The sequence below is a fragment of the Gossypium hirsutum genome, chromosome D02, assembly GCF_007990345.1.
Source record: "Gossypium hirsutum isolate 1008001.06 chromosome D02, Gossypium_hirsutum_v2.1, whole genome shotgun sequence".
In the NCBI taxonomy this organism is placed as follows: Eukaryota; Viridiplantae; Streptophyta; class Magnoliopsida; order Malvales; family Malvaceae; genus Gossypium; species Gossypium hirsutum.
The window spans coordinates 41,917,924-41,990,012 of record NC_053438.1 but is presented as its reverse complement, the minus strand read 5'-3'; the positions used below and the strand labels follow the sequence as shown (position 1 = coordinate 41,990,012).

Here is a 72,089-nt window from a genome sequence, read left to right as displayed (position 1 = left end):
TTTCCTCCACTCAGGCAAGGCCTCAACGAAGTTTCTTTGACTATCTTGCTGGTACTTCCTAAGGACCTCATCAAAGAAATGGCACTAGCTTTTCTATAGTTGCTTATAGGTCACATCCAAAGACTTATGTTTCTCATCAAAGGTGAGCTTCTTGTTGTTAAGGAAATGATCTCCTTTAAATGCTCAATTTTATTATGAGCCTGTTCGTGTTTCTCTATCAAGGTTGAGAGTTGTGTATCCATTTTTCCAATGAGGGTATTAGCTTCCCGATGCCTCTAGCATAGTTCAATAAGGGAGTTTTCACTAGCTTTCACCGTCTTTTCTAAGTCAGACAATTTATTCCTGTAACGCTGGCTAGCATCTTTGTAAGCCCCACCCAAAAACTTTGCTCAATGGATGAGATTTCAAACACTTGGCCCATGATAGCGAATGGATCCTCGTCTAAAACAAAGGTGCGATAAGAGGTGAAAGTTTCCCTCAATTGTGGTGACAACAAACTCAAATGTTGTTGAGAAAGAACATTGAAAGGCATAAAGCTATGCACAGACTCTAGAATGGCACATTGAGGGAAAATGCTACTTGACCAAGTAGGGGCAGTATTAGGAGTTTGAAGAAAGGACACGGCTAGTTAGACCCCAAGAGTCACCTTTACAAGACTCAGAGACTGGAAAGGATCTGAAGGAAGTATATGACATCCAATGCAAGGAATAAATTCCCCTAGAACCAATGGGGCCTCAAGAACAGTAAGAGCTGATGGTGTAGGGACAGTTGTAGCCGAAGGCACCCTACCTGACCTATGCCTTACTACACCCATAACTTTCTGACTCTTGGGTGCTCTCGCCCAATCTATTTCTCTTCATTGATTTTTTTACTATTGGTTTCTTGGTCAGAATAGTAGTAGTCCTTCCTAAACCATGAATTCCCTTAGGGATTGGTGTGACATCCATCTTCTGAGAACTAGAAAAAGAGGAAGGCCCTGCACCATCAATGAGAGAGTTAGCCCGATGAGAAGAAGCAGAATCAGAAACAACATTAGCAATAATATTCCAATTTCATGGTGAGAAACCGTAAATACAGTAAAAGTTGGAAGGTGGATTTCTTTTGTGCCATAGTAGTATTTTCGCTAAGTCGTCATCTGAGTTATACAACCAGGCCTCGTAAGTAGAGAGCACCCTCTGACCATCCAACTCTAAATTAGGCTCATTCCCTTCAAAGCCATTGGCTAACTTCTTAAAAGTAGTATCGAAACACATTTCTCACCAAAACCTGTTCCACTAAGTTCAATACCCGCCTATTTTTCAGCCGCTCAATCTAAATCTCAGAGAGTTCTGAATCGACCGGATGGCATTGTTTACAAGTGCTCTTTTTAGGGAGAGAGTACCTAGTTGGAAAACCAAAATCAAACCCAAAATTATTGATAATGCGTATGTATTTGTCCTTCTACTAATGAAGATGGAGATGCGATTTTGGATTATTAGCTCACACCTTGAATGCACGTTAAAGTGGGTGATACCTTCAAAAACATCATGTCTAGTCACTTTCAGTTGATAAAAACTCTGAAAGACCCCCAGTATTGGTGGTTCCTTATACATGCAGCAACCAATGTAAAAGGCCACCAGAGTCTACCAAAACGTAGCCGATAGTTACCACAATGCGATAAAATATTAGATTTTTATACACTAACAAGATAGTTAGAAATGAATGATCAGTCAAATAAAAAATATGAAAAGATTTTTTATTCTTCTACAGGTTCCTTACAGTTGTAAGCCTCCAATGAGGGCAGATTTGAAAGTTAAGTGAGATGTGTCAAGTCTCACAGTAAAAGCAAGGGTTTTTACTAAGAAAGCTGCTGAAGGAAGGAAAGTTATCTTCTTTCTTCTATTTAAAAGAGCATAATTTCTAACTTCCTATAGTTGTTGGTCAGGAGATTTTCCTGTTACGGTAAAATTAAAGATCAAAATTCAAGAATAAGGTTGTTTGTTCACCTGGGGTAAGTGTTCTAGAGTCATATGAGTTTCTCTTGCGAAAGTGAACTTGCTTGACTATAAATGGAAAGATAGAGAAGTAAGGTCTTGCATAGAGTTTGTTTAGGTTTTAGATGAAAATAAGAGTTAAGTTTTGACAACATCCTATGTCTTACAAACAGTGGCCTTCAAGAGTCCATCTATGGATGTATGAACTTGGAGCCCAAGATCCTATTAAGGTTAACAAGTGGATCTCTAAGACTGAATCTTACATGTATGATATGGCCTAGATATTTCTGTGCTAATTGACTAAAGTATGAAACTAAAACTAGTAAAACATGACTCTATGACTTTAAAAAGGAAAAGAATAGTATTTGTGCATGTATGTCTAAAAGCATGAATATGTCTATCATGAGTTAGTCATTGTTTGAACAAGTCTATTGTGAACGTGTCTATCATGAGCAAGTCACTACATGAATGGTCTATGCATAAAGTTTAAGGGGAATGTGTTGCATGTCTAGAAGCACGAATGCATTTTTTATGAAGAAGGTTGAAAGGAATAAGTCTATCAAGCATGAATCTGTATGATGAGCATGTGTGTATCTCTGGAGTCGTCTAAAGGGGTCCTTCGGGACTAAAAACACAAAACTCAAGCTAAAGGGATCCGTTAGATCTAAAAACATGAATCTCTAATAAGGACATGTCCATGGTCATGGCACTCTGAAGACCATATAGTGTAAGACCATGGCTGGGCTATGACATTATATAGAATATGTAAAAGACGGTTTGGTGAGTACCAGGGATGAGGGGAAAACCTCACGACGATGAGTATAAGAGAATCCCTATCGTAAAATACACCAATTTTCGTAAAAGTGAGCCTTTGTGTCTGTTTTTGTTTCAACACTCTTTTATTTATAAATTATGCTAGTTTTGAGTAAAAATATAACACTTTTTTATGGTTTTATACTTAATTTCATGATAATTTATTATTTCCGTAGGAATGTGTTAAGTTTACAAATTTTATGCTAAATGCATGTTATTTTGTTATTTTTTGGATTAATTAGGCTAAGGAAAATGGTGAAAAAAATTTGGTCGTATTTGGGTCTTAGATAGGTACAGGTTGAAAGGATGATAAATGTAATCACATGGACTTCAATTGGTGATAATCCAAAATGCGTTCTAAAAATGCCAAATATTGCCTAAATAAGAAGTCCAAAACCAATTTCATTTACCCAATTTTACCAGAAAATAAGTTGGCAAAAAGCACTGCTAAAATTAACAATCCTTAACCAACGTTTTAGACTCCCAAATATAGTTAAAATGACCCAATACTGCACCAAATAAAATCAACATGAAAACTTCCTAAAAAAAGGTCTTCAACCGTCCACCTATTGCTAAAAATTACAGCAAAAATCCACCACATTTGGACTACATATTGGCTGGCAACAAATGGAAAGAACAAAGCTAACTTCCTCGCTAAAAAAAGCAAGGAAGACTCATTCTTCCTCTCACCAAGGGACGAAAACAACAGAAGGAGGGAATCAAGGTAACTTTCTTGCTAAATTTAGCAAGGAAGACTTATTCTTCCACCATACAAGGGACAAAAAAAGCATAAGCATCAAAGGGAGATTTACTTGCTATTTTTGCCGTGGGCTCAAATAGCTATAAAAGGAGGCCTTTATCCATCATTTAAAAGCATCCTACAACATATCATCTTTTACATTATCAACATCAATATCTTTCATATTTTTTCTTAAGTGTTCTTGTCCTATTCATGGCTTCCTAAACACTTATTTCCATAAAATAAAGCAATCACTTGCCAAAATGAAAGTAGTTAGGAGATTGACTTGAAAATTTTTAGGTGATTTTAAGTTAAATATGAGGAGAAAAGCCACCGTGGGAAGCCACAAAGAGCAGCCGCAAATAGCCCCCTTCATTCAACTATTTACTCTTCGCATTGTGAAATGGTTGTGGATAGCCCCCATTTTCTACAATTTGTTACCCTTCTCTTTACTGTTAAATTATTATTTTCTATGTCGGGAGACAAAACTGTACCTCACCTTTGTATTTTCAGTTGAATATGACATGACTTAATTTTGTTTATTCAAAATGAATATGCATCTTGATTTGAGTTCATGGGTATTTGTGTAACACCCAAACCCAGCCTAGATGTTATGGCTGTATTTGGTATGTCACATTGAAGTGTCTATCAAAATTTAGACTTGTTGATAAAACTCGTTTCTTAGGTTTGGAAACCTCTTTAATAATGTTTAACGGAACATTTAACCAAATGTTTGCCTTATTAACTGCTATTATTATATTAAGTTGATTTAAATCACGGAAGCATTTGAAAACTCTAACATTTCAAGTTCGTGTCTTTGAAAACAGTGATTATTTTGAAAATTCTTTTTCACCTAACTAGCAGTATAAAATATGTAAGCAGAAGCCCAATTAAAATTTCAAACCCAAATTAAAGGCCTTATTACAAAACAAAAACCAACTTATAATTTAAAGTAAAATAAAAGAAAATGTAAACATCGACGGTAGTTGTGTGGCCACCTGCGAGTCTCTCGCAGCCCCGAGTCGTCTAAGGTTGAGCATTACCTGCACAATTAAAAGGAAAGGGTGAGTTTACGAAACTCAGTGTGTAATCCCGTACTAGCCAATCACTATGCAACATGCAGAATCAGTCTAGGCCTGAGCCCAATTAGTATCAGTACAGTGTGGGCCTTAGCCCAGTAGAGTAACAGTGTGGGTCTCAGCCCAATACAGTAATCAATACAATGCAATGATGCAATCCATCCCCAATCCAGCCAACACACCACTCCGTACCACCAACACACCATGAGGGGATAAAATCGACCCACCCAGCCAACACACTAATATCGCAGCAAAGCTACAAGTAATAGTGATGTAGCAAAGCTGCCAGTAACAGTAATGCAGCAAACCTGCCAGTAACAGTATATGTGGCAAAGCCACCAGTACAGTATACTTCCCCTATATCAGAATCCCACCCCATGCAGTATGCCATGTCATATATTATACGTGTATGCAGTATGTCATACTCAGTAACAGTCATATATATGTATTATAGAGCAAATCGGTCATACAAATATTTCAACTCCTAAGGGTATAACAGTCATTTTACCCAATGGGGGTATTTTGGTCATTTTACCCTTCGAGGGTAATTCAGTTATTTTACCCTTCAGGGGTAATTCAATCATTTTACCCTTCGGGGTTAATTCGTTCATTTTACCCTTCAGGAGTAATTCGGTCATTTTACCCTTCAGGGGTAATTCGAACATTTTACCCTTCGAGGGTAATTCGGTTATTTGCCTATGATTCGTACGTTGGGCTTACCACTCGAGCAATCGAACGCCCATGTGGTCTCAAATGCCGTGTTAACGGCCTTTCGGCTCTTCACCAAACTACAGTTGCAGTGGGTGATTACACACATGTTTATGAAAATGCACAACGATCCACGAACACTCAAAATCTGCATTCAAACACGTTTTCCATTAGTCGCTAAAAACGGGGGTATTCTCCTTCTTTTGCAACCTTAACCAAAAATTGAACTAATACTTGCCTTGACTGGCAATAGTGACTTAGCCCACCTAATCCACTGACGAAAGTGGATTGCACTCTTCTTGACGAATATCTACATTGCGAACGGATACATTAAACAAGATTGGTTAATCACGTGGTTGAAATCCACACATGATAATTTTCAGAACAATAGAACATACGGCCTACAGCTAGAAAAAATGCTAGCCCACCTACTTACCTTGATCTAGTGATGAGAGAGAGGTCTCGACGACTATAATATCACTTGATACTCCTTCACTCTTCATGGAAATCGAACCATTAAAAAGCAGTTGTCAAGTCATAACAAAATTGAATAGATGAAGAGGGAGAGAAAAGCAATATTCGACCAAGAGAGAAGAAGAAGAAAGACAATATTCGGCCACAAGGGAAAGAGGAAAGAACCAAAGGCTATTCAGCCAAAACAAAAAGGGCATAAAAGGAAAGGTGGAAAAACAAAACTAACAAACCTGGGAGATACTTTGAAGTCTTTGCAAGGTTCGGCACCAAAAGAAAAAGGAGAAAAAGTAGGAGTACGACACCTACGACACCTACGACACCCACACAAGGTTCGGCACCAAAAGAACTCGCCACTCGCATAGCTCAGTCCAACAAGTAAGAGTACAACACCTACGACCATATAACACCTCGTACGGTGCCATTTGAATACTGGACTAGTAGCTATTATTATACACAAACTCTGCTAGCGGCAAATAGTCTTCCCAGTTGCCTCAGAAATCCATTACACAACACCTTAACATATCCTCCAGTATTTGAATCACCCCCTCGGATTGACCATCTGTCTGAGGATGAAATGCAGTACTAAAATCTAGACTAGAACCCAAAGCCTCGTGTAATTTCTTTCAAAACTGAGACGTAAATCGAGGATCTCTATCTGATATAATAGAATCTGGTACCCCATGTAGTCTTACAATTTTAGCCACATACAGTTTAGCCAACTTCTGTAAAGAGTAATCAGTATGAACTGGTATGAAATGGGCAGATGTAGTCAATCGATCTACAATAACCCATACCGAGTCCTTCTTAGTAGGCGTTAAGGGCAACCCATTCACAAAATCCATGGTTACTCTCTCCTACAAAAACATAGTAGTCCTTCACTATTCAACCTAAAATCTGAAGTTTCCTCATTCTCAACCTGACGGAAACGGGGAACTAGTGACTCATCCAACAACTGTTTACCCTTACTCTATCCAGTCCACGTCGGTTTAACTTGTAGCTCAACCAACATCCTACCATCATCAAACAAGCTAAGACGAGCAAACATCAGTCTCAAATCAGATATAGCCCTACGGCTCAGTGCGTCTGCTACCACGTTAGCCCTACCAGGATGGTACTCAATTGAGCAATCATAGTCCTTAAGCAGCTCGATCCATCTTCGCTGCCTAAGATTCAACTCGTTCTGAGTGATGAGGTACTTACGACTCTTGTGATCTGTGTAAATAGTACACTTCTCACCGTAGAGATAATGCCTCCAAATTTTCAGTGCGAATACCACTACAGCTAATTCCAAGTCATGAGTAGGGTAATTCGCCTCGTGAGGCTTAAGCTGACGAGATGCATAAGCAACCACCTTACCCTCCTGCATCAGCACACAACCCAAACCAACGTGTGATTCATCATTGTAGACAGTGAATTCCTTCTCAAACTCTGGCTGTATTAAGAAAGGGGCCTCAGTCAGAACTTTCTTCAATTTCTCAAAACTTTCTTGCTGCTTATCAGTCCAGTTAACGGTACCCTTTTACGCAACAACTTAGTGAGAGGTGCAGCAATAAAGGAAAACCCCTCAACAAAACGTCTGTAATACCCTGCTAGACCCAAAAAGCTTCGAATCTCAAATACAGTCTTAGGTGGTTTCCATTCCAGTATAGCTTCAATTTTTCGAGGATCTACCCTAATCCCCTCAGCAAATACTACATGACCCAGAAGAGTCACTTCTTGCAGCCAGAACTCACACTTGCTGAACTTAGCATACAGTTGTTTTTCTCTTAAAATCTGCAGGAGAATTCAGAGATACGCATCATGCTCATCCTCGGTTCTTGAATACACCAAGATGTCGTCTATAAACTCCACCATGAACCGATCTAAATAGGGTTGGAAAAATCAGTTCATTAGGTCCATGAAGGTAGCTGGTGCATTCGTCAACCCAAACGACATCACTAGGAACCCGTAATGACCATAACAAGTCCTAAACGCAGTCTTATACACATCAGCCTCCTTAACTCTCAACTGATGATACCCAGAACAAAGATCCATTTTGGAGAAAATCGAAGCTCCTAGCAACTGATCAAATAAATCATCTATCCTCTGTAAGGAATACTTATTCTTAATAGTCAATTTATTCAATTGTCGATAGTCGACGCACATGCGCATAGTCCCATCCTTCTTCTTAACGAACAACACTGGTGCTCCCTATAGAGACACACTAGGTCGAATGAATCCTCGATCCAATAGTTCTGGGATTTGAGCTTTTAATTCCACCAGCTCCTTCAGTGCCATCCTATAAGGGGCGATAGACACTGGAGTCGTTCCTAGCAAAAGCTCAATTCCAAATTCAACTTAGCGGCTTGGAGGCAACCCAGGGAGCTCATCAGGAAAAACATCAGAAAAATCCTTAACAGTTCTGATATCTCCAACAGAAGGACCCTTAGAATCAATTACACCAACATAGGCTAGCAACGCCTCACAACCCTTGCGAACCAATTTTTCGGCCCTTAATGTAGAGATCACATTAGACAGAAAGTCTCTTCGCTCCCCAATCACAGCCACCTCCTCATCCTCAATGGTTTTCAACACCATACACTTAGTAGCACAATGCAAACTTGCGCGGTCCTTAACCAGCATATCCATCCCCAAGATTAGGTCGAATTCACCAAATGGTAGCTCCATTAAATCTGCTAAAAATATAACTCCTTGAACCTCTAGGGGTACATCTTTGAACAACTTGTCTACCATTACTGATTATCCCAATAGACTTAACGCAGTCATCTTATTAACAATACTCTCATGCATGATACCCAAGGTGCCAGACACAGTACATGCAATGTATGAATGCGTAAACCCTATATCAATCAAAGCAGTGTAAGGTATATTATGAATTAGGAACGTATCAGTTATAACATCTTGAGTGTTACCATCCTCACAGACGCGGGCAGCATAAACCAGTGCTGGCTGCCTTACCTCAATGTTAGCAACCCCTCTGCCATACATTCCACGACCTCATCCCACACCATTTCCACCTCCAACCTGCCCACGGCCTCTCAGTGGCTGCTGACCACCTCTTACTGGCTAAAAAAAACCCTTACCTACAGCTTGCATCTGAGTAGGCCTCTAAGGACAATCCTTAACTTGATGCTCCATAGACCCACATCTGAAACATGCCCTAATCTTCTTCCAACACTCACTCAGATAATGTCTCCCACAATCAGCACAAGGCTGAGGTCTTGAAACAGAAACCCCAGCTCGAACAGACCCATCAAACTTGGCCTTCTTTTTAGGCATTCTAGAAGAACTTGAAGGCTCAGAATCCCTCTTAAACCTACCCTTATCTTTCTCACAGTTCTAGCACTCAGAGCACTTCACATCCTCGGTAATTTTCGCCTTTTCAACTAGGGCAGAAAAATCTCGCTCCCTCAGCGGAACCACCAAGACTTGCAACTCATCCCGAAGGCCGTCCTCAAATCGCACACAGCGTTCATACTCAGTTGCCACTATCCCCCGTGCATAATGACTTATTCGCAGGAACTATGCCTCATATTTTGACACAGTCTTATTCCCTTGAATCAAACTCAAAAATTCCTTTCTTCGGGCGTCCACATAACTTGTCCTCACATACTTCCCTTGAAAAGTCGACTTGAAGAAATCCCACGTTAACCGGTCGGCCTGAGTACCTTCTCTCACCGTAAGCCACCACTGATAAGCTTCATCTTGCAGTAAAGACACTGCACCTTTTAGATTTTGCTCAGAAGTGCAGTCGAGGTCATCCATTATTCTCTCCGTGGCTTCCAACCAGTATTAAACCACATTTGGGGCTACTCCAGAAACACCCTTGAAAATTTCCGCTCTATTCAACCGGAGTCATTCTGAAATTGAACCACGATCCACAGCACCAGTACTGGTCCCTGTGACTCTTTCCAAAATGTGGAGCATAGCTTAGGATAATGCATCATCCCTAGCAGCTCAATCGAATGACCCCGTCTCAGTCACCGGTGAAGCTGCTGCCTCCCTAGCCTCAACATTGGACATGTGGCTTGATGCCGAAAACCCAGCCCTAGCACTACCTCGGCCACTACCGCAACCTCGTGTACCCCTTCCACGAGTACCTCTAACGCTCATATCGAATAACGTATTATCTATTTATGAAGTTTTATGCATTAGTTTACAATTCCAATAATTATTAACAGATGTCTTATGAAAGTAGTAATCAGAGTTTTATTTTCGCAAATCAAAGTCTCCCTACAGTTTCTAGTTTCCAACTGTCTCAGTTTACTCTAACTAAAGAGTTTCAATACAGTCCTACTATCTCTCAATATATTTCAGTTTAAGAGTCTAAAGTATATAGAAACTTACAGATTCGATGCTGGAGTATCGGTGTGCCACACTTGTAACCTTCAAAAATAATTGGAAACAGTTTTCCAAAATTTCAGATATTTTCAAACCTATTCCATAGTCGATTTTTGCAACCTGGCTCTGTTACCACTAAATATATTACCCCAAACCCAGCCTAGACGTTATGGTCGTATCTGGTGTGTCACATTAAAGTGTCTCTCAAAATTTAGACTTGTTGATAAAACTCGCTTCTTAAGTTTAGAAACCTCTTTAGTAATGTTTAACAGAACACTTAACCAAATGTTTGCCTTATTAACTGCTATTATTATATTAAGTTGATTTAAATCGATAAAGCATTTGAAAACTCTAACGTTTAAATTTCGTGTCTTTGAAAACAGTGATTATTTTGAAAATTCATTTTCACCTAACTAGCAGTAAAAAAATGTAAGCAGAAGCCTATTTAAAATTTAAAACCCAAATTAAAGCCTTTATTACAAAACAAAACCCAACTTATAATTTAAAGTAAAATAAAAGCAAATGTAAACATCGACAGTAGTTGTGTGGCCACCTCCGAGTCCCTCACAGCCCCGAATCATCTAAGTTTGAGGATTACCTACACAGTTAAAAGGAAAGAGTGAGTTTACGAAACTCAGTGTGTAATCCCGTACTAGCCAATCACTATGCAACATGCAGAATATGTCTGTGCCTGAGCCCTATACAGTATTAGTACAGTGTGGGCCTTAGCCCATTACAGTAATAATGTGAACCTTAGCCCAATACAGTAATCAATACAATGAAGTGATGTAATCCATCCCAATCAAGCCAACACACCACTCCGTACCACCAACACACCATGTAGGGATAAAATCGACCCATCCAGCCAACACACCAATATCGCAGCAAAGCTGCCAGTAATAGTGATGTATCAAAACTGCCAGTAACAGTGTATGTGGCAAAGCCACCAGTATAGTATACTTCCCCTCTATCAAAATCCCACCCCATGCAATATGTCATGCCATATATTATACGTGTATGCAGTATGTCATACTCAGTAACAGTCATATATATGTATAATAGAGCAAATCGGTCATACACATATTTCAACTCCTAGGGTTGCACGTTGGGCTTGCCACTCGAGTGATCACACCCCGTGTAGTCTCAAATGCCGTGTTAACGGCCTTTTGGCTCTTCACCAAACCACAGTTGTAGTGGGTGATTACACACCTGTTTATGAAAACGCACAACGATCCACGAACACCCAAAATCTGCATTCAAACACATTTTCCATTAGTCGCTAAACAAAAAGGGGGTATTCTCCTTCCTTTGCAACCTTAACCAAAAATTGAACTAATACTTCCCTTGACTGGCAATAGTGACTTAGCCTACCTAATCCACTGACGAAAGTTGACTGCACTCTTCTTGACGAATATCTACTTTGCAAACAAATACATTAAATAAGATTGCTTAATCACGTGGATGAAATCCACACATGATAATTTTCAGAACCATAAGACATGCGGCCTACACCTAAAAAAAAGGCTAGCCCACCTACTTACCTTGATCGAGTGATGAGAGAGAGGTCTTGACGATTGTACTATCACTTGATACTCCTTCACTCTTCGTGAAAATCGAACCGTCAGAAAATAGTTGTCAAGCCGTAACGAAATTGAATAGATGAAGAGGAAGAGAAAAATAGTATTCGGCCTATAGAGAAGAAGAAATAAAGACAATATTTGGCCACAAAAGAAAGAGGAAAGAACCAAAGGCTATTCGGCCAAAACAAAAAAGGTCATAAAGGGAAATGTAGAAAAATAAAACGAACAAACTTGGGAGATACTTTGAAATCTTTGCAAGGTTCGACACCAAAAGAAAAAGGAGAAAACAAAAATGCTCACCCACACTGAAGCAGACAGAGAGAAAAATAAAATAAAATAAAAACCAACAGTCCCTCAAAAGCTTAAAATGACCCCAAAACTCCCCCTAGCTAAATTCCCCACACTCAAAAATCCCCAAACGGCATAACCTCCCCCTCCTAATCAAATTCCTTTATTTTCTCCTAAAAATTCTCCCCTTAACCCTCCTTGATTTTCTCCACCAATTCTTCCTCAACTCCCTCTCTATGACCAGTTCAAACTCTCCACTACTGTGTTTCAGTCCAGCACTACTACCTACACAGTTCAAGCAGCAAAATAATTACTTCCTTGCACATCACAAGACTTGAACCTTAAACCTCAAGGATACCTCACACGCCACCTACCACTAGACCAATAGGCTCTTTATGTCATAAAACAAGTATTAATATATAAAAGGCCTAAGTGCCAGTGTCCAGATTCATTTAAGAGAAAAACTAAAAATTGTGCCAAGGCCAAGACTTGAACCCAGGCTTCTCAAACACTCCTATACACACCCAAATCACTTAGCCATTAAAGTAAGCAAGCAATTTGTGTCAAAACATGCAAAAATTAGATACTTGAATTTTGGGGCGTTACAATTTGTTTTTTTGAATATTTTTCACAAATGATTATTTCATTCATTTAGGTTTAATTCGTGTTTATATTTGTAAATGTATGGCAAACATTTGTAGGTAATTGATTTAACTTTTTAATTGGGGAAGTGGTAATAGTTAATAGACATAAGACTTAAATGGCGCATATCATGTCAGTTTTGAAAGATAATTGTTGTATACATAAACTGTGTAAATGCTTTGGAGGGTGATTTCTAAGTAATTTTTTTGACATAGGGATATGTTAATTAACTTAGGAACAAAATAGGACTTCAAGATGAGCCTATGCCTTAATTAAATGGGTTTAATGAATTTTCATATTGCCACAAACCATTCGTGATATTCTTTTTGTGACTTCTAATAAATTCTTGTTAAAGTGAAATATTTTATTTTAACCTATTCATGTTGTGTTATATTATTCCTTGTGTTCATTTCCTGTTGTGATTATTTCCTACAAAGTATGTTGTTTTATTTTGTGGGTATTTGACAACTGATTACATTTTTTACTTACTATTGCGACTTTCATCAACAATATTCTCTCTTTATTTTTTTAACCAAATTGATTAAAATTAAATTTGCAAATAATGCACTCAATAGTCCCTATGGAGACGATACTCTTTTACTCATTATTTATTACTTGTACGACCGTGTACACTTCCAAGTAATCACACGATGATAAGTTTTGCAGCGTAATATGAATAACAATTCTTGTTATGACCATCTGAAGACAACGCCTATGGGCCGACTCTAAATGAATGACGAACACAATATTCTGAGAGTTGGCAAGTGCGGTTGAGCTCTAAAAGAAAAGCCAGTACGAAAGGTTATGACAAAGACTATGTAATCGATATGGAAAAAGTTACGATCAAGAAACATGATGAAATCCTTTAATAAGGGCTTAGGTAAATGAGGGTTTTCTCACTAAGTTCTATCAAACTTACCCTTTTGTGTTTCATGTCTTAGGTAAAAAAAAGTGCTATGAGGGATGATGCCAGGGCTGTGCAAAAGGAGTGGCGAAATAGGCACTCATGCATACAAAGCAGGACTTGCACGGACATGTCGAGCCCAATAAAAACGGTTTTGTACAAGTCTAAAAAATTTGTTTGTAAGCTTTATAGAGTGAATAGACCGTGTTCACCAATAAATGAAGTAAGCAATATTATTTAGAGGTTGAATAAGGGGGAATATTACAATATTACAAGCCAATGTAATGTGTAATTATAATTGTGATTGTAATTTTTGCGCCCAAATGTAACTTTGACGAGCAATATTACTAAATAAGATGTATTTCTTTGGAAATTTGTATGTCTTCAGCATGTATAAGTTTGTAATAGTAATGTAACTTCCAAGATTCAGATTCGGCAAATCGGATCAGGTTGAGGGCGTTACATTGGGAATACTATATCTTGGCAGTGTTTCACGTTTGGCGTGGTCTTATACAATTAAGTCTCCTACGACTTCCTCATACACTTGTTAGGCTCTTAGTGCTCAAATAAAACTCTGGGGCATACTCTTCTTAGGCACGCACCTTATTGGGCGTAATCTTCTTCACTTGAAAACATCCTGCAATTAATTCCTTAGATACCGCCAATGGGCGGATGCTTTAACGCTAGTATGCACCAATACTTTGACTTGGCATCAAGCCAATAGGGTGGTGGATTATGTTACCATAACGCGCCAAACAATTTACATACATACTTTACTAATCTTTTTGGATTCACTGATTTTCAGAGGTGTAACAGTTTATTTACGTGTATTAGTTCTTATTACTCATAATATCAAGATTATTATTTAATAATTGATGTATGGAATCTCACTTTCATTCGAACTTATGAGTGGTTTGCCTTGACTGGGGGATCAAAGGCTGACATAGATATTGTGGGAAGGGACTAAGCCAGACCTCGCGAAATCCAAGTGGACATTTTGATGTGGTATCTTGCATATAAGGGAATGCCCTTACAGGCTACCCCTCAAGGTGAGATTAAGCATAGTTAGTAGATTTTAAGATTAGGATGCACATGATATATATATTCGAAAATGAAACGATTGTAAGAACTATAATCAACTTATTTTGTTACTCGTATAATAATAAATTTTATTGGATATTTATTCATAAAATGTGTTCGAGAGCAAAGAAATTGGAATAAAGTTATATGGTAAACATGGTTAAATTTTGGTGAGGTCTAAGTAATGTCAATAGGCCAAGTCAGTAATATTGTTAATTACAACGATTTAATTGTGTTATCCAGTACCTGAACCCAACGGTTGGTTCAGGTATAAGGTGTTACAAATAGGGCTTTTAGCAACCCTAGAGAGATCCATGAAACACACAACAAAAGAAAGTTTAATGGAATTTTATTCTTTAGCCAGAGAGCTTTTTATTTTTTGAGATTTAAGGGCTTGTTTTGAAATTTTCTCCATCTTGTACTCTTTTTCAGTTATTTGTCATTTAGTAAAGTTTTTTTTGCCCATGATTTTTATCCTCTTCGGAGGAGTTTTCCACATAAAGTTTGTGTTCGATCTTCTCTACCTTTTCTATTTCATTGCTTATACAGGTCGATCCCTAAAAATTTTCATGATTTTTAACAAGACTAGGTGTTAGTCTTTACTACTTGAAATTAAGGTTTGTTACTATCAAGCAGTTGAGCCATGCCTATCAATATTGATAAATTCAACTACTCCATCCATTGTGTCAACCTTGCATTTTTTTTTATAGCCACTTTTTGTTGATAAGCAAACCTTTTAGATTTGACTTATGCCTTTATTTGATATCCAAGGTAGAATACAAGTTAGGCCCATCATAATTATTTGAAGATGCCATTTCATGAAATAAGTTCTTTCTTTCATTTACTCAATCCTAGAAGTCTAGGTCTTTGATCTGTCCAACGATATGTAAGAATTTGATATTTGAATATGTTGATCACTATCGCCCAAATTAACATTTATCCCACAATCCTTATGCTATTTTAGTTTATATTGTCGTGTTTGGTTGAGTTCATTGTATGTCATTTTGCTTCATGTTAGAGTTGGCTTTTGTATTATTTATTTTACCCTGAACAGTTTAAGGTTCCAATCAAACCTTCTTCAAAGGTGAGGCTCACATTGAGTGATCGTAATGCCGTTATTTGGTCTCATCATCCTTGCTTTTAGTAGTATCGCAATCAATTTCACCATGCTCCAACAAACCACGAAAATATCTAAAAATGACATGCCTTTTGTATGTAATTTTAACCCTATGATTATTTTACCATCTTGCCCATCAAAAGATATATAATGTTGAAAAAATCTGTTTAGAGAACATTGTTTTTAGGCACAACAAAATTTTACATTTTTTACTAGAATCAAGTCATGTGGTATTTATAGTAATAAGCCCTATACTAAATCGTTACTCATGCTTTGTGCGAGGCAGTCTAAGCTGGTTCTCGGCTTTCTACCAAAAGATGTTCTCTGCTATCTTCAAACGCTGAATTACTTTGAGTGTGGGCTCAAACAAAACAAATCGAATGCACAAAGTGAAAACTTTGACTAACTTTTAGTGGGAAAGTTAATTTCTCTCTATAGGAAATTGAAAACTTTTGAGTTTATTTTTTCAAAAAATAGAATTTATGCTTGTACTATTTTATGATAGAGTAACAACACCCAGGTGTGTGTTAATTAGGTCATCTCGTAGTTCCTATTTATAGGAAAACAATACAAGAGTTTTACTTGATCAAGGGATAATTAAATAATAATATTTTACTAGAAAAACATAGTATTCCACAACATGTGGAATACCAAAGGGCAGCAACATACCCTAAGGGATAATAAACTTCGCCACCCATCTCATATGGGATGGACTCATTAGGTCTATCTTGTGTATTACGTACAATTGTATGTGTTATCTGAACTTTTAACCAATACTTATAATTTATATAACCCAATAACTATTTTTCTATTTCCTAAAATATTATTTATTTAATAAAATTAATCAATTTATCCATTACAATTATTTTCTCAATCCAATTCTAATTCCATTAAAGTCATGTTGACTTTACTGTATTAGAATCTATGAAGAAATATATTTATTTCCCCTTTAAATAAAAAAAAGATGACTAATTAATTTAATTCTAACTTCGAATTTTAGTTGTTTAATTGCAATCAAATAAATACTAATTCGAAGAAATTAATTTAATTTCTATGTCACCTTTTGTACTTCGTGAGAAAATGCATTCACTGTAGATAGCGATACATGCGATCTTTTTCTATTAATCATTGTTTTTATTCATTCCAGAATATTGATTCTATATGCAATTCATTTCAGGTTATATCGAGCTAGCAGAGGAACTGATTGAACATATATAATTAGGGCTCAAATAATTTATAATTAAATTTCGACTCTTAACTTATTAATTACAACATTATCTAATCGTGGAGTCATCCTACTAAGGTACCATGATTGAACTCTCCCTTATTATAAACCATTATCAAAGCAACTTAATAAGTATTTTTCTAATGACCTTGTCATGAGTGTGTTACCCTATAGGATGTCCTTAATCTTTTTGGGTTAAATCCGTTGACCCAATGTGATCCTATTTTATCTCATGGTAACCATTACATTTTTCTTCATGAAAAATTCAATTACTAACAAATAATAATTAAATCATTTGTCTAAGACAAGTGACCCATGGGTCATATTACTTTTTCACATAATCAACTAATGCTAAAGAGAATATATCATTTACCCTTTATTGTGCTATGAATTCCACTATTGTAAATAAAGCTATGTCATGCAAAATTCGTATACCCAATGTACTAGCTTTCGGTTCTTTGGTTATTTGAACTCAAGCTTTTAATACATCAAAGTATATAAGTGAGGCTCATATAGTTAGACACTTACTCAGGATTGAGGTAAGCCACATTATGAACATCACAAGTGTATTAATCCATAAATGAATCTAAGATTAATTCAACTTGGGTCTTGCCCAATGTATTCTCAATCTAGACAATCTCATCTATTTCTCTAACTTCTTGGAGCTAACTACTCCGATACGCAGGACAATGTATCTCTCTATTTGGACTTGATAGACGATATAATTGTCCTTTAACTGATTTGCTCAATTTCGATTCATTAGACTAGAGACCTTTTAGATTCCTTACTAATACAAGTTGTCTTCTCGCATTATGATCCAACCACGTAATGCAACTTAGTATTGAACTTTAGGTAATCAGTGCGCCAATATTTGCTTATATGTGTGCAAAAATTGTCAAGTACAAATACAAACATTACGTGAATAATGAAATTTTATTTAAACCAATTTATTCAAAAAATTACAAACATAAATTATGATAAAGCTGCACTTAGGCACAAGATCCACATATAACACATCAATGGTTTAGTAACATCTAACTCAACACAATTTCAAATATATCAAGCCCCAGCACAATTCCTTAAGTCTATTATTTGTTGAAGTCAAAAGAAAAAAAGGTGAATATACCTACGAAGTCCTCTATTGTAAAGACTGAATAAAACTAATTCTTCTACTATTAAATGGGTTGATTTAATCTTTGTACTATTTAAAAGAATCAAATAAGATCAATATTGGAACAAATTAACAATTATTGTACAAAATATTACATGAAAAATATAGTGTAACTTCAACCAATATATTTCATTTCATTTGTAAAATTATAAAAATAAAAATAAAAACTTTTCAACTATAACTTTATTAAATAATAAATATTTTTAAAATAATAAATATTAACTCAATTTAAATTTGATTTATTTAATTTATTTAATAATAAAGTAAATAAATTATATATTTAATAAACATCAATTAATTTTAATATAAAACAACCTATATATTCACCCAAGAAAAAGACTCCTTTGAATGACCCAATGTAATTCCCAATAATTTTTGCCATGTTTGGGCGAAACCATTTTCAATGTATTTCACTTCAGAAGTCCATAGAGCTCCTTCTTGTACCATTGCATGAATTTGAATTTGAAATTGATAAGTGTGATTTCATCATCTAGAGCCCTGTTTCTTGATAATTTTCTAATATATTTTAGCATGTTTACCATGGCCTCCCTACACTCTACCTATTTCTTTATATGTTTATCTTCATTCTCATCTGGACTCCTTATATTTAATTTCACATTTTTCCATCCCTTCTATAAATCTCCATTTATCTCTCATTCCCACTAGCATTTCAAATAGTATAAATGAAGAGAAATTACATTTGTACTCCCTTGGATTTTAGAGAAAATCAAGGAAACAAAAATTATATTTAACCAACAAATGTTGAGTGTAATGATAAGTCCCATTGAATTTTCAAGGGGAAGACTCAAATATGGAGATAACATTATTGGGAGAGTTAATCACGGATTCTAAAAAGATTATTTTTTATAAATCGTAAAATGGAATCCAAAAAAAATAAGAATCTTTAAACTTTAGACAAATATGCAAAAAAAAAAGTTAAAGGAAAATGTTAAAACCCGGGCCCGACCCGGCCCGCTCGTATTAATTTTTTATATTATTGTTAAATATATATAACACATCAAAAACACTAAAAACATCAAAATAAATATTTCCCAACAAATTGAAAATAAATTTTAAAAAATATGTAGACTTAAATAACACTAAGATAAATACAACTTAACAAGCAAATGCCTCTAAAATAATAACAAAATTAACAAATGCCTTTAAAATAATAACAAAATTAACAATAAAATAAGTTTTATACAATATCCAAACAATAACAACAAAATAGTAGCAATATAATAGTAAAATGATAGCAAAATAGGGAGAAAACAATAAGAAAATAACATTAAAAAAAAGAGTAGATTTTTTTGTCATTCAGTGAATTCGGGCCAGGCTCGGGCTAAAAATGCCTTACCCGAGGCCTGGCCCATTTTCTAAACGGGTCTTATTTTTTTGTCCAAGCCCATTTTTCGGGCCTATATTTTCAACAAAAAAATATTAAGAATAAATAGATGAATAGTTATCGTTATCGTTATGAAAATATTAAATTGATTTTTTAACAGATTTTTAAAATTAATTTTTCTAAAAAAATCAAATTATTATATTTATTTTTTATGTAAAACTATTTAAATTAATATAAACTTAACTTTAGGTCAATTAAAAAAATTGAGATCGCAGACGAATCAATCCATGAACATAATGAATTGTTTACACAGTTCGGTTACCCCATATTTGTAGAGCCTAGCTTAGGAAGTATGTAACACCCCTTACCCGAGACCGTTGCCGGAGTTGAGCTCGAGGCATTACTTTATTTAACTTATTAGTTCGGGGCATAAAAGTTTGCTTTTAAAATTTATCTCACTATCTATGATAAAGCTGTCCACTCGTGCAGCAGTCACTAAATCATTTATAACTCTAGATACGGAACTCAAAATTTAAATCTATAAATTTTACCTGAAATTAGACTCATATATATTCTTACTAAAAATTTTTCAGAATTTTTGGTTCAGCCAATTATTACAGTTTATTAGTTAAAGTCTCCCCTGTTTCACCACTCGACTGTCCTGACCTCTTGCCACTAAAAATAAGTTTTCTCATTGTAGGAATTTCATATGGTGTTTTCACTTGTTTATACAGAAAATAGACTCAATAATAAATCTATACATATAAATAAAAACTCATAAATATTTTTTTACAATTTTTAGTGATTTTCTAAACTCAGAACAGGGGACTCCAAAAATGGTTCTGACTCTGTCTCACCAAAATTCACATATCTCAAAATATAAAATTTCTTTTGCTAAACTGTTATTTTTCCATTAAAATAGACTCAACAAGATTTCATTCTATATATCATACACCCTCTAATTCATTTTATACTATCCTAAGTGATTTTTCAAAATCACGTCACTGCTGCTGTTTGAAATCTGTTTCTTTGCAAATTATTACTCTTTCATGATTTCTATGCATAATTTATCACATAGACATGTATAACAACAAACACCTTCATACTTAACCATTTTGACAACCATTCATCTTTAGATATTTACACATCATTCTTTAGCAAAACCATAATACAACATTCAAAATAAGTAAGTCCCTATACATGCCATAGTTCAAACATAGTTCATCATAAAATACCGAGTCGTTGTGGTTGATAGTGTGGACGATCTCCGACATCTTTAAGATCCTCGACTTTGATTAATAATGCTATATAAAAAGAAAATAAACAAAGTAAGCATAATGCTTAGTAAGTTTACAAGTAAATAAATAGCAACATTTAACACAATTAATAATACTCAAGTGACATAATCTTTAATTTCCTCTTTACTTACTTCCTTACTCGTTCTCTTGCTTGTTTACTTAGATAACTCATAATTATGACTTACTTTTCTCTTGCTGAAACGTTGATTTCAATGGGTAACATAATATACTCTTAAATCTTATAACTCACTTGAACTTGCCATTTATGCTTTTAACTGAACTTTCATGAACATAAGTTATTTACTACCCCATTGAGCCACATTGGAACAATAAGGATATTTGGGTCTCTTTCTAATAATAACATACCAAAGCCACGTCCCAGACATGGTCTTACATGGGATGTTTTATATACTACCAATGTCATATCCCAGATATGGTCTTACATGGGAGTTCTCATATCGGTTCCCATGCCATGTCCCAAACATGGTCTTACGGGGGACCTCTCATCTCGGTGTCAATGCCATGTCCCAGACATGGTCTTACATGGGACCTCTCGTCTCGATGCCAACGCTATGTCCCAGACATGGTCTTACATGGGACCTCTCATGATCTCAAGGATGCCAATGCCATGTCCTAGACATGGTCTTACATGGGATCTCTTTACCAAAATGTCATGACATTTGTATCCAATACCTTCCTTATGTTTCAACGAGACTTTTTAATATCAATTCTCTATAGTCTCATACTTGAGTCAACATTAAATAAATTCATAAAATAAATACATAATTTCTGGAAAATAGCAGCATTAATAATAATTATTAAAATATTGCATTTATTTACCGTAAACTTACCTCAGTACCAAATATAGTCAAATCTACCGCTTAGTCTTCAATCTTATTCTTTCCTCGATCTAACCAAGAATTCCGTTCTTCTTGATCTATAATAGAAAATTTAACTTATTTAATACTCACATTCATTAAAATAGCCCTCGATTCTAACTTTGGTAAAATTACAATTTTGCCCCTAAATTTTTACATAATTGCACTTTTGCCCCAAAGCTCGGAAATTAAACTTCATCTCTTATTCTTATGTTTTACAACATGCTGAACATTTTTCTCTTCTATGACAACATCAAATTTTCACTCTAACATCTACTTATGAACATTAGGTATTTTACCGATTATGGAGTTTTACTCGTTTTCGCTTAAAATCGACTAGCAAAAGTTGTTTAACATAATTTCTAGCTTCATATTATACCTTAAAATATCAAAATAAATACTTTTCACCTATGGGTATTTTTCCAAATATAAACCCTAGGTAAAATTATTGCTAGAATAAGCTAAATTAAGTTACCGGGATCTCAAAAACGTAAAGAACATTAAAAACAGGGCTTGGAATCACTTACTATGAGCTTGAGAAAGCGTGAAAACCCTAGCTATGGTGTCCTTCAAATTTTGGCAGCAATATTTTTTGGAGAAGATATTTTTGCCATCTTTTTCCCTTTTTATTCTTTTTATTATTCAATGACTAAAATACCATTCATTAAAACTTTAGTTATTTTTATCTATGCATGCCTATTTTTGTCCATGGAAATTTTATGGTCTAATTCTATTTAAGGACCTCTACTTTGATTATGCACTTCAAATAAATCCTTTATCATCTAAAACTCATATTTACCCACTTTTGCAATTAAGTCCTAATAGGCAATTTAGGCATGCAATCAATAAAATTTCTTATCAATACTCTAGTACTTATATCTAATCACTCAATAAATCATAAAAATTAATAATAATTTTCTCTTTAAATTGGATTTGTGGTTATGAAACCACTATTCCGATAACCTTAAATTTGGGCCATTACAAAGTAGATCCACTATCTTTAATCCCAATTCAATAAGTTATTCAAGTCCTATCACACCATGATATAGTAATCTCATTTTTGTATATAAAAATCTAAATCGCTCACCTCTAAGTTCTTCCCCTGAGAACTTAAGCTATAAAAGCAAGCATCAAACTTAATTTACTCTTTTAATGCATTCACAAAAATACGTTCCTCAATGAGCAGATAATTGCTCTCAATATTTAATACAAAACTTATATAAGTCTCTCAAATATATGAGTTTTGTATAGTGTGCCGCATATTTTCTAATCGACGTCCCGATGATGCGAAGAATGGCGTCCCAATAAGGGACATACGATTTCCCAATTCAACCGGATTTTCTTCTCCTAGTTAAACTCTGATTATTTAACCTATAAAATGGGTTGTTGTAACCTAGATTAATTATCTTCATCATCTTTGAGATTCAGAGAGTTTTGTGAGTTTTAGGGAATTTCTGGTTTTAGCCAGAGTGCCTTGTTCTTTCGGGGTTTAGGGTTTTTATTGAGATTATTTTCATCTTGTACGCTTTCGATTTTGCTAATTTAGTGAAGTCTTTTTTGCTTGTGGTTTTTTATTTTCTTCGGAGGAATTTTTCCACCTAAATATTTGTATGTTTGATCTTCTCACTTATAATTTTATTTTCTTGTTGCATACATGAGTCGATCCCCAACAAATTTCAAGATTTGCTAACATACTAGACCAATTACCCTGTTGACCAACATTTAAAATAGTAAGATAAAATATAATGGTAAAGACCAATATAGAGTAGACCGCTAGGGATGTGTCTTCAGTGCTATCCTAATTCAAATCTCTACAATCCAAAAGATTCGATTGCTTGATTCGATATTATCTAATCTCTTAATTAAGTATAATTAAATTTATATACCCAAAATAGTAAACTTGTAAATAAATTAAGGATAACTGATAAAAAGTTCAAATACAAAGCTTATAAAAAAAATCATTCATTTAATTTAGTTAAAAGAAGTGTAAATTTAAATTTAGGTTATTGTAGTCCACATTGTTTATCCTGCAACGGCAACTACATTTGTATACATATATCTACTTTTTAGTCCCAGCCCAGCAGCATCGTGACTGAATTACCATCTTATTTTATTTTATATATTATGGCAAGAGAAGGGGAGACCACCGACAGTGGAAAAAGTTAGAAGAATAAATTTCCAACCACCCAGAGCTAAAGGCACCTCAAACACAGCTATTTTTCTCGCTTAAATTTATATTAAAATCTGAGTTAGTTGGGAAAACAATAATATCTAAACCCATGCATGTCCATCTCTTTTAATTAACCCAATTCTCTCTCCATTACTTTCTTTCCTTTCCTTTTCTTCACTTGCCATTCTGCTTAGCTTCTTCTTCGCTTTTCTTTTCAAATTTCATCAAATCTTCTATTTTTTCTCTTATTATTTGGTATGTTGGTACGACGCTATTTAAACGAGAAACAAAAAGATAGTTTGAGATCAACATAAAGTTTTGCTTGGAATTAGGAAAGCCTTTCCTATCACATGAAGTTGATTGAGACACTGGGTTACTTGCTTTATATATATATATAATCTAAAAATATTATTTAATTATTTCAAAATGTATAAAAAAGGCTCTCAAATTTTTTCAAAAAAAGCAAATAAGCCCCTGCTTTTTTTCACTCAATTGGGTGCTTGAACTACCAAAATCCATCAAAAAAGCCCTTTGACCGTAAAAGCTAATCGCCCCTATTTTTTTTTCAGTTAAAGCCACCATATGCCACAGCCATGGCGTGACATGTGACAAAAATGATAAAATAAAAATAAAAATAAATAAAAATTATTAAATTTTAATAAAAAATATTAAAATTTTTAAAATTTTATAAAAATTGTAAAAATATATAAAAACATATAGAAATATAGGAGAAAAAATTATAAAAAATGTAAAGAAATATAAAATTTATAAAAAAAACTATAAAAATTATTGTACCAAAAGAAGCATTTTATAATTTTTCTATAACTTTTATTAATTTTTATTTTTTATCATTTTTCGCCACATGTCACGTTATGTTACAACACGTGATGGCTTTAACTAAAAAAAACTGGGGGTTATTAACTTTAACGGCCAACGGTTAAAGGGCCTTTTTTATGCATTTTATAATTTTTTATTATTTTTTAAAAATTTTACAATTATTTATAATATTTTTACTATTTTTATATTTTTTTCTAATTTTTAGTAAAATTTAAATATTTTTACATTTTTATTAAAATTTAATAAATTTTATAACTTTTATATATTTTTATTTTTTATAATTTTTTTCTACATGTCACGTCGTGGTTGTGAAATGAGGTGTCTTTAATTGAAAAAAATTAGGAGAAGTTAACTTTAACGGTCAACCGTTAAAGTTAACGATCAAAGAGCCTTTTTGATGATGCATTTGACAATTCAAGTACCCAATTGAGTGAGAAAAAAGTAGGGGCTTAATTGTTTTTTTTTTAAAGTTTGAGGGCTTTTTGATGCATTTTGATAGTTCAAGTACCCAATTGAGTGCAAAAAAGGCAGGGACTTAATTGCTTTTTTTGAAAAAGTTTGAGGGTCTTTTTGATGCATTTTGAAAGTTCAAGTACCTAATTGAGTGAAAAAAAAAAGCAAGGGCTTAATTGCTTTTTTGAAAAATTTTGAGGGTTTTTTACACACTTAAACCTTCAATTAAAGAGTAAATGATATTCTTTCACTAGCATTGAATGAATTATGAGAAAAGATCGTGGTCACAGATCATTTGTCAGGGATGAATGAGTATCATTACTATTTGTTAGCAATGGTCTTTTCACCATGAAATATACAATGATGACTATGAGATAAGATATGATTGAATTGGGTGAACGAATTTAACTTAAAGAAATTAAAGATATCTTATGTGGGTAATACATAAATGACAAGACAATGGAATAAAAGCAGAAAATCTAAGTTGCTTTTATAATGGTATATAATGAGAGATCAATCATGTACTTGTAAAAATAGAATGTCGATAATGATAAGAAAAAAAATAAAAATAGAACCTAAACCTTAATCTGAAAAATAAATCATATTAATACACATTATGAAATATATATATATATATATATATATTCAATGGTATTGTAAAAAAGAAACCATCGTTTTTGCAATTTAATTTTGAAACATTGATTGCAGGTGAAAGAAGAAAACTTCCAAGTTACTCATGCTGAATGCAGATAATTGCTTAAAAAATCGTGTTAGGAAGTGCTGCCATTGACCAAATTATGAAAAGTGTGACAATCATTTTCATATATTAATTGTTTGTTGATAGGAATTTAATTAATTTAGAAAAAACCTTGTGACAAGAAACAAATATGTATCCAACAAAGTAAAAATGAAAACTCTTTTCTTTTCTATTACTCATTTTGATTCCATTATTGGAGTCGGTGGTAACTGAGAAGAAACACTCCCTTCCCTATGAACACAAGTTACAATTTAATTTCTGTCAAAAAAATAAAATACAATTTAATCTAGTTCTAGAAATCTTGATCAAAACCATGAAACTCAAAATGCTCACACTTGTAAAAGAACTTAACTTAAGATGAGGGGAAGAAGAAAGAAAAAAAATATAAAGTAAAAAGAACATATGTAAAGAAAATAATATTTTTATCTTTTTTGTCACATGGTAATTTTTAATTGGTTATCTTTTTTTAAAAAATAGACTTAATAGTTTGACTCATAATTAAGGTAAGTACAACTTGAGGAAAAAGTAGTTTAGGTACTATTTATGACAAAAAAATATTTAGATACCAAAATAGAAAAAATAGAATCGTTTAAGTACCAATTTGTAAGTTAAATCTTTTTTTTTTTAAATAGACTTAACCTTTTTACTAAAGGTTGGAGTCATGGAGATACCAACTCATGAAAAAAATAGTTTAGGTATCATTTGTGACAAAAAAAAAAGTTAAAAGTATCAAAATGATAAAAATGATTTAATTGAAGTACCAATTTGTGAGTTAAGCCTTGATTATATGATGTAAAACTATATTGTACATTGAATATGGTGAAAATGCTTTAACTATGATTTGCAAATATTTATTAGGGTAAACTAATTAGTTAGACAGCTAACTTTTAAGACGCTTTCATTTTAGTCAACCTAAATAAAATCCTTTCAATTTGGTCACCAACTTTTAGGGCACTTTCATTTTAGTCATCCAAGCATTAAAACTCTAATGAGGCGGTTAATTGTATATGTCACATCAGATTTGCACTTTCATTTGGTAACCTAACTTTTAAGTTGCTTTCATTTTAGTCACTTAAAAAACATCTTTCTTAAGTATTGATTGTTGTAAAAAAAACGGTTAAAGAGAAAAGAGATAGAAACTAAAAAATACATCAAATTGTCAAATTGTACTTGTTTATCCCATTTCCGTAAATTTTAAATTTTTTTAATATTGAAAATTTAAATATCAAAAATAAATTGAATAAATTGTTGAAATTTTTTATCTATTAATGATGTCAACCGATTTGTTACTATAATATTAAAATTAATTAATTTAATATACTTTTAAATTTTAAAATTTTATTTCATGTTTCTAGATTATCTTTAACGAAACCAACTCAAATAACTCATATTTAATAATTATCTACAAAACTTAAACTTCTTTTGATTATATAATCTTGAATCTTCCATGCTAAGCTAAAAGTAAAGGAAAAGAACCTTGCAATTAATTAAATTACTTGTTCTTCGTTTGGGTAAAGAAGCAATGAAAAATTTTAAGTTTGTTTGGAATGGAAGATAAAATTAATTAATTTTATTAATTGCAATGATTTTACTTTGCTTTTAGCTTAGCATGAAAGATTCAATATCATTTAATAAAAAAAAACTTGCGTTTCGTGGATAACTATGATAGATTAATTTTAATTGATAATTTTTTAAAATAATTTCAATAAATCAAAATAAATTAGATAAACTGTTAAAAAAATTTATCCATTGGTAATGTCAATCAATTTGTTACTATAATTTTGAATCTAAAAGTTTAAAAATTAATATTTCAAAACACAAATTTAAAATTTTCAGCAATAAGATAAACAAATACAATTTGACAGTTTTTCTGTATTATTTTAGTTTTTACCAATTTCTCATGTTGATCTTTGATTTTTTACCCTAATCAATGCTCAAGAAAGATATTTCGGGGTGACCAAAATGAAAATGACATAAAAGTTAGACGATCAAAATGAAAACACAAACATGATGTGACATATATAGTTAACAGCCATTAGACCCTAAAAATTGGGTAATCAAATTACATGATTTCATTGAGTGACCAAAATGAAAAACCCTAAAAATTGAATGTCAAACTAGATAATTTACCCTGTTTATTTTTATAATATTTAAATTATTAAATAAGTAAATATATTTTAGTTATTTTTAACAAATAAAATGAAAATGTTACTTTATACTAATTACAATAATTAAAAACATTATTAAGAAAAGTAATTAAAATTTAAATAATTACAATGCATTGATGAATAAAATAACGAAATTATTTGAAAATGTAAAAAAGAAAACAATTGATAATTAATTAGTACAAGTTTGTGAAAAGACAAAGGCGTCAGATTCCTGAATGTGGGTGGATTAAGCAAAACTCGAATTCAAGGATTATGCGAGAGATGGGATAGTAGCATAATAGCAATTTAACAAGCACTTAGATTCCTCAATTAATCATATAATAAATAAAGTCTCTGCCCAAAATCACTTGTTGATGCTATCACTATGATGTGTGTTTTCTTTGATTCAACCCAATGCAGCAGTTTTTGTTTCTCCGCATCAATGTCCAAATTAAAGTAAATACGAAAACCGAAAAATATGAAACTGTTAATAGGCTGCTATCTGACTTGCAATGTGACCGCAACAGTAACGCTGATGATGCGTCTGCCGTAATTGACGCAAACCCTTCTCGGGACTCTCTTCGCCTGCAAATAACACACCATATTTTGGTATAATAATGCCTCTTTACATAGAACCAGCACTTGCTAGTTGCATACCCTAACATTTTATGCTTCAAATCCGAGCATGAATTTTCTCAGGCTTTAATTTGGGAGATCAAAGAATTCAGAAGAATACAGTACCCCAAGAAGGTCTTAACTGAGTTCCACAATGATGCAACGCGGCTGGTTCGTTTAATCGAAGCACGCTCTTTGGATTCACCAGCTTCATGCATTCCTGGAAGATACAATCACACAATAGTAAATGAAACATATACTTTTTTAAAGTCAATAAACACTTTCAATTAGAGGAAGCAAGAACCAATACCATCAGAAGGACAGCTTCTCTTAGATACTTTGAGTGAAGCTACTTCCTCAATAAGTTTGCGTTCTTTGTTACTATCATTACCATCATAACAAGTCTTAGGTTCCAAACCAAATAATTTCTCACAACAAAATCAGATCAGCAAGCTATTGTAATAATCATATTATATAAATGGATGCAAGTATCATTTCACACTTACCAAACCAAATACCTAAGCACCAAAAGATGTTCTAAAATCCAGACAGGAAACTAGCAACCCTCATTCAAACCCCAAACCTAAATACTCAATCCTCAATACATTCAAAAAAACCCCAAAACTCAAAAACCTTTCAAAGCCAAAAAAGGACACAAAAAACTACCCTAAAATCAATAAAAAAATTGTCCTATTATCAAAACCTAGCATAGTTGCCAGTTCAACAAATTCAATTGGCTGGGCTCAACTGAAAGGGTAATATGAAATGAGTTTTACTATTAAATGAGTACTAAATAGCAATAGATTAACTTAATGGTTTACATTGACTTAATGGTTTCATTATCAATTGAAAGGTAAGGTATGAGTTCAAACCCCACAAAGTGAAATATATCCTTTCAAAAGATCAATAATAATTCAAAAGAAGAAATTTATGCAAATCTGGAGTGTTTAACCGGAAAGTTGACTGCTCCAGTTATTATTTGGTTTAAGCATAACTTTTAAATGAATAGGTTACTAGTTCATGCCCACACAGTCCAGTCCAATTTTTAAAACCACTGAGTATTGTTATATATGTATATCACCTTAACAAGGGATTTCCTAATTCATTTTGTATTAGGTATAGGAGTCAATTTTGAATTTTTCATTTATATAAATGGGAATGGTTAACTGAGTTTAATCAATTTATATACTAAGCTCAACTTTTGATTTAAAAAGAAAAGGTTGAACAAACTCTTAGGATGTGTCTGTCTCTTATCTTCAGATTAACATTCACGTTTGACCACAATTGTGATTATTGTCATTAATCAAAATATCTCTCAATTTTATGAACAGAAATTTCAAAGAAAGTAGTCTTTTTTTTTTTTGTCATTAAGTTCCCCTTTAAAAGATAAAACATATTTTCTCCTGAATGTTTGTAGCATTTAAAACTTTTTACTCTGCGTTGTGTGAATAAATCATTTTAGGTAAATTATCATTTGTTATTTCAAAATCATTTCAAGTAGCTAAACTCATGCAAAGGGTTACCGGACATTGGCTCACTACAAGCAATGTATGTGAAGAGAATAATAGAATTTTGCTAAGTTTTCCCCTTAGAATCTAACAGGGACTCCACACCTTAGGGTGATATAGCAGTTTTGACATGAGACAAAATGGCACCGAGTACAACGTGTTTCTTGCACAAAAATGAAATATTTGAACTTGACTTTCTCACAGAAGGTTCAAAACAAAGTTTGGGTGGCAAGTAGCCGAATCAAGCTACTTGTGAGCTATTCGCTCAATGGCACTTGAGCTTGACTCATTCAATGTCGGGCTACTCTAGTGAAAATTGGAATAGAGCTGCAATTGAAAAAAAATAATTTTCAAGACATTTTTATATAGTAAATGTTAACTCAGTTACAATTTGGACTTATTTGATTCTTTTTAATAGTGTATAGGGACTAAATTAATTCACTTAACAATAGGACTAATTAATCCAGTCCCTATAATACAAGGACCCCCCAGGTACTTTAACCAAAAAAAAATAACATATGCATTTATAGCTAAACCAAAACCTAAGTAAAGTGCAAATTACTTATATGTGCATATGTGTACCCCTAATCACTTATATAACCACGCAAATTTTTTATATCATTTCTTTTACAGCCAACTCTTACCTAATGTGCTACTTAACAAAGAAGTTAATGCATTTTCAAGAAAACAATCCTCAGGGCGCAGCTTTTTCTTTGCTTTGTATGGAAAAGAAAAAGAACCAACACAGGTATAATCAAAATCTGATGCCTTGCGCTTTTATACATTTGGAGATACCTTTGGTCATGGTTATATTTGGTGATTCATGCTGTTACTAGGATTTGGTTTAGTTCATTAGTTATTTTTATTATTTCAATTTAATGTAGGTTTCAATGACAGAGAAAATTGAGTACGCAATATTTCTCCTCCTGTTGATTATTGTGGTTTTCTCACCCTATTTCTTCTATAGCTCCCAATTTTCTCCTCCCTTGGTAATTTTGTTTCTAATTATAAGTTTCCATGTTATCATTTTTCTCCTATTCCGTGTCACAATCATATCATTCCAAAGTATCTTCCAACAAGCTTTAATCTCAATGTTAATCGCATAATAGAAGTAATATTTTCACTGTTCCCTATTAGTAACTACGGAACTAGGTCTCAAACCCTCAATAATAAGGTTAGGTTAACACGTCTTCAGGAGCAAAAAGAAATTCAGAAATAAGGACCATAGAAACTAAACTACTGCAATTGTAACTATTGAAGATGCATGAAGTAGTATGCAGGTATTGCCGGATAAATACCTGATATCTTTTGGGATCAGAACATTCACAATAAAGTGATGATCACCTCTAACTGAAGGTTTGTTGACATCTGGAACTCCCAAGCGTGAAAGTTTCACTGCATCACCAGGCTGAATCCCACAGGGGATTCGAAGATCTTTAATACCTTCAACAGTTTCTACCTGAAATTTAAAATTATTGATTAAAGATAAAAAGAATTCTCAGACACGTGGAAAATTAAGGACCAGAAGGGCTTCAGTGTATAATGACTCGCTTAGAGACAAACTTACAGAACATATGGATACTTGCTTTACATTTTATGGTGCTTGATATGAGCACAAAAAACCAAAGTGCTTGATATGAATGGAATATGTCAGAAATAACTAATTTTAAGTGGTTTTATCCTTGTATTCAAGTAGGCCTCCCACAATTGTGGAGTCAATTTAGACTGGATGCCTAACTTGGCATGATAGCCCAAGTAGTTTGTTGTGACATTTGTTCATCATAGCCCCAGTTTTTGAAGTTACTATCCCACATAGGTTCCTTTGGAGTTTTTGGTGGCATTATATTCACTTGGACTTACTTATTCTACCTATGGCCAAGCCAAAAAAATAATACAAAACATAATCAAGTTCCCATATAGGACGTTGGTAACAGAAAACCACTAGGTTCAGTTATCAGCATATGCTTTAGAAGCTATTTTTAAGTTAACCTGGAAGCAGGGAGAATTCAAACACCATTGGGTATTCAGTCTTGAGAAAAAACTAGACTCCACTTCATCAGAAGATTCTTGTTTTAGGCATGACATAACACAATTCTAACTAATTTATCCATATGGAATGCACTAACAGCCTCCAAAAACTGGACAAAGTCCAAGTTAGATTTAGAAGGTAAAAGACTAGCCATGCCCAATCCCACTTTCAATTCTTGCATTTCTTGGCAAGATTCTAAAAACAAAAAAGTTGAATAAGGCATAGAAATCATCTTTAACAGCAGTTTATAACTAATGTCTTTTCCCTTGCTTTCTACTTATTTCATAATTTAGAAGGGGCTATTGGTCTATGTTAAGTAAACAGCATAAGTATGTTGAGGAATTTAAATTTGTTCCTCCGACTGCTTTGTGGGTTTATTTATGGTTCAAGCATAACTAGTAGAAGTCTTTATGAGGACAAGAAAAATATCTTTTAGCATTTTATAACTTAATCCCATATCACATCAAAGTTTTTCTATTTTACTGGTTTTAATTAGAATTATTTCCATGTGATATTTTGTGACTTTGAGGTAATGTGTGTGTTAATTTTCTGAACTTATGTACAACTTTTTATAATAATGCATCTATCAGTATAAACTTGTATATTCAATTTGGAATGATGCTCTCTGAACAAATTTGTAATTAAATTCCTTCCAATATCTTATGGGCTACCCCTCACCTTACAAAGAATTGAAACCCCTTGTAATATATTAAGGGCTACATTCACTTTGTAATATACTCGCCAAACACGTTAAGGCTGATGATTAAATTAATATGAGGTAACAAAAAGTCAACAAGTACCTTCACCACTGTCCCGAGTATTGCCTCGGTGTAGTCAACATTGATCTTTGAGTAAAGATTGAGACCGTCCCTCCAAATTCCTTGCTTTACTCCTATACGGAGGACTACGAAGAGGTCACCAGCAAATCCCCTAGAGAGAGAAATGGCTCTGTTATTGCAAGATACAAGTTTCCTATGTACAAAAAATTCTAACCAAAATATATAAGATGGAAACAAACGTGAGAAGAGAAACTAATTCATTAAGATTCTCAAAACAAAATGACTAAATAAAAATATGATGCCCAAACTCAAGCTGAATCTCCCTTCTTGTGTCTGATAGAGACTATTGCATTAAACAAATTAACAAGCTTTACTTCAGAGCACTCACCTTCATTACTTAATACCATTACTCTTAGATAACAATAAAAACAAAAGAAAAGGTGAACAGGAAATCAAAAGAATACAGAAATATAAAAATGAGTCATTTACCCAATATTGAAGAAAAAGATTCCTGAATATGGATAGAATCAAAGGAGTCTTTTAGCAGCTTGACCCCGTTAAGCATGGAGGGGTCCAGCTTTAATATAAGACCACAGGAAACCTACTAATACATAACAGACTGGGATAACACCACTTAACAAAACCAACAAGAGAAATAGCCCCTTTTCAGGAAAGAGAACCAAGATTCCAAAGTTCTTCACTTCTTCATATTGCTTTCCGCTTCTCTCAATTCCAACCCTAAGATCAATCCTACTCAATTTGGCTGCTTTGCCAACTATAAGTCAAAAACCAGAAATACCATCATAATCTACTATCAACTCACCCTACTTGCCGGCCAAGGAAAAAAGAAAACACTCACCCAACTTCAGATCTCCGAATGAATTCACATATAAAAGGGGGAAAAGAGATTCCCATATGCAAAGACCAACATAAAGAAAACTTGACTAGATTAATACCTTTTCTTATCAACATTGCCTTCTCCACGTATTCGCTTTGTGAAACCATCAGCAACACCAGGGGGTATGATTATTCTCATACTCCGTTTCACTTTTACTTTACAGCAGCCACTACATCTTCGACATTTGTCAGTGATTATCTTGCCCTTGCCACCACAGCTTGAGCAAGTAGAAACCTAGAAATATAACATATTATCTATATAACATATGCTAAAGATAAGAACTGAATTCTAAAATTAAATAACAGGTCAGGTAACAAAAAGTTAAAGTTAAACAATTGCTCTTGGGCTTACTACTTATAGTTTTGATTAATGACAGAAATTGTGCAGCTTATCCTTTTAGCGATGCCCAGGGCGCAAGGTGCAATCTAGGCATAGAACCATTATATTGTCTAAGGTCTATATACATGTTCTTAGTGTCTAACTCTCATCCAAATTTTCAAAACTCGTAGAGTCAGCGCAATAGGATACAAGTACATTGTATGTTCAAAGCTAACGGGAAAAAAAATAATTGCAGAAAGAAAAAGGACTAGGAAATAATCAAATAATATTAATCTAAAAGATTCCTAAGAATCTGCTAATCTATCCCTACAATCACGTCTACAATCAAGTTATAGTTTGTAACAAAATCCAAGCACATAGCCACCAAAAAACGGCAGCTCTTTATTCTTTCCTTCGCCCTCCTCGTTCTTCTTTAAATTTTGCTTCCTTTTGGACTTGTTTTTGCATATCCTCTTTTTCTTTTCCTACCAAATCTAGCTATTTCCCACAACATGGAGGTACAAAAGTTTATTCCATGCTTCCCATTTAATATGAGAATGCCAAGTTCAAATGTAACACTTGAGTTTTGGTGCCCAATTAGCTCAACAAATAGCATGATTTAATCCTATTATTCAATTTTTATATAAAGTATATAGATACTACGAATGCAGAACTATAATTCCTTCCATAAGTTGGCAAGAAAACTGAAAATAGAAAACAACAATTTAGAAAAGAAAAATTGGAGAATAAACAACTATTGCATCATCAATCACTTTAATGTTGTCATGAGGATAATACCTCTATTGCCACTCCAAATGGAGTCCTTTTGGATTTCGTTGACCCTCCTTTACCTCCACAATCAGTACATGATTTTACGCAACTACTAGTTTTAGCACCTGTTCCGCCACAATCATTACATGTTTCAAGATAGGATACCATAATTTCACGCTCTCCTCCAAAAATAGATTCTTCAAAGTTCAAATGAAGTTCATACCTACAATATCATGAAATTCAAAGTTAGAAAATAAGAATTATTTACTCAAAAGTGAGTTGTTGCTCCAAATCAAAACAAATAATAATATAACAATAATTAAAAGTATAGCTTCTATCTCCTTTTTCAATCTAATATTTTAAACATTAAGGTTATATTGAGAAATATACTTTTATATTACAATTTGTAATTTTAGTTTGCATTTTATTAGCCATAAGGTTAAGTTTGACAGTTTGCTTTTTGGTGTCTAACATTTTTCTTAAAGATCTAAGTATATTATGTGATGGCCAGAAAAAATCGTCCAAGTAGACAGTTACCAAATGTCAAGATCGTTGCTTCCATTATTTCTCAAATTGAAGTTAAAGCCTCCTGGTTCACCCATTCCACTGAAGAACCCATCGGAACCACCAAAGAATGCATTATACACTTCGAATGGATCAACCTAAAGATGAACATTGATCATAAAACATGAAGCATAATCATGCATCCCAAATATTACAAATATATAACCACAAAACAACCACACCCACCCACCTAAACTATGCGTTGACCCAAAACAAATTAATAAAAAGAAGAGCAAGGCGGGGTAGACGAGAGGAGATTACTAGTGAACATAAAGCATGCCATTTGATACTTGCAGAGTGCAATAGAATTAGCCATTATCTTACCGCTGCTGAATAATCACCTGATCCATCATATTCTCCTTGTAAACCTGCCTCACCGAAGCGATCATATAAAGATCTTTTCTCATTATCTGATAGGACCTACATAAATGCATCATTATGACACAACATAAAAAGATGAATATACTGCAAGTTCAATACTATCAATAGCTTTGATGCTTGGACTCCTCAAAAATGGAGTACCCGTTTCAACATGGCACGATCTTAGACACAAGTAACATTGCCTAATATCCAAGATACAGGAATATAACTAAAAAAGATGCGAAAGTAGGATATTTCAGCAAGGGCTTGTTATGAATTCAATAAAATAGGATATGTTTCTTAAATTAAAAAGTATTGAGTAATCAATTTAATTTAATGAAGATGTGAGCAAGGATAACAATGGCTTTTCTTTTCCTTTAGTTAATTTTTCTTTTAAAATGACAGAAAATTATAATGAGCTTCTTTTCTTTGAATCACAAATAGGCCTCTCGAATAGCAACATGCAAATAGGCTTTTCAATTTTCCAAACAGGGTTTTGAGTTTAAAAACCTGGACCTTAAAAATTTTGTAGGCCTAAGTAACACTAAGTCACCTGCCTAGGTGCTAAGGCACAGTGGAAAATCAAGATTCACCTTTGACCTTCACAGGCGAGGCTACTTTTATTGGATGCTTACTTTACTGTGCTTTGGCTTCAACACTAGGCGACCAAAAAGCTAGCTTTCTAAAGCCAATTTTTGTCTAAAACTCAAATACCATTATTTATTTCACTGACGCGGTGAAGCAACTATTTAAGTTTCCTTTATTTATTTATTTTTATTTTAAAACTCAAACATCGTTATTTACTTCACTGAAGCGGTGCAGCTAACTTTTTAAGTTTCTTTTGCTTTTTTTTTTTTCTTTAACTCAAATACCATTATTTCCTTCACTGAAGTAGCGAAACTGACTTAAATTTCTTTTTCTTTTTTTTATTTAATTTAAAACTTAAAATACCATTATTTCTTTTTATTGTATTAATTATAAACTTACTAATCATCAATTTTATTATGTTAAAATTTTGTTAAATCATCAAAACACAAAAATTTCAACATCCTTCAAACACTCAAGCTCTTCAAAACCAAAGGTAGACACTGCCAATCAAAAGTAAACATGTTCCCCCAGCCCCTACATTCTTTATCTATTCTACTATTTGTTTTCCTTTTAATTCTTTTCTCCTTGTCTATTCTTTATTTATCTTTCTATATAATTTTTTTACACTAACTTTTTGTAATAGACTAATCAAGGAAATTTAGAACTAATGTCTAATAATGACTTTTAATTTCATGCTTATGTGTTTTTATTTGAAATATATTAGTAAGTGAATTATTAGACTTGAACAAAAATTTGAATTTATAAAATTGAATTATATTAAGAGTTAAAACAACTACATTTTTGAGAGTCCAGGAGGATTGGAAGAAAAGAATGCACTTCTACAAGGAAAAGCTTTAAAACAACAATACTAACCTCATATGCAGCACTTATCTCTTTGAACTTCTCTTCTGCACCAGGAGTCTTATTTATATCTGGATGATACTGTTTTGAATGATATATCAATTATTGCACAATATGTGAACTAAAGAATAAGTTAAAACATAAACGGGCAAAGTCACACAACTAGGACTTGACCTAGTAGTTTTTAACCATCCAATCCAGGATCAGCATCCAAGGTCTCTCTCTCTCTCTCTCTCATATCAAATATACTAAAATAACTGGTGCTAGTCCAATTAATCGTGACATGTGCCAATGGCACATATATCGTGTTCTTTATTTTCCGTATTACTAAAATTTAGCTCAAGACGAAGCTCGAGATTGCAGATTTACTTGAAGTAACAACATGACAACATCCATTTGTCCGACCAGAATGTTCTTACTCTTACAAACAAATGCACTATGGGCAAGTTATCCCAAAAAAAAAAAAAAAAAAGCAACACTCATTTTATAATCTTAAACAACATGCTACCCGTAAGGAAAGGGGAATAGAGAAGGGAAAGAATATATTAGAAAACTTTTGAAAGCTCTTTTTTCCATCTCGGTTAGTTAATGTAATGGAAACGTAAGTAAGGATATGAAATGAACTAAACAGTGTATATATTTACTACCATTTTTAGCCTTATTACTCCATCAACTTTGCAGTGAAAAAAATTCTAGGGAAGTCAGTCCACCCAAATATGTTGCAGCCTATAGCTTTGAAAATAGGGGCATAGGGAATCGAAAGAAGCAAACACTATGCAACCTAGAAAAAAATGAGGGAAATAAAATATCATAAGGTTTATGAAAACTCTTTTTCCTTCCTCTAATTTAGTTAAGATAATGGAAATTTAAGGGCAAGAAATGAACTAACAAGTGATATATTTACTACCCTCTTAAACCTTTAACATTCCATCTACTTTCCAATCATCCTCATGCATAGAGAGTCAATTTACCCAAATATTTAGCAAAAATCCTGGTACACTCAAGCAAAAATCATAAGCTGATCATCAGAAACCTGACCTACATGCAAACCCAGATAGTTCACTGCCCCTGAAAGATTTTAAAAGATAATACTAATCATTTTAGGATTCTAATTACATTCTTTCTCTACATAAACTAGAAAATATTGGACTGATTCCACAGGTGTTAGAACCAAAGACAGTCCATAGCTTCAGATTAAAGTGAAAATAAGGATACAAAGACATCACAATAATTAAAATTCACCATTCCAATTATAGAAGGTAGCATGAATATCTCAAAGGAACACTCGGCATTTGAAGCAACTAGGTCATTGGTTTGAGATCAACTCGATGCAAGAACTCTATGGAACTGGATTATCTCATAGGTTAATTCAGTCTTCCAATGGATGAATATAAAAATAGAGGATGAAATATGGTAATGGCGTGTAAACATTAAAAACTCGTATGAGTTCCTAATAGTTTAATCTATAACCTATGTTTTTACAAATTTTTTTTTCAACTCTGATTAAAAACCTAGACAGATTGTTTTTTAAAATGGTTAATCTTAAATCAAATAAACGGTCTCATTAATCTACTACTTTATATCCCTTAATTTCATTCCATTTAGCATGAAAAAGAAAATGGCAAGGCAACAACACTCATTACTTTCAAGCTATCCATAAGAAGCAAAGATTATATCATTTCAAATTAAAAATAAAATAAAAATCAAATCCAATGTTATAAATTCAATCCTCCCAAAAGATGGAGTAATGTTAGACAACTGCGAAATTCTAAAACAAACAGCAAGCTAATTGGAGAAAGCGACGAACCTTGCGAGCAAGACTCCTGTAAGAGGTCTTAATCTCTTGCAAAGTGGCACCACGACTGACGTTCAAAGTGGAATAATAATCGGAGCCAGAGGCGGCGGCCCTGATTACGGCGTTGTGACGGCATTTCCTCTTGATGATACCAAGACGATAGGAAGGGGCGTGGGTTTTGCAGAAGAATTGAGATTCGCTCCATCTCAAGCCCAAGACAGAGGTTCTACTGCCACTGCCAGGAATTAGAAACGAGTTCTGTCTAGTCCCACAATTGTACAGCGGATACGATGTTGCCATTATTCTTGCTCTTATTAGCAGAGGCTTGGGGTTTTGCAATTTTGTTGAGATTTTAGCACCACCTCAATCTGCCCTCTTGTTTCCTTTCTGGGTAAATCATCCAACAATGCTTATTTTTTTATCATTCCATTATTAAACTTATAAAATCGTTTTTTCTTAATTGCTACCGAAAATTTGAATAATTATATTATAACTTTTCAACCACGTTTCTATATTATTTAAATTTAAAAAGCTAGTTTTATACGATAGTAATATTTTAGTTTTAAGATATATGTTATTTTAAATATAAATATTTATTATTTTACTAATATCCTTCAAATAATTTAAAATAAAATATAATTTCTCATACATTTTAACCTACTAAATAATTAACTTATTTGTTATAAATTATTCATACTAAATTTAAGTAAATGATAGAGTCATCCAACTATTAGCATGTTTCTATTTTGGTCATCAAGGTTTAAAATTTTCTATTCTAGTCACTAACATTATCGAAATTTTATGTTTTGTTCACTCCTTCGTTAAATCACTAATGGTGATTTTATTGGCATAATAACAAATTTAGCCCTTCAATATTTATATATTCTATCGATTTAGTCCTAAATCTAAAATATTAAACAAATTTAGCCCACAATTTTACATATTTTGTCAACTCAGTCTTGATTCCTAAAAATAATAAAAATATTTAAAAGTTCATTTTTCAATAAAAATACATAAAAATATTTAAAAAATAAATTAATATATTTTTAGCAATTTCTAACATAAAATTTGTTTATTAACATAATAACCTTATAAATAAAATAATAACCTTATAAATAAAACAATTTAAGGGGGAAATCCATGAAAAAGACTTATGATTTAACTTTTCCCTTTTTTCAATATTAATGACAACCATGTTCAGGTTGGGTCAAAAATTATAGCTTGTGGTCAAAAAATGTGAGAATCGATGTCTATAGGTTGTTGTCTATAATGAGTTTGTTGCATTTAGGGGCAGCCATGATTAGAGATATATAGGTGAGGATAAGGTCTTAAAGACCCATTAGGTGGAAGGCCCTGTAGGTAGCTCCACAATCGATTCCTAATTCGATGGTGCGACTATGGAGGACAATGAAATCAAAAAGTTTAGAGTAAGTGATATTAGTATTGATGGTTGTAAGAGAAGGTGGTGCCCAACGCTCAACAAATTTGATGATGACTAAGGAACAAGGCCAGACGTATGATAAAATTTATTATTTATAAAATAAACTAAAAGGAAAGGAAAAGTTTGAATTTGAGTTAAATCTTGTTTGTGAGGTTTTTTAAAAATATTTTATTCATAAAATAAAATTATTATTTTAATAAATAAATTTATGTCAAAAAAAAGAAAATGGGTATTCTTTTATTTATAATTTTATATGTATTTATAATTGGCAGAATGTGTAAAGTAAATAGTTAAACTTAGAATTAGAACTAAATTGATAGAATCTATAAATATTGGAAGGTTAAATTTTTATCATCCAAATAAAAAAAGAGGCCACCGTTAGTGATTTAACATAAGAGTGACCAAAATATTAAATTTCAACAATGTTACTGACTAAAATAGAAATTCTAAACTTAGGTGACCAAAATAGAAACGCACTAATAGTTGGATGACTATTTTTACAATTTATCATTAACTAAATTACATGGTATTTATTATTAATTGTTTGTACTTGGTTAAGGATCTATCGATGATAACAAATTAACAAAGAGTATAAGTTTAATGTTAGAGAGCGAATAACCCAATAAATATGGAATGATTAAGTAATTAGATAATTTCATAGAATATTTATCTTTCTTGTTAGTTTTATTAGTAATCGTATTGTTGAATACTTAATGTATTATAAACGATGATTTGATTTTAAGTTTTGTTACTTATTTAGAGATTTTATTTCTCAAGTCTTATTGATATTTTTTTAGAATTATTATTTTTTTAGAATTTAAAATTATATAATTGTGTAATTACTACCCTGGTAATTACAGTCAATTACTTTTTGGTGTTTAAACATACAACAACCTTATGTTTGAATTGAGGTTATACAAAAGAAATAAAAAGAAAGGGAGAGAGGCTTGGATAACTTTTTTTTATTTACGGGGAAGCTAAAAGAATTGAGTATCCCTTACTTTCTTTTAAAAAATCAAATGTTTAATTATCTCAAATTGAAGGGGAAAATTATGGAAAGAAAAGTAAATATATTTTTAATATGTAAAATATCTTTTTTACCCTCTTTATTTATACATAATTATATTATAAAGAAGGTTATGATTGTAAAAAGTTCATTCCTTTCCGCCATTTAACCAAAACAAAAATATTTAAATTTACTTTCCTTTATTAATTTTAACAATTGAAACAAAATAATACGTAACCATTTCCTTTCTTTAACCTTATTTTCTTTTCTTTTCTTTTCTTTTTTTTTTACTTCCATTTCTTTTCCTTTACAATTAGGTAGCGCTTGGTATAATGGAAAGTAATAATTGTTGCAAATACGTTAGTGAAATAAACAGTAATGTAAAATATTGATTTAAATCACAAGATCGAACCAGAACAATATAGATATATATAATCTGAAAAACAGAAATTGGAAATAAAATTGGATCGAAATTGTGTACTCGTAGTTAGGCAGAAATTTGACTAGTAGTTGAGGCCTGTTTTCACAGTTTTCTTCAGACAGATTCAGTCGCTCCTTTGGTGCTAAAGAAACGTTGGTCAACTGTCTCCCAGGATACAACAACGAGATGAGCACGGCAGTAACATGGCTGCAGTGATCAACGAACTATAACCTAGCTTTCTTCTATCACCGAAAATAGGCTCGAAATATGCAGGGAAAAGATCTCAACATTTTTGTAGGAAAAATAGAGAAAAATTCAATGTGTTTTTCTCTTGCAGATTATTTCGATTTAAATAAAATATTCAAAATGAAAGAATTTTTGGAATTTTTTTTAACTAATGGAGCCATTAACGTCCATGAATTAAGGATTCATTAAAAACTCAAATTAACATCTGAATTAAAGGAGCCATTAAACTCAATTTAATATTCAACCTTTTAATTCCAAACAGAATTTGAAGAGATAAGTTCTGCTGAGGAAAAATCAAAATTATGTATTGGGCTAAAATATTTGCAAGCCTAGAGGGCCTATCAGGTCCGGACATTTCGCGTCTCCCACGTCGTGCGGGTACGCCCCCAACCTTGGCGATTTTGGATTTGCACCCCCTGCACGTGAGGGAGAGCATTAGTTTAGTCGTTCAATAACCACCAAGTTGGTTCATATATCCACATTTGATATCTAACCAATGTGGAACTGAACTTTCCATTTTCCTCAACATAATTCACAAGTGGCTTACTTTGAGCATCAATTTCTCATTCACCACTCAACCATTTTGAGCTTATGATATACCATTGCAAAGGTCTCATGAGGTAGAATATAAAATCATAATTTTATGATTCAAATCTCCACCTTTACCAATCGAGAATATGCTTCAAAACTTCCAAAAATCTATTTTTTCCCAACAATCCCCCACATGAATGAAATTGATAGTTTTAATGAAAAATATTGACTCGATGTGGTGATAGAATCTACAATCGATAGTTGCATAGGATAGGTAGGCGTCAGCCCTTGAACCTTCCCTTGTGAAAGTATATTTACTTTAGTTGCTGACCAGTAGACGGGATGTCCTTGAACGATTCTGTCGTTTGTGTAAACGATATTATACCTCGCACAACTACCTATTTGGCAATGTTTTAGTTCTCATAAGCATGTTCATATGGTTGTGAACATCTCCTGGTTCTGCAAGAGTTTGAGAGAACTATGCCCTAGTAGTCTCCTCAAAGCGACCCCACTTCACTCTCACATAGGTGAGTTATGTTGCTCAGCTCACTGAAACACACAATGGTCATTAAAAGCATTACTTAACCTATCCCACTTTTAATCACTGTTTATATCATAGGAATGGACTTGGGATAAGAACCCCCATAGTGATCTCACAAGGTGTTATCCTTTTGAACCTAGATCTTGGGATCCGCAATCAACTAAGTTGGGTTTTCCTTCACATAGCGCCTTTAATTTCCATGGGTTTTAGTATCATTCCTTTCGATGTTTTATCAACTTGATCTCAATTTAAGCCTTTAGTTAGTGGATCTGCAATGTTATCTTTTGATTTTACAAAATCAATAGAGATAACTCCATTTGAGATTAGTTGTCTAACGGTATTGTGTCAACGACCCATATGTCTCGACTTACCATTATACATTAAGTTATGTGCTCTACCAATTATTGCTTGGTTATCACAATATATGTATATTGTGGGCACAGACTTTGGCCAGTTAGGAATATCCTACAAGAAGTTTCGAAGCCATTTAACCTCTTCTCCAGATTTTTCTAGAGCTACAAACTCAGATTCAATTGTGGATCTAATTATAGTCATTTGTATTGAGGATTTCTATGATGCAGCTTCTCCTCACAATGTAAAAACATATCCACTTGTGCCTTTGGCATCTTGAATATCAGATATCCAACTGGCATCGAAGAATCCTTTTAAAATAGTAGGATCTCTAGAATAATGCAGTCTGTAGTCCCGAATATATCTGAGATATCTCAGTACCCTCACAACTGTTTTCCAGTGGTTTCCCCTGGATTGCTTGTGAATCTGTTTAAACTGCTCACAATGAAAGCAATATCTGATCTAGTACATCTCATAAGGTACATTAGACTGCTTATGACCCTTGCATATTCCACTTGGTCAACACTTTCACATTTGTTTTTGGAAAGATGTTGGTCCGTATTTATTGGAGTTCTAGCTATACCAGAATCACCTTTGCTAAATTTCCCAAGAATCTTATCCACATAATGTGACTAAGTCAATATGAGACCTTCAGGTGACCTCTTGATTTGGATGTCCAAAATCACATCAGCTAGTCCCATATCTTTCATGTCAAATCTTGAATTTAACATGTCTTTGGTATGTTTTACCATTTCATTGTTACTTCCAACAATGTGTAACACCCCTTACCCAAGACCGTTTTTGGAGTTGAGCATGGGGCGTTACTTGACTTAACTTATTAGTTCGGGGCATAAAAATTTGCTTTTAAAATTTATTTCACTATTCACCATAATGTTGTGCACCTGCGCAGTAGTCACTAATTTAACTATAACTCGAGTTACAAAACTTGAAATTTAGATCCATAATTTTTTCCTGAAACTAGACTCATATATTATCTTACCATAAAATTTTCAGAATTTTTGGTTTAGCCAATTAGTACAGTTTATTCATTAAATTCTCCCTTGTTTCACTGTCTGGCGGTTCTGACATTTATTCACTAAAAATCAATTTTCTCATCGTATGATTTTCATATGGCGTTCTCACTTGTTTCTACAGAAAATAGACTCAATAAGGAATCTAGATATATAAATTAAAACTTTATAATTATTTTTTTACAATTTTTAATGATTTTCTAAAGTCAGAACAAGGGACTCCAAAAATAATTCTGACATGTCTAACCAAAATTCAAATATATCAGAATATAAAATTCCTTTACCCACACCGTTATTTTTATATGAAAATAGACTCGATAAGATTTAATTCTATATATCATTCACTCTCTAATTCATTTTATACTATCCTTGGTGATTTTTCAAAGTCACGTTACTACTGCTGTCCCAAAACTGTTTCAATGCAAATTTTTACTCTTTCATATTTTCTAGGTATAAACTATCACCTAGGCATTCATAACACCACACATGTTCTTAATTAGCCATTTCAATAGCTAACCATTATCCATATCGTATAAACACACTCAAAATGACTAAGTCTCTATATATGCCATAGCGTTACACGTTTCGAAATCACATAATACCGAGATGTCTATAGATAGTGTGAGACGAACTCTGACGTCCTTATGATCCTCGAACTGACTTGGCGATACTATAAAAATAAGGAAAATAAAGAAAGTAAGCATAAAGCTTAGTAAGTTTACAAGTAAATAAATAACAACATTTATCATAAATAATCATACTCATAAATTTCATCAAACATTAGAATCTTTACTCGCTTCTTTACTTACTCACTTACTTGTTTACTTACTTGCTTACTTAAATAACTCATGATTATAACTTACTCCTCCCTTGCTGAAATTTCTTTCTCAACTGATAACTGAGATATTCTCAATCCTTATAACTCACCTGAATTAATTATTATGCTTTTATCTGAACTTTCATGTAACATGGTCTATTTACTAGCCCGTTGAATCACTTGGAATACTAAGGATACTCGGGTCTCTTGTCTGATAATACATGCCAAAGCTATGTCCCAGACATAGTCTTACATGGGATGTTTTCTGTACTGCCAATGCCATATCCCAGATATGGTCTTACATGGGAGTTCTCATATCGGTGCCCATGCCATGTCCCAGACATGGTCTTACGGGGGACCTCTCATCTCGGTGCCAACGCCATGTTCCAAACATGGTCTTACAGGGGACCTCTCATCTCGGTGCCAACGTCATGTCCCAGAATGGTCTTACATGGGGGTTCTCATAATCTCAATGATGTTAATGTCATGTCCCAGACATGGTCTTACATGGGATCTCATTCCCTTAATGTCATGACATTTGTATCTGATACATTCCCAATGTTTCAACGGGGCTTTTATCACTGATTCTCTATCATCTCATACTTAAGTCAACATTAGATATTTTCATGAAATAAATACATAATTGCTAAAAAAATAACAGCATTAATAATAATTATCAAAATATTTCATTTATTTACCATAAACTTATATCGGTACAAAATATGGCCAAATCTATCAACTTAGTCTTCAACCTTTTTCTTTCCTCGGTCTAACTCTAGATTTCGTTCTTCTTGATCTATAATAGCAAATTTATCTTATTTAATACTCACATTCATCAAAACAATCCTTGACTCGAACTTTGGAAAAATTATAATTTTGCCCCTAAACTTTTGCATAATTACACTTTTTTCCCCAAAGCTCAGAAATTAAACTTCATCCATTATTCTTATGTTTTATGACATGCTGAACATTTTTACCTTCTATGGCAACATCAAATTCCCACTCTAACACTTACTTATGAACATTAGGTATTTTTACCGATTATGTCGTTTTACTCGCTTTCACTTAAAATCGCTTAGCAAAAGTTTTTTAACATAATTCCAAGCTTTATATTCTACCACAAAACATCAAAATAAACACATTTCACCTATGGGTATTTTTCCAAATATGAACCCTAGGTTAAATTCTTGCTAGAATAAGCTAAATCAAGTTACCGAGGCTTAAAAAACGTAAAGAACATTAAAAACGGGGCTTGGAATCACTTACTATGGAGCTTGGAAGCTTGAAAACCCTAACTATGGCTTCCCCCTTGCTAATTTCGGCCAAATGAAGAAGATGACCACAATTTGCCATCTCTTTCCCTTTTAATTCATTTGAATTACCAAATTACCAAAATACCTCTAACTTAAAAATTTCCTATTTCACTTATCCCATGACCATTTTTGTCCATAACTTAACCAATGGTCTAATTACCATGTAAAGACCTTCAATTTAAAATTTCATAACAATTGGACACCTCTAACATGTAGAACTCAAATTTTGCACTTTTTACAATTTAGTCCTTTTGACTAAATTGATGCCCAAACATCGAAATTTTTGAACGAAATTTTCACGAAATCATTCTGTGAAATTGTAGGCCATAAAAATATAGTAAAAATAAATTTTTCCTAATCAGATTTGTGGTTTCGAAATCACTGTTCCGACTAGGCCCAAAATCGAGATGTTACACAATGAGTATGTCATCAACATATAAGCATATGATTATATACTTAATGTCGGTATTTTTGACATACACACATTTGTCACACTTATTAATCTTAAAGCCATTTGTCATCATGACATTATCGAACTTTTCGTACCATTTCTTTAGTGCTTGCTTAAGTCTATACCAAGACTTCACCAATTTACAAACTTTCCTTTCTTGTCCTAGAACTACATGACCCTTAAGTTGTTCCATGTAAATCTCTTTATTAAGATATCCATTTAGGAAAGCTGTTTTAACATCCATTTGATGTACTTCTAGATTCCACAATGTGGCAATTGCAAGTATCATCCTTATAGAAGTTATCCTGGATACTGGAGAAAAAGTATCAAAGTAGTCAAGACCTTCCTTTTGTCTATAATCTTTTATAACCAATATGGTCTTATACTTATTAATTGTTCCATCTGTTTTTATTTTCCTTTTGAAAATCCACTTAGAATTTAATGGTTTAATTCCCGAAGGAAGATCCACTAATTACCACGTATGATTTTGCATGATGAGTTAATTTCACTTTTAATAGCATCTTTCCATAAAATTCTTTCGAATGATCGTATAACATCATTATACGTTTGAGGTTCGGCCTCTAGTATAAAGGTTAGAAATTTCGATCCAAAAGATTTTTCCACCCTTGCTTGTTTACTCATTCTTGGCTCTATCTCAGTTTCAACCTCTTGTTAAACATCTTGATTATTTTCATCTATAGTAACTGAAGTTCATTTCGTTGAACTTGAATCAACTTCCTTAGTTTTACAAGGGAAGATATTTTCAAAGAATGAGACATTCTTTGATTCCAATATAGTATTCTTGTAAATGTTAAGATTCTTTGATTCATACACAAAAATCGATATGCATCGCTATGATCTGCATAACCAATGAAAATACAATCCATCATTTTAGGACCTATTTTCATTTGCTTTGGTAACGGAGCTATTACCTTCGCAAGACACCCTCATACTTTCAAGTAGTTGTAGGAAGGTTTTCTACCTTTCCATAAATCATATGGTGTCTTGTCCCTTTTCTTGCAGGGAACCTTATTTAAAAGGTAATTAGCTGATAGAATAGCTTCCCCCCACATGTTTTGTTACAGCCCGTTTATTAGTGATGATGGAATAGTGATTTCGGGATAAAAAATTTCTATCGTGTTAACCTGTAAATATTATTTATAGAATATTTACAAAGTCATTAGGGTCGTATTAAAATTTAATTAAGAAATCTTAACGTTTAGATAACTAATTAAAGAAAAAGGACTAATTTGTAAATGGTGCAAAACTTAGCAATTATTTTAATTAAGTGATTTATTAGATTAATTAATAAAGGAGGGAAGTTTTATAAAGCAAATATACCCTTATTAGTTGATAATGGACGGTAATTAGAATTAAAATTAAGTAAAATAGGTTGACATGGCAATTTTGTAAATAAGTGGAAATTAAAATAAAACATAATTGAAGAAAATGTCATCATCTTCTTCATTTTTTCATAGTTTTGTAGAAAACACCATGAAAGGTTAAGGTTGGAGGTTCAACCACTACAGCAAAATAGACTTTTAGCGGCGTTTTTTTAGGCCTTTAGCGGCGCTTTTAAGCGCTACTAAAAGTATTAGTGGCATTTTCACAAGCGCCGCAAAAAGTGCCGCTATAGACAACGCCGCTAAAGTCCATGGTCTTTAGCTGCGCTTTTATCACAAATGCTGCTAAAAATCATGGCCTTTAGTGGCGCTTCTATCACAAACGCCGCTAAAGATCATGACCTTTAGCAGCGTAACGCCGCTAAAGATCATGACCTTTAATGGCGCTTTTGTCACAAATGCCGCTAAATGTCATGACCTTTAGCGACGCTTTTGTCACAAATGCCACTAAAAAACCTTTAGCGGCACTTTTATCACAAATACCGCTAAAAAACATGACTTTTAGCAGCACTTTTTATCGCAAACGCCACTATAAAACAAACCTTTAGCGACGCTTTTCGCAAAAACACCGCTAAAAACATAACCTTTAAAAAATATATTTTAATCAAATAATTTTTTTTATGATAAATATTATATTATGTTTTATTTTTTAAATTTGAACTTTAAATATACTTTTAAGGATAAATAAAAAAAATATTATCTAAATTAAATTTTCTATGAAAATTTTAACTTTAAAACTAAATATAAAAATTAATGAATTTAGTTTTAGAATTTAAAATAATAAATTAATAACACAATTAAAATCCAAAAGTTAGAACTCAAGTTGTCGTAAATATTAAAGTAAAAATAAAAATTTAGAATCAAAACTAAAATAAATAATACATATAAGAAACAGACTGACTAATTGAACCTACCTATGACTATACACATTGCAAGGTAATAAAAAATACAATGCAGTCTGCTGCACCATCTTTGCTCTACAAGTTTCATTGAAGGCATTCCAAACTATATCCTGCAATATAAACATGCATTATTCATAAGAAAGATAAATGGTACAAACTACACATGTAGGGAGAGGAAAAGTGAAAGAAAACAGAAATTTATGCGTGTAAATACAAAATGCTTCAAACATAACCTAATTGTGATTCATAATAAATTTTACCTCCACTTCTGCTGAAGAGTAAGCTGGATCCAAGTTCTGAAACAGAACAAGTTTTCCAAACTCGTGTGCATCCCGCAAACTTTCTTCCCAAGGCTGAAGCAATGTAGGAAGCAGTTTAAGATCAGCTTAAAGAATGTAGACTAATTTTCCCACAAATAACAGCAATCAAAGTAGGCTATGAAAATAATTTAAACAACTAGTTTAGGAGTGACAGAGGAGTGCTTACGAGTTCTCCAAACCATTTGCTCCTATCCTGTAAGCATGAATAAACAACAAAATGTAAGTACTTCTTCACAAGAAATATCCACATCAAGGAGAACAACAGAGGGATAACAGGATAGTAAATCTGCAATAAGAAGGAAAGCAGAAACTTGCAAGCATGATATTGTACAGGATGACGAGGATTAAACAAATAAATTTATTCATCCAAAAAGAAATACGAGTAGAAGCAAGAACCAGGTAGGAGAAACAATCAAATGAGACCACATTATTTTTCCAATAAATGTTAAAAGAAATTGAAATTTGAGATCATGTGATTTAAAAAAAAAAGATCCAACGCAGGAGGGAAAAAATAGGCTATAAAGTGAGGTGAACAAAGAAATAAAAGGTGTCACAAGATTTACCTATCACCTATATAGTAATACAAGAACTGCAACAAAGCCATCACGTCAAACAATAGCATAATAACAATTGAATTTTGCAAAGTAATCACATCTTTCTTAACAAATTAGTAATTGTTATTGTGTGTCTTTCAATGCAACTAAAAATCAAATATAATGTGCTAAAACAAAGCATGTATCTCAAAATAAAATAAAATAAAACACACTCACATGTACAGAGAAGAGAAGGTAGTCGTCCATAGACATCTACATATTTGTAACTCATCCTAAAAGTCTAATCTTATATACCCCATTATCAATTATGAATTATCAATACAACTATGGTATTAAAAAATTAAGAGGATAGACAACAAAAAGTCAAGGTTAAAAGCTCAATTACCATGTCAATATGGATAATGGGAGTCTTTTGAGTACTAGCAGAGACATTCGAATGAGACTTCGTAAATCCATTTGACAAACTAGGAAAACGATTACAATATCTATTTCTCCAGGTTCCAATGAAATGCAGCCTTGAATTCTACAATAATTAAAAGACTCGTCAGTGTCTAGCTGTTATAACAATATCTACAGACATAAACAACTCAAATGCATGAATGCCCTTTCAAAGGGAAGCCAAGAAAGCATTAATATTAATAGTCCAGTTAATCAATTACTATTGATATAAACAAGTTCAGCGAAAAAGTTACCACAATGAAATGCTCGATAAACAAAACATATTGCGCTACTTGGGCCACTACCAGGGATTCAATAAACTTCAAATGGAACTATGGCAATCACCATATGCCAGTCTACAGAATACACTGGTAATTAACTCAATAAGGCATACTCAAACAATTAGCCACATAAAGGTTTAACATTCCTAATAATTGAGGGGGCAGAACAATTGGCTTGAACCAAATATCGCAAAGGATTATAGAGAACTAATCAAATATCGCACAACAATGTGAGAAAAGGAAATCATTAAACTGTTCAAACCATAGTGAACATGGCAAAGATAAGTAAATCAGTTCAACTCATTGTGCACTTACCTTCTATTTGGCACTAGCCACGACCATACAACCTTAAAGCTTCAAGAAACCCGACTAAAAATCAACCTGACCCACCAAATTGACTATAAAGTCAAGATTCAAGCAAAAAAGCAAATCTGATTCTGAAAAAAAGGAAGAAAATGATTGAAGTTGTTAAGGTTCAGTGATCAAAGCCACTGAATATATACTCAATAGTACACGTTTAAGCATTTACAGAATGTACGCTCTATTATGATACCATGGGTTCATGAAAATTTAAAGTAACTGGTACGCTCTATTATGATACCATGGGTTCATGAAAATTTAAAGTAACTGGTGTTTATTAGTCCCACTGAACTTATCACTCGATAAAAACAAGTCATGTAGCTTTGCATAAATAAATGCAAATCACAAGGTTACTAAATGAGAAATTATTAGATTAGTGACTTGTGCTTTCATGTATAAAAGAACGAAAAAGGAAAAAGAAAAAACAACATACAGTGGCCGAAAAACACAAATAACCACAAATAGATTAAAACTTTAAAGAACTTTCTCTAAAAACTTCATAGTAAACTGCTTCAGTCTACTTTTTACTTTACTAGTACAACAATTACATGATATGCCAAAATAAAAAATATGTAAAGGATAAAATGCAATCAAACAACAAACCTGCATTGCCTGATTATAACGTGATCTCCTTCTTTAACACGAAAGCAGGGGGACATATGAGCTGGGATATTGCTGTGCCTTTTTTCGTATCTGAAAATAATTGTGATACCATATTGAATGACATCAATGAGGGCTTTTCATATATGTGCATAAAATTATTTTGTAAAAACCAAAATATCTAGCAAATCAATGGAAATATTAAAATAAAAAGGTATCTTAAATGCTTTAAAGCTTATTACTCCAAAAAAAATCAGTAAAAAATATTATACAAACCATTCATCTCACCTACCTTTTTTATCCAGTAAACAATCATTGTCCCTGTACGAGGGCACTCCTCCAAAATTTGAATAGAAAAGATAGTGAAATTTGAGCAGCGAATAAAAATGGGATTTTTTGTTTAATGAAATAAATTTACTTACCCATTGTGCCAGAAGCATCACTGCCGCCATAGAAAGTGGCATGAGCAGTTTCCCAAGATCCACCAGTGTAAACACCAGGGATTCTTGCGTTAACTAATACGAAAATGGAGAACAATGAAGCTAAATGAAGCATGGTAAAGGAAGAAGATGAAACAGCGGTGTAGCCATTGTTTTTTGTTTGTATAAAAGAGGAATAGAAATGTTTTTTGGGATGAATGAAATGTGAGGAAGAAGATGAGGAGATGCAGAGGGCTGCTGATTTGGGGAAATTGGGGGGAAAATAAAGGGAATCGGGGTAGGGGAGAAAGGGCTTGGGAAAAAAAGTGGGGGGAAAAGGGTTTTTCCATAAACACCCCTAACGTTATACTTTTTTACAATTTTTATATTAAATTATTTTATCTTTCATATAAATTCTAAATAAATACTTTTTAAAATTTTAAGTAATATTTTAAAGAATTAGATAAAATTATAATTTTTAGTATTTATATTTCATTTTTATTTGTTATAATTTGGTCCTATCCAAAATAGATAGTTACTTATCCATATCAATCTGTTACTTTTTTTATTTATTTATCAATGTTTTTTTTTATAATCTAATATTTAAATATATCAAATGGTTTAGATTAAATATTTTTAAATATAAAAGCATTAATTGATTGTATAAAATTTCATATTATCTATTATATGAAAAACATTAAACCCCAACCCTTAACCCTTAAACCCTAAAACCATTAAATCCTAAACCATTTAATATATATAAAGTTTATCTATTATCTCTTAAATAATTTAAACTATAGTCATAATGTTAATATAATAAAATTAATATTATCTCTTCTACAATTATATAAGAAATTATTTAATATATAAATTAAAAAACACTAATTAATCTAAACCCTAAACCTTTAACCCCTAATCCCTAAACCCTAAATCATAAACTCCTAACCCTTAAATCTTAAACCCCAACCCTTAAACCATAAACCATAATCCCTAAACCCATAATCCCTAAACCTTAAGATAGGTACTCCTAAACCTTAAACCCTAAACTATAATGATAATTAATTCAATATTTTAAAATTAATACTATCTCTTTTACGATTATATAAGAAATTATTTAATATATAAATTAAAAAACACTAATTAATCTAAATCGTAAACCCCTAACCCCTATCCCCTAAACCATAAATCATAAACCCCTAACCCCTAAACCTTAAACCCCGACCCTTAAACCATAAACCATAATCCCTAAACCCATAATCCATAAACCTTAAGATAGGTACTCCTAAACCTTAAACCTTAAACCCTAAACTATAATGATAATTAATTTAATATTTTAAAATTAATACTATCTCTTTTACGATTATATAAGAAACTATTTAATATATAAATTAAAAAACAATCAGTAATGTACCCAAAAAGCTTTAAAATTATTTTAAATAATAGTATTTTAATTTTTCCATTTTTAACAAATATTTTTCCATATTTTTTATTTCAAATTATTTCTACGTGTCATTATTTTTTTATGAAGATTTTAATTATTCAATTAAAAATAAATTGAAATTTAAATAATATAAATAAACCAATTAAATAATAAATAGACAGATAAAATGTTTTTTGCAGCGCTTTTTAAAAAATGCCGCTAAAGTCCTAAGCATTAGCTGCGCTTTTCCAAAAACACCGCTAAAGCTCTGAGCATTAAAAAACGCCGCTAAAGACCCGAGCATTAGCGGCACTTTTTCAAAAACGCCGTTAAAAATATAGCATTAGCGGCGTTTCTTCAAAAACACTGCTAAAGCACTGAGCATTAGCGGCGCTTCTTCAAAAATGCCGCTAAAGCCTCGAACATTAGCGACACTTTTCAAAAAGCCGATAAAGCCCCATGCATTAGCGACGCTTTTTGAAAAACGCCACTAAAGCCCCGAAAACTCAAAAAACGACGTAGTTAGGCTTAGGTTTTTTTGCGACGCTTTTTGGAAAATGCCGCTAATTCTCATTTTTAGCAGCGTTTTCCGAAAAGCGCCTCTAATATTGGATCTTTAGCGGCGTTTTTTTAAAAGCACCGGTAATGCTTGATTTTTAGCGGCATTTTTTATCCAAACACCACTAAAAACGCCGCTAAAATCCTATTTTGGTTTAGTGAACTAGTTCATTCCCTTGCATGGGTAAGTTTTTAAGCCTCGTTTTTAATGAATTTTATGTTTTTTAGATCTTTGCAACTAGGTCCAGTTAGTCCGTACCTTCGTTTTTGAATCTATTAAAAATTTTAGAAGTTTTCATTGATGAATCTTGGTTTTTTTTTATGATAATTATGTGTTTGAAGCCTTAATTGTGATTTTTGGTTGTTTTGTAAAGTGATTTTAGTTATTTTTTATTAAAGGATTAAACTGTTAAAATGTTAAAATTACATGGTTTATTGGTGAATAATAGATGTTTTGTGGACTTTTTAGAAGCCTTGAATATTCAGCTGTAAGTTTTAACTTGAGAAAATGGTTAATTTGGTGATTTCTGGGTTAAGGGACTAAATTGCAAAAGTTAGGGGCAATTGTGTGATTTCAAAAAATAAAAAGGTATAAAATGTAGAATAATTTGGAATATGAAATGTAAGCTAATAATTGAAAAATTTTATATTTTATATCAAGACCTTGTTGATTTACATGGAAAAATAAAAATTACGGAATAGTCCTAAAACTTCTACAACTATTACAATTCAGTTCAGGTAAGTTCGTTCGGTTTGTAATTTAATATCTATATGAGTTGTATGATGATATGATATGAAATAGTGGATATAAATTATTCTATTGATGATGTAAATTGTTTGGAAAATGTTGTTGAATATCGATACTTGGGTCGGATGAACGCGAGATAGAGTACAATTGAATGATGGTGTGTTATGCAAGGTTGGAGTGGAGATTGATGTGACGTGATTTATACATTTTTCCTGGGTATAATGAGGTTCATCATTTGTTGCAAACTCTCGTGTTATACTACCCTGATTTGGCATGTTATCGGGGCGGATGTAAGGCCTACAGGCTAGGCACTTAGTGTCGAGGCGTGTTATTAGTTGGATTAACTCTTATGAGCATTTGACGTGTTATCGGTTGGATTAGCTCTCATGAGAATTTGGCGTGTTTTGGTTGGATTACTTATGTACTTGTATCTGTAAGTCGTTCATCAAGTCGTAAATCGTTGTATTATAACTTGTTTAACAACTTTGAATGGTATGATATGTAGTCAATTGACTCCGTTGCGGACATATATGTTTTCTCGAAAATTACTATTTGAGCTTTGAATTGAATTATGCAATTCACCAGTTTGACATTTTGGATGACAGGAAACATTTGTTGTTGAACTATTTTTGATTGAATTATTATAATTACTTCGATAAGATTTATTATGTACGTCGAACTTACTAAATATAACGACCAAATAGTTAGGGGTGTCGAAAAATGAAGTTTGGGACTCCGTTTCTATAAAACAAACTTGTAAATATTTCTATTTAATATTTATGAGGTTAGTTCAGTGTTGAATTAGATTTTGGTTAAGTAAATTTCGTGAAATTAAGTATTGTTAATGTACAGGGACTAAATTGCATATGAGTTAAAAGTTGATTTATATATTGAAATAATTTAAGGGATTAAAGTAGTAATTATATATGTATAGTGGACGGTCATTAAGGGTGTGAATTATATATATGTAATAATCTAATATACATTATATGTTATAATAATAAATAAAATTAAAGTAAAACAAATGAAAAGAAAGTGGGAAAGGATGAAACATTTCAAGCAAAATAAAAGAAAGAAAGAAAGGAAAGAAGAGAAGGGTTGGACGACAAACCTAGGGATTTATAAGCTTTCAACTTCAATTGGTTAGTCAATTTAGTGAATGATTAGTTGAAGTTTCTGCACTTGATTCACAACTAGTTTAGAATCAACCATTACAAAATTCAAGAATTTAGCAACTAAAAACTTTTTAGCTCCAGCATCTTCGGTTTTGTATTTATAGTCCAATGACGCCCATAATTCCTTAGTCGTCTTCTTGACACTGTATACTTCATACAGTGCATTCGACAACCCATTCAGGATGTAATTTTGACATAGGAAATCAAAATGCTCCCAAGCTTCAACAACAGTGAAGGTGGTAACATCATTTACCGCACCTTCTTTAATAGTAAGAGGGTTATCCTTAAAAAATTTGGCCAAGTTTAACATGGTCAAATAGAACAACATCTACTATTTTCACATCTTGAAATTCTGTCCTGAGAATTTCGTAAGCTTCTCGTTGTGGCTTACAGCCACCAACAACATTGAATTTTTATTCGAAGCCTGAGTTGGAACCAACGCTCCAGATCATGAATTGAGTGAATTGGTTGGAGTTTCCATTTTTTTCTGTTAATATTTCAGAAATGGAACCAGAATTAGTAATAATAATAAGCAGAAAATTTAATTTCCAGTTTATACTACTACCCTTCGATTCTGTTAAACGACAGAATTTCGTTAGGAACTAAAAATTCTGAAACAAAATCAATAACCAATTTCTGGTAAAGGAATGGTTACTCTCAAACGATTATTGTTAACAATAGAAATAAAATAAATTCTATTGAATGGTAGGAATAGAATCCTGAAACAGAATTGTTCAATTGAATTCTATTTGGGAACAGAAAAACAAAACAAATTTTGTTGAATGGTAGGAATAAAATCCTGAAACAGAATTGTTCAATAGATTTCTGTTTACAAACAAAATACAATTTCACATCAGTGTCCTGTTCATCTCGGATTAGAAAGTGGTAAAGAGTCTGTCTTAAGATTGTTGCAAATACGTTAGTGAAATAAACAGTAATGTAAAATATTGATTTAAATCACAAGATTGAACCAGAACAATATAGATATATATATAATCTGAAAAACAGAAATTGGAAATAAAATTAGATCAAAATTATGTACTCGTAGTTAGGCAGAAATTCGGCTGGTAGTTGAGGCCTATTTTCATAGTTTTCTTAAGACAAATTCGGTCACTCCTTTGGTGTTAGAGAAACATTGGTCGACTGTCTCCCAGGATACAACAACAAGATGAGCACGGCAGTAGCATGGCTACAGTGATCAATGAACTATAACCTAGCTTTCTTCTATCACAGAAAATAGGCTTGAAATATGCAGGGAAAAGATCTCAACATTTTTGCAGGAAAAATATAGAAAAATTCAATGTGTTTTTCTCTTGCAGATTATTTCAGTTTAAATAAAATATTCAAATGAAAGAATTTTTGGAATTTTTTTAACTAATGGAGCCATTAAGTCCATGAATTAAGGAGCCATTAAAAACTCAAATAAACGTCTGAATTAAAGGAGCCATTAAACTCAATGTAATATTTCTCCTTTTAATTCCAAACAGAATTTGAAGAGATAAGTTCTGCGGAGGAAAAATCAAAATTATGTATTGGGCTAAAATATCCACAGGCCCAGAAGGGCTCGACTGGTCTGGACATTTTGCGTCGCCCATGTCGTGCGGATGTGCCCCCAACCCCCGTGGGTTTGGATTTGCACCCCCTCTACGCGTGAGGGAGAGCATTAGCTTAGTCATCAATAACCACCAAGTTGGTTCATATATATAAGCATATCCTACACTTGATATCTAACCAATGTGGAACTAAGCTTTCCATTTTCTTTAACATAATTCACAAGTGGCTTACTTTGAGCATCAATTTCTCATTCATCACTCAACCATCAACATGATATACCAATCGAGAATATACCTCAAAGCTTCCAAAAATCTATTTTTTCCAACAATAACTTTCTTAAGAATTTAATCTGTTAGAAAATTATTCCAACGTTTGATAAGTCAATGTTTATTTACTTTATTTGGAATTTAACTTTCTTTAGAGAATTACTTTCCCATAAATATGAAAATGTGATTCTCATGATAAAATGTGAGAGAGTTACTTTCCCATGTAGGTTGGAAAGTTAAAAATATATTAATGACAAAAATTACTCTATTTTATTTTGGTTTAGGATGTTAATCTATTAAGTGTAAAAAAGAAAAGCCATTACAAATTACCCTACTATTTTACTTTTATGCAATTTAATCTCTAAGTCCAAAACTTGCAATTTAACCATTCACAACCAAAACCAAGTTTAATAGAACTAAAAACAACCCCTCTACAGCCTCTTTTTACTGTTAATTCACAACAAGTACATGTAATTTTACTATTTTCACATTTTAGTCCTTAAACATTAAAGTTACCAAAAACTACTTTAAAAAATAGTCCTATTTAACAACCAAACTTAATAATCTTCCATAAAACTTCAAGAACACAATAAAACCATCAATGGAATAATCCAAAAAATTTAATAGTTTTACAAATTAGTTTCCAGGTTAGCTAGATCAAGCTAATACGAACTTCAAAACATAAAAATTACTAAAAACGGACAAGGTCCACTTACCAAAAGAAAGGGCTTAAGTGGCTGAATGTTTCTCTAGCTCCTTCAGTTTTGAAAAGGTGCAAGACAGAAGATGATAATGTATTTCTAACATGTTTTGTTTAAAAATTCACTTATTTACTAAATTACTAATCTACCTTTCTTTGATTTACATTCAAACTTTAACATTTTACTAGTCTAATACCATCAACTACAATAAATGATTGTTTAATTTCCATAATAATCCATTTAACACCCATAACCTACATTCGTCGCTGGAATAGGGTTTTGGAGCATTACCGATCAAATAAACATAATTTACAAACATTTCTTATCATAATATATTCAGGTCAAAAACCAATTAAACTCATACATATTATCCCTTATTTGAGCCCTTGAGGCCCAAAATATGTGTTAGAAATAAATTGGGACTAATTCGGAAAATCAGAGAATTTTTTGAAAAATATTAAAATTTTCAAAGCTGTAGGTTCACACGGCCAAGAGACACGACCGTGTCTTAGACCATGTGGGCATTCGAAATAGGGACACACGGCCGTGTCTCAGCCCCTATCTATATTCGTGTAACTCTTTGACTTGGGTCACACAGCTGAGCCACACGCCAGTGTGCCAGACCGTGTGCCCTTTAAAAATGGCTTCGCATGCCCATGTGCTAGCCGTATGTCTCACACAGTCCAGTTACACGCCCGTGTGTCTGGCCGTATGGACTCAAAATATACCTTAAACAACAAGTTTACCATTCCCTGCAAGCTTGGACAATAAGCAACTCAAAAATCATTCGTTTAACCAATTCAAAACACAATAAAACACATTCAAAATATGTCAAAACAACCATCCTAGGTGCCCAACCAATGTACCCTCATAGGCACCACAATTATATCATCAAAATATATCAAGAAAACATTATACAAATCCAATTTGTAAACATGCCAAATTTAATCTATTTTGCCTAATTTATGTTCATTTTAACATGAACTTACACATGCCATAATATGACCTCAAATATAAACACATGTTTATATGTATATAACCAACCAATATTAACTTATAATCTTATTTACAATCAATCCACAAAATAATTAATATTTAGACATCCTAGGTAAATGTCGACACAAAAGGAAAAACATCACCACGTTTGAGTTCGGGACTGTTGTTGGATGCTGAATCGGCGATCAAAATTTAGTACCTAACTTGCGCACAAAAAACAAAACCGTACACTGAGTAAAACTCAGTGGTATTTCTATAATCTGAATATTTAAAGATAAAACAATATAATATGTATAATAAAATGTTAAGCACAATTGAACATTTTAACCCATACAATACTCGATTTCCATCACTTGGTATAGAAATAGCTTTTCACAATTTAGTTCACATTTCATTTATGCAATTGCTTTATCCATTTCATATTCAATTCACTATTTCACTTCCATTTCTCATACCATACCATTTCAATATCAATTATAGAACTTATTTATTCATTTAACCCTATTAACACGACTTAGACTCGAACGGATACACAAATCCAACCTACACACCAGTTTGGCACCCAGTGCCTCATCGGATAATTCAAAGTAATAAATTAACACCTAATGTGTCATCCGCTAAACCGAAGTAAATTGGCACCCAGTGCCTCATCGAATTAATCCGAAGTAGTAAATTGACACCCAGTGTCTCATCATCTAGAAGTCAAAGAAATCTCTCAACTCTTCCAATCCTATGGCATGTCATCTATATTCGACTCAGCTCGATACAGTCAATAGGGTTTAATTTCACAATTCAAAAACAATCAATATCCAATATCAATTTTTCATATAATCATATATACATATAAATTCAATTCAATATCAAAATGCCAAATACTCACATCAATCACTTACCATAAACATTTAATCAAAATACAACAATTAATAATTAAGTTCGGATTACAGAAATACAAACAAAAAATTTCGAGCTATTCCTCGTCGACTTTATATTTTCCCTTTTTAGTTGAGGGTTCTGGTAAGATGTTAGCTATGGAATTAAAATAATTAAAATTCATCAATATAACTCAATTCAATCTTATATTTAATATTTCAAAAAAATTTTACTCAACATTTGCCCAAATTCAAACAATTAAAATTCATCAATACAACACAATTCAATCTTATATTTAATATTTTAAAAAAAATTTACTCATTATTTGCCTAAATTCGAATTTAGTCCCTAAACCGAGACTAACTATATTTCTTTACAATTAATCCTATATTTTCATACAAATTTCACTTTAAACTAAACTTAACTCCCTGTTTTCACTTAACTCCCTAAATTTTAAAATTTTCACAATTTAATCTCTATTACTCAAAATTTACAATTTATTCTACAATTCAATCCTTTTTCATTTCTAACCTTTAAATCTATCAATTTAATCCTTAATACTAAAATTATTCAACATAAACAATACTTAAAAACTCAATAATTTCTAAAATTTTGACATTGGTCGGGTAGTATTCAATATCGGGATTCCAAAAAGCATAAAGATGACAAGAAAAAGGGATTAAATTGACTAACCAATTGAACTTTGAACAATTGAAATCCCTAGCTTTGTGTCTTTCTCCTTCCTTCTTTCTCTTTTTCTTTTTCTTTCTTTTTCATTGTATTTCGTTTAAGTTTTTGTCTTTCTTTTTGTTTCTTTTATTTATTATATTACTTATTATAATATATAATACAATATATATACTTAATAATTAAGATATAATATTATAATATTATAATATATATTTTTTAACTTTAAGTTTTATAAATATCTATCTTATGTTGCCTCATTATAAGCAATGGCATAATTGCTTCTTTGGTCCTTTTAATTTTTCTTTAATCTATCATTCAACATTCGCCCTATATGCAATTTAGTCCTTATACCTAATTACTCTTAATTCATGCAAATTCACCTAACTAAAACCTAATTAACCACACAAATAGGTTCGTAAATATTTATTAATAAATATTTACGAGTCTGATTTACGGTAACAGAGTCTTGAAATTGCACTTTTCGACACCCATGACTATCGGGTCATTACAATTCTCCCCCTTACATAAATTTCGTCCCCGAAATTTACCTAAAAAGAGGTAGGGGTACTGAGATCTCATAGTTTCTTCCGGTTCCCAAGTCGCTTCTTCAACACTATGACTATGCCACAATACTTTCACTAATGGTACTTGTTTATCATGCAACTCTTTCACTTCACGTGTCAAAATCTCAACCAGATCTTCTTCGTATGACAAATCAGGTTGAATCTCAATATCTTCCGTTAAAATAACATGAGATGGATCTGATCGATATCTTCTAAGCATTAAAACGTGAAAAGCATCATGTATTTTCTGTAGCTCCGCAGGCAAAGCTAAACGATACGTAACTAGTCCCACTCTTTCCGTGATCTCATACGGTCCAATAAAACGAAGACTCAGTTTTCCTTTTTGGCCAAATCTCAAAATTTTCTTCCAAGGTGAAACTTTAAGAAATACTTTATCGTCAATAGAATATTCAATATCTCGACGTTTCAAATTTGCATATGATTTCTATCTGTCAAAAGCTACATTCAATCTATCTCCAATTTTCTTAACAATGTCTTCCGTTTCTTGAATTAATTTTGGCCCGATCATTCTTCTTTCACTCAATTCCATCCAACAAATAGGTGATCGACATATAGGTCTATATAAGGCTTCATCTGGAGCCATTTGAATACTCGATTGAAAACTATTATTGTATACAAATTCGGCCAAAGGTAAGTAACACTCCCAACCTGATTCAAAATAAAAAACATAAGTACGAAGCATGTTTTCCAAAATCTAAATAACACTCTCAGATTGTCCATCAGCCTGTGGGTGAAAAGCTATGCTAAAATTAAGTCGCATACCAAGAGATTTGTACAACTGTTTCCAAAATCTTGAAATGAACCGTGGATCTCAATTAGAGATTATCGACATAGAGACATCGTGCAATCTCACTATTTCTTGAATATAAACTTCAGTAAGCTTTTGAAGTGACCAATCAGTCCTGACTGCTATAAAATGAGCCGATTTCATAAGTTAATCAACAATCACCCTAATAGAATTTTTCTTACTTGCCAATAAAGGTAACCCCGTTACAAAATCCATTGTGATACAATCCTATTTTCATTCAGGAATAGAAATAGGCTGAAGTATTCCGGTAGGAACTTAATGTTCTGCCTTAACTTGCTGACAAGTTAAACATTTAGCCACATACTCGACCACATCTCTTTTCATTCTTGGCCACCAATAAGATTCTTGCAGATCGCGGTACATTTTCGTTTCTCCAGGATACAAAGTAAAATAACTATCATGAGCTTCGCGAAGTATCAACTCTTTTAATTCAGAAACATCCGGAACGCAGATTCAGTTACGAAATCTCAAACAACCATAATCATCAATGCTGGAATTTTCTAATGTACCATTCTAAACCATTTCTCTTTTCTTCGTCAACTTGTTATCTTCTAACTGCGCTGACTTGATCTGATCAAACATCACTGTTTTGATTTTTAATTCAGCTAATAAGTTTCCATCATCATTAATATTGAGATGAGCAAACATTGCTCGTAATCCAATCGCTGCTTTTCTACTTAACGCATCAGCTACAACATTAGCTTTACCAGGGTGATAATCATAACACAATCAAAATCTTTCAGAAGCTCTATCCAACGACGTTGTCTCAAATTCAACTCCTTTTAAGATAGAAGGTATTTAAGACTCTTATGATTAATATAAATATAACATTTTTCATCATACAAATAGTGTCTCCAGATCTTTAAAGCAAAAACTACAGCAGCTAACTCTAAATCATGTGTCAGATAATTACATTCATGCAACCTTTGATAACTAGAATTCGCACTTACTAAGCTTTTCGTATAACTATTTCTCTTGTAACACTTGCAAAAAAATTTCGAGGCATTGTTTATGCTTGAATTCGAATTTTGAATAGACCAAAATATCATCAATAAAAACTACCACAAACTGATCCAAATACGGTTGGAAAATATGATTCATGAGATCCATAAATGCTACTGGAGCATTCGTTAATCCAAAAGACATCACTAAAAATTCATAATGACCATACCGTGTTCGAAATGTCGTCTTCGGTACATCACCTTCTTTCGCTTTCAATTGATAGTAACCCCGATCTCAAATCAATCTTTGAAAATACAGAAGCCCATTTTAGTTGATCAAATAAGTCATCAATATGGATTGGAGGATATTGATTCTTAATCGTCAACTTATTCAATTACCGATAATCAATACAAAGTCGCATCGAACCATCTTTCTTTTTGACAAAAAGGACTGGAGCTCCCCAAAGCGATACACTAGGGCATATAAAACCACGATCCAATAAGTCTTGCAATTGTACTTTTAATTCTTTCAATTCTGTAGGTGACATACGATAGGGGGCATTGACACCGAAGCCATACCAACAAACACTTCAATTGCAAACTTAACCTCCCGATCCGGTGGTAATTCAGGTAATTCCTCTAGTACACATCAGGGAATTCACAAATAGTTTGAATTTTACTGCACAACAAAATTCGAATTAATAACATAGGCTAGAAAAGCTTCACAACCTTGATGAAGAAGTTTATTAGCTTGAATTGCTGAAATGATACGAGTTGAACTACTTGTTCGAATACCATTCACCTCAATCTTATCACCGCTTTCACTCTGAACAACAAACTTCTTTTTACAGTAATTCAGAATCACCCCGTGTTCCGTAAGCCAATCCATACCTAAAATCACATCAAAATCACCAAACAGCATTATCAACAAATCAACAAGGAAGGTTATATATGTATCATTAACGGACATCTCCTACACACCCGATCCACTAACATAGATTGTCCCAATGGACTAGACACCACTATCGATACTCTAGATGTCTCAGATTTTAAACTTCCCAACTCAACCAATTTAGTATTAACATATGAATGTGAAGATCCTGTATCTATCAAATTATAAACAAGTTTTGAATGTAATAAAAATATACTTGTCACAACATTATTAGCATCACCATCCTTACGAGTCCGCACAATATAAGCTCGAGCTAGCGTTCTGGCATCTGATTGTTGAGTAATAACATCATTTCCCTATCTAGCATCACCTCTTGAGAATGAACCACTTCGACTTGACCTGCGACCCCTAGAAGCAGACATAGATATCTGAGAAGTAACAGGTGTAGCATTTCCATTCTTTGGATAACCTCTAACAAAATGTTATGTAGATCCACAGTGAAAACAGCCTCGAGTTAACTTCCAACATTCACCACGGTGTTTTTTCCCTCAATGCTCACAATTCAGAATTTCAATATCCCTAGATGGACCTCGCACACTACCCCTAGACATAGTCGGCTGTTTATCACGATTTCTATCAATTCTATCTGACTTAAAATTTGATCTCCAGCTACCACGAAATTCTTTTGATCTCTCCAATTGTGGATTTGAACTTGCAGCTCCAGGACGCTTTCCTACAATACGAGTATTCTCAACCTTTTTATCAAAACCCAGAACTTGTTTTACCATTCTTGCCCGTTCCACCAAATTTAAAAACTCGATAATTTTGTGTGATACTAACTGTACTCACAACTCATCGCGTAACCCACGCAGAAATCACTTGCAACTATCAATTTCAATCGACACAAACACAACAACATACTTGTTAAGTCGCGAAAACTCTCGTTCATAATCAACCACAAACATTTCACCTTGTTTTAGCATAAAAAACTCTTGTTTTCTACCTTCAATATACAGTTCACCAACATATTTCTTTTGAAATTCCTTTTGGAAGAATTCCCAATTTACCTGATCTGTGGATACATGACGTGTCACTGATTGCCACTAGGTATATGTTTCTCCTTGCAGTAGAGAAACAACACATATTACACTTTCATGCAGGTTGCGTTCAAGTTGTTGCAAGATTCTCGTAATGGATTCAATCTAAACTTCAGTTGCGACAGGATCAACTCCTTTCAATCCTAAAAATTCAGTCTCACCATATTTACGCAATTCTTTAATCGGAGCTTGACAAACAGTAGGTGCAAATTTCGTAGCGGATGTGGTTCTCGCCACACACTAAAGAGCATCAGAAATAGCTCTAAGCAACTATGAATATCTCTTTCCTCAATATTACCTTGCTCAACATTAGGTTGTTAAGTACTAATTAGATCAACACCTGGTGTTACCGATTCGGTTTCATCTAATTCATTGGAGACATCATCTCCGCTATACATTTCTTGATCAACATCGTCATTACAATCATCCGACATTTTCAACTATAAAACAAAAACAAATATATATCAGCATCTAAATCCTGACTCAATTTGACTCAATTATGACAAGTACCTTTAGAATCAATTCTAAGCTCGATTTAGTCTAAGAATCGGCTAAACCTACAAAGCTCTGATACCACTAAATGTAATACCCCTAACCCACATTTATCGCCAGAATAGGGTTTTAGAGCATTACCGATCAAACTGACATAATTTACAAACATTTCTTATCATAATATATTCGGGTCAAAACCAATTAAATTCATACATATTGTCCCTTATTTGATCCCTTGAGGCCCAAAATATGTGTTAGAAACAAATCGGGACTAATTTAGAAACTCGAAGAATTTTTTGAAAAATATTAAAATTTTCAAAGCTGTAGGGTTCAAACGGCCGTGTGGTTAGGCCGTGTGACTCACACGGCCAAGAGACACGCCCGTGTCTTAGACAGTGTGGGCATTCAAAGTAGGGACACACGGCCATGTCCCAGCTCTTGTGTATACCTGTGTAACTCTCTGACTTGGGTCACACGGTCGAGCCACACGCCCGTGTGCCCTTTCGAAATGGCTTTACACGCCTGTGTACTAGCTGTGTGTCTCACACGGCCTAGTCACACGCACGTGTGTCTGGCCGTGTGGATTCAAAATATACCTTAAACAACAAGTTTATCATTCCCTACAAGCTTGGACAATAAGCAACTCAAAAACCATTCATTTAAACAATTCAAAATACAATCAAACACATCCAAAATATGTCAAAACAATCATCCTAGGTGCCTAACAAATGTACCCTCATAGGTACCACAATTATATCATCAAAATATATCAATAAAACATCATTCAAATCCAATTTGTAAACATGTCAAATTTAATCTATTTTGCCTAATTTATGTTCATTTAAACATGAACTTAAACATGCAATAATATGACCGCAAATATAAACACATGTTTATATGTATATAACCAACCAATATTAACTTATAATCTTATTTACAATCAATCCACAAAATAATTAATATTTAGACATCTTAGGTACATGTCAACACAAAAGGAAAAAAATAACTAATTTTGAGTTCGGGCCCGTTGTTGGATGCTGAATCGGCGATCAAAATTTAGTACCTCAACCGCGCACAAAAAACAAAATCGTATACTGAGTAAAACTCAGTGGTATTTCTATAATCTGAATATTTAAAGATAAAACAATATAATATGTATAATAAAATGTTAAGCACAATTGGACATTTTAACTTATACAATACTCGATTTCCATACTTGCTATAGAAATAACTTTTTACAATTTAGTTCACATTTCATTTATGCAATTGCTTTATCCATTCCATATTCATTCACTAGTTCACTTCCATTTCTCATACCATACCATTTCAATATCAATTATAGAACTTATTTATTCATTTAACCCTATTAACACGACTCACACTCGGATGGATACACGGATCCAACCAATACACCAATTTGGCACCCAGTGCCTCATCGGATAATTCGAAGTAAATAAATTGACACCCAGTGTCTCATCAGCTAAATCAAAGTAAATTGGCACCCAGTGCCTCATCGAATTAATCCGAAGTAGTAAATTGACACCCAGTGTCTCTTCGACTTGAAGTCGAAGAAATCTCTCAACTCTTCCAATCCTATGGCATGTCATCTATATCTGATTCAGCCCGATACAGTTAATAGGGTTTAATTTCACAACTCAAAAACAATCAATATCTAATATCAATTTTTCATATATTCATATATACATATAAATTCAATTCAATATCAAAATGACAAATACTCACCTCAATCACTTACCATAAACATTTAATCAAAATACAACAATTAATAATTAAGTTCGGATTATAAAAATACAAACTAAAAATTCAGAGCTATTCCTCGTCGACTTTATCTTTTCCCTTTTTAGTCGAGGGTTCCGGTCTGATGTTAGCTATGGAATTAAAACAATTAAAATTCATCAATACAACACAATTCAATCTTATATTTAGGGCACGTTTGGTTCGCTGTAATGGAATAGAGGCGTAATGGAATAGATGCGTAATGGAATAGTGGCGTAATAGGTAATTCTTTTGTTTGGTTGAATGGAATGGATTAGAGGCGTAATGGTATTCTTGTGTTTGGTTGAATGGAATAGAGGTGTAATAGCATAAGTAACAAAACTAAAATGACTAGAATACCCTTAACAGAACTTTATTTAGGTAGATGATTATTGTTATTGTTATTAAATTTTAATAAGTTTATTAATATAAATAATAAATAATTTAATCATATTTTAACATAATTATTATTAAATATAATTTAATAAAATTCCTAGTATTAAATATTTTTATATGAATTTACTAAAATCATAATATATAATACTATAAAATATAATTTAAAATAATTATTATTAAATATAATTTAATAAAAATATATAATTTAATAAAATTCAATATAATTATTCTTATATGAATTTACTAAAATCATATTATATAATCTATAAAAATAATATATAATCTACTTTATTATTTTTAAACTGCAATATATATTTAATGTGCTAAAATATCATTAGTGAAACAAATAATTTAATTATTCTACAATAAAAAAATATTAGCCAAAACCTTATGTAGAAATAGACTATCCTTGTGAGGTGAACAAATTTTGAAAATAGTCTACAGTAAATTGCATAAATTCTTCTTCGAAATCTTTGATCATGTTATTATGCTGATGCTTTGTAGGTATATGTATAATTGAGATAAAATTAAAATTTCATCTATTTATTGACTTAAAATTAAATTTATATTTATACAATTGCACCAACATAAAATTTTTAAATCACATTCCACTTCAAATTAAAATTTAAATGTAATTTTAAGATTTATTTGAAATTTTATTATTTCCATATTTATTATTAATATTCATCACATTTAACCGACACGGATCATGTTCTAGCTTATATATGCATACAAGCCAGAAAATAACATTACCAGGTAATAAACATTTCAAAATATATCCAATAAATAAGTTGAATATAACATTAGAGCAGTAAGCTTTGTCCTGCGTTCTATATATGGGTCCTAGCCATAGAAACCACAAACCGCAATGAAGGGGATAATGTCGAATTCCCTACTTCTCAATTATTTGCATATTCAATTAAAAAAAAGCATGGAATTATAAAGATATCATGCATATTGGTCAACAAAGAAAATGTTCTGTTTACTTTGGCGACCATGTAAAATTTGCCAGGGTCCAAAAAAGTTGGATGAATCCAACAGAACAAGAAATTATTGTTGGATGAATAGGTTAATACAAGGATTATTGTAAGATAAAGCCATGAACCATAATCCAAGTAATAGATACAATATGACTAATTCATCTATTCTATAAAATGCTAAACAAATCAACTCATGCCAGCAACAAAATCGAAGATAGAACAACTAGGGTGTCACTGGAAACTCCCCAACTTTAAGTATCAAAAATATAATAAAATAGATTTTCCAACTTCTTTAAATCTAGCACTGTCGCGCCATTCTGCAACGCTTCAAGCAAAACAATCCCCAAACATTCTTCCATCTTGTCAAATAAATAGGTTACCTACAGTAGGAAAGATGCTCTATACCAAACCGAGTTTCTAATGAAAGTAAAAGAATGCAACAACTCTATCTTTGTTGATAAGAATTTATAGTCTGCCCTTTCAGTTAGTTATACAAGGACTAACCTAGCTTTAAATATATTTTGGCTTGCCCTTTCATCTGCTTCCCGTGCCAATTTAGTTTGTATATTTTCCTACTCAGATGCAAGGTATTATCAAGTCAGAATTTTATTTTAAAGCCAACCCTTGGCACGAGTTTTGACATAAGACATCATATTGATGTCAAGCAGAAAAGAAGACAAGTAAAAAATTATGGGATATTATCCCCAGTTCTCATGTTGCTTCATTTTTGTTGCCAGTGTTTCCTTTTCAAAATTTGCCAATGACATGGCATCACATCTTGAACTTATATGCAGCACATGATTCATAACATCCCCCAAGTAGAAAACACACCTGATCAGAAAGATAAGCCGCGTACTCCAACTCTCCCTTTGAATATGCAGTAGCAGCCTGTAGAAGAACATTCATTCTACCATCAAATAGTCAATTGTACTCATATCAATTACAAAAAATTCATATGGAACAATGCAACTTGTATTCATGATGTTCATATATGTATGTATGTATGCATGTATGTATTTGGTTTATAGAAATAACAAATATACATATTGCTATAAACGCGACACTCTCTCTAAATTTGTGATATTCATCTCCCTTAGCTACAAATTACAGAAATTCTGAATTGTAAAGAAAAAGATGATGAAAAACAGTGTAGAAACGTATATACAAGTTGTACGAAAGAGTTTATGATGAATATTTTGAGAAATGGTTATAAATGCTACGTGAAGAAGGAAATAAACACAATACAAACCCTTAAAGAAAACTACATCCAATCAAGAATCACCTTAAAATTCTTCCGTTCCTTTTTCTTCTTATTATTTCAGTAGACTTTTTTAAGTTCTAAAAAGGAACCAAAGAGTGACCTAACCACTTTTACGATTATTCTTATGTCTTGATTTCTCATAATAAGTAGAGGGGCAGTTATTCAAGTAGCTCTGAGTACTTGTATATTCAAATTATGGCAGGAGTAGGACAAACAGAAGAAAAGTAATGCATATGTATCTAGCATACATGTGACTAAAAATGAAAAGATAATTAATAGCAATTTGTCAGTTTACCCTTCCAATAGAGGTGATCAAGTGCAATTTAGCAAATAAAACTGTTTATAGTGATATTCATAACCCTATTTCAAAACTAGAGGTCACAATACAAACAAACTCACACATACAATAACATGCAAAGCCCGAGAAAATTAACAAGAGAATACCATAGATATCCTGCTGAGGTTCTGCATCAGTATAGCTGCAGCTAAACCTGCATCCGGCTAAGATAAGTCAACAGTTTCAGAAAAAATTTACCTCTAGGCTTGGGTTTAACCATAAATTTAATTTTTAAAAAGAATTTGTAACAATATGAATCTAGTAAGTAGCCATTTAAAATGTTTCAGCTATATCAATTTCAAAAATACAAAATTAAAAGATTTCCCAAACAAAAGGGGAAAATAGAATGAAGAAAAAAACCATGCCTTTTTAATTGTAGAGAGTGTAAAGCAGGTATAAAGAATAGAAATTTCTTGTTGTATACTAAAAATCTAAACCACCCATCAAAGAAGATGACAATATCTAACAATTCGATGGGAATCTGAGACATGGGATGAAAGACAAGCGACGCAAAAGGATGGAGCAAAGAAAGGGGTAGCAAGGTTACCTTGCAGTGAGGCCATCTGTCGAGACCATTTTCATGGCAGATTTTCTTGAGAACAGAGGTGAAAACGCCTGAGGGATGAAGATTGAATATAGAAATCATAAATTAAAAAACACCAAAGTAACTGAATTGTCCAATAAAATGCTTAGAAATAAAATACCAAGAGTGGAAGCGGCGTCGTCAAGGGGAAGAGAGAAGAAGTCAGCAATGTCATCAAAAGAGAGAGATTAAGCAGCTGTTGCGGAGTTGGAGTTATGGTGATGTTTTAAGCTCATTTTTCCTTTCTATTTCCACTGCCCTCGCCCTCCCTTTGGCTTTCAATGTTGTCATCTTCTTTGACAAAATGGAGAAAAGAAAAAAACGTGAGAAGAAAAGAAACGTACGAGAATAAAAGAAGCAGAAATCGATGGAAGGGAAAAAAAATTACCTTGCGAAACATCAGAGAGGATGAGGGCAGAAAATGAAAAAGATG

The 72,089-nt window shown here is 32.7% G+C and overlaps 2 protein-coding genes across 13 annotated transcripts; both read right to left on the bottom strand.

Moving 5' to 3' along the window:
* Positions 1–28,187: 28,187 nt before the first annotated feature.
* Positions 28,188–39,563, bottom strand: LOC107887190 (chaperone protein DnaJ). 7 transcript variants are annotated; one of them, XM_016811355.2, is made up of 11 exons: positions 39,118–39,563; positions 37,323–37,391; positions 35,826–35,921; positions 35,475–35,599; positions 34,965–35,160; positions 33,907–34,082; positions 32,972–33,101; positions 31,441–31,601; positions 28,945–29,015; positions 28,761–28,854; positions 28,188–28,604 (listed from the first exon to the last, which is right to left on the bottom strand). In XM_016811355.2, the coding sequence occupies exons 1-11, from the start codon at positions 39,403–39,405 to the stop codon at positions 28,403–28,405; spliced, it is 1,608 nt and encodes a 535-aa protein (XP_016666844.2). In that variant the 5' UTR covers positions 39,406–39,563; the 3' UTR covers positions 28,188–28,402. The 7 variants fall into 7 exon arrangements, 6 of the variants coding, with proteins under 6 accessions (XP_016666844.2, XP_040944571.1, XP_040944569.1 ...); XM_041088637.1 differs by having other exon boundaries at positions 28,778–28,854; positions 39,118–39,556; XM_041088635.1 differs by having other exon boundaries at positions 35,843–35,911; positions 39,118–39,556.
* A 9,891-nt stretch (positions 39,564–49,454) lies between these two features.
* Positions 49,455–52,836, bottom strand: LOC107910156 (protein ANTI-SILENCING 1). 6 transcript variants are annotated; one of them, XR_001687496.2, is made up of 8 exons: positions 52,535–52,836; positions 52,405–52,433; positions 52,116–52,205; positions 51,468–51,589; positions 50,819–50,956; positions 50,046–50,072; positions 49,820–49,912; positions 49,455–49,669 (listed from the first exon to the last, which is right to left on the bottom strand). XR_001687496.2 is itself a non-coding variant. In XM_016837928.2 (7 exons), exons 3-7 carry the CDS (start codon positions 52,119–52,121, stop codon positions 49,568–49,570), a joined length of 366 nt encoding a protein of 121 aa, XP_016693417.1. In that variant the 5' UTR covers positions 52,122–52,205; positions 52,405–52,433; positions 52,535–52,834; the 3' UTR covers positions 49,455–49,567. The 6 variants fall into 6 exon arrangements, 2 of the variants coding, with proteins under 2 accessions (XP_016693417.1, XP_016693416.1); XR_005910290.1 differs by having other exon boundaries at positions 51,468–51,533; XR_001687494.2 differs by lacking the exon at positions 52,405–52,433 and having other exon boundaries at positions 52,535–52,834.
* Positions 52,837–72,089: the final 19,253 nt, after the last annotated feature.

Excerpts from the sequence above, each read along its gene's own strand:
- LOC107910156 (XM_016837928.2), bottom strand. Across the intron at positions 49,913-50,045 it reads GCAAATGGTTTGGAGAACTC|CCTTGGGAAGAAAGTTTGCG; the intron begins GTAAGCACTCCT and ends ACATTGCTTCAG. Across the intron at positions 49,670-49,819 it reads ACTCTTCAGCAGAAGTGGAG|GATATAGTTTGGAATGCCTT; the intron begins GTAAAATTTATT and ends TTTATATTGCAG.
- LOC107887190 (XM_016811355.2), bottom strand. The coding sequence starts at position 39,405 with ATGGCAACATCGTATCCGCTGTACAATTGTGGGACTAGACAGAACTCG. Across the intron at positions 29,016-31,440 it reads CTGATCCCAAAAGATATCAG|TAACAAAGAACGCAAACTTA; the intron begins GTATTTATCCGG and ends TGGTAATGATAG. Across the intron at positions 28,605-28,760 it reads TCAGTTAAGACCTTCTTGGG|GCGAAGAGAGTCCCGAGAAG; the intron begins GTACTGTATTCT and ends TGTTATTTGCAG.